General features: G+C 41.8%; 2 protein-coding genes across 4 annotated transcripts; one reads left to right on the forward strand and one right to left on the reverse strand.

Annotated features, from left to right (window-relative positions):
• Window positions 1-6,326: 6,326 nt before the first annotated feature.
• LOC126405362 (epithelial membrane protein 2-like) lies at window positions 6,327-12,251 on the forward strand. Its single transcript, XM_050069068.1, has 5 exons — window positions 6,327-6,477; window positions 8,178-8,265; window positions 8,988-9,096; window positions 10,671-10,811; window positions 10,907-12,251. Exons 2-5 carry the CDS (start codon window positions 8,188-8,190, stop codon window positions 11,065-11,067), a joined length of 489 nt encoding a protein of 162 aa, XP_049925025.1. The 5' UTR covers window positions 6,327-6,477; window positions 8,178-8,187; the 3' UTR covers window positions 11,068-12,251.
• Window positions 12,252-34,448: 22,197 nt separating this feature from the next.
• tcf20 (transcription factor 20) lies at window positions 34,449-53,556 on the reverse strand. 3 transcript variants are annotated; one of them, XM_050069058.1, is made up of 6 exons: window positions 53,105-53,556; window positions 42,603-51,061; window positions 42,361-42,454; window positions 41,231-41,294; window positions 40,966-41,066; window positions 34,449-36,111 (listed from the first exon to the last, which is right to left on the reverse strand). In XM_050069058.1, the coding sequence occupies exons 2-6, from the start codon at window positions 49,824-49,826 to the stop codon at window positions 36,095-36,097; spliced, it is 7,500 nt and encodes a 2,499-aa protein (XP_049925015.1). In that variant the 5' UTR covers window positions 49,827-51,061; window positions 53,105-53,556; the 3' UTR covers window positions 34,449-36,094. The 3 variants fall into 3 exon arrangements, with proteins under 3 accessions (XP_049925015.1, XP_049925016.1, XP_049925014.1); XM_050069059.1 differs by having other exon boundaries at window positions 41,245-41,294; window positions 52,989-53,556; XM_050069057.1 differs by having other exon boundaries at window positions 52,989-53,556.
• Window positions 53,557-63,559: the final 10,003 nt, after the last annotated feature.

Consider the following 63,559-nt stretch of genomic DNA (forward strand, 5'->3'; position numbering starts at 1 on the left):
CAAAGAGACACAAAAGGACTACAAAGAGAAACAAAACAACCAATAAAAGAGACAAATATACCTCAAAGAGACACAAAACAACAACAAAGACATGCAAAGGAAATGCAGAGACACAAAAGACCTTAAAGAGACACAAAAGGACTACAAAGAGACACAAAAGGACTACGAGAAACAAATCAACCAAAAAAGACACAAATATACCTCAAAGAGACACAAAATTACCAAATAAAGAAGAGACACAAAACAACCTCAGAGATACACACAAGGACCTCAAAGAGACACAAAACAACCTCAGAGATACACACAAGGACCTCAAAGAGACACAAAACAGCTATAAAACGACACAAAAGGACAACAAAGGCATGCAAAGAAACTACAGAGACACAATATGACTACAAGAGACGCAAAACAACTACAATGAGAAACAAAACAATCAAAAAGGAGACAAGTATTCTCCCAAGAGACACAAAAGGACTACAAAGACACACAAAATGACAACAGAGACATGCAAAGGAACTACAAAGAAGCAAAAAATGATTTCAAAGACAAACAAAACAACTACAATGAGAAATGAAACAACAAAAAGACACAAATATAAATTTAAAGACACACAAAACGATGATGAAGAGACACAAAACAACCAACAAGGACACAAAATTATCACAAAGAGACACAAAACCACAAACAGATGCTGACGACGACAAACAGAAACAACAAGAAGAAGCAAATCCAGCACAGAGTCTGTGCATCTTGCTCCTATGTCGGGGAGGTGGGGGGGCCTTTGCAGTGTCTGTGCCCAGGGGCCTGTTGTCTGATAATCCGCCCATGACCTGTGTGGGGCTGCTGCGACTGGATTTGCCTTGTTTATTTTTTTAATCTAATAAATATTAATGTTTGTTGGCCTGTCGTCCTGGCAGAGCTAGTTGCCTGCTCACAGATATCATCCTCAGGTCATGTCTGTCAAGCAGAAGATGTGAAATTTTAAAAAAAAGCGTAAAGTCAAACTGTATGAATCTGCATCCTGGCATGAGTGGAGGGAGCTGTCTGCAGCTCAGGCGGAGCTGTTTGTATCGTAGTAGACGTAGTGTAGTTTGATGAGATTAAGCAACTGTGCTCCAAACTTGAATTGCCGAACGTCAGTGGACTGACATTCTTTCCCACCAGGATTTGGGTGGGACGCTGTAAGTAGTATGATCAAGGTGTGGTGGCAGCTATTCCCACTGTTGCACATGAATGGATGAATTCTCATTCAGTGTTCTTAAATAGTAACATATTTACTGCAGCTGCTATGCAGTGTGATAATGTTGTCATGGAAATGGGTGATGTGCAAAGGGCGCAGGAACCTGAGGTGTTACCATGGCAGAGGCATCATTCACTTCAACAATTCAGCGCCGGCTATGTTTAGCATTCCAACTTTCTGAGTCTCTCCGTCGACATATGAAAAAGGTTATTTTCCATGACAACCAATTAAAAAAACACAGCCGTTATCCGTCACAAAAGCAGAAGAGCCTTGGTTTCATTTCTAAGAGAGAAGTCAGGCGATAGTGATTTCTTTTTTTTATGTGCGTGTGTGTAACCTCATGACCCCAGCAGAATGCAGCCACACAAGCAGCGTCGCTATAAACTCAGCAGGCTCTGCTGCCTCTCAGGGTCACTGTACTGGCAGGTAAATTATTTCTGAAGCCTGTTATTATCCTGCCGGCTCATACCTGAGGCTGAGGCGGCCTGACATGATACTGACCAGGTACTCTGCTGAGCCTTTGACTCACACTAATGGTGTATCTGCATATTTTTATACGCACCAGAAGCAAACAAGTAACCTCAGACTGCCAGTCCACACCCAGAGTATTTCTGTCTGTGTATCTGACTTTGCTGCCTGACTTTTATTAGCACGCTCACTTTCAGATTCTCGTATTTAGACCTTTATTGTTATTTTTATTTAAACAGCTCGTCTCTTAAAGATCTAATAAACATTACAGTGTAAGTATGGGGAGACACGCGGAGAACTCACACACACGTTTCACATTAAGAAAAGCAACGACATGTGGAAAAAACTTTTAAAGCCATCAAGTAAAATGGAGATTTTAAAGTTTCTGCAGCTCAATCTGTTTGTATGGGACGTAACCAACCATTTGACCCTCTTTTAGTAATTGTGTTTTGACTGACACTTTAATTTAAACTATTTCAGTATTTTAGCATTTTGAATGTTTCGGCTGCACTCCTACATTTTCTTCAGGAAATGCAGCGTTTCTAGTTTTTCAAGTAAATAATCTTAATACTGAACAAGAGTTGTTGTTTTTCAGTTATTTATGGTCTTTACTCAACAGACGTCCCCACACACAACCTTTACAACAGTTTAAAAACAAACAAACCACATGGTAAAACTATAAAATCTATTCCTTCAGGGGCATTTAAACAAACTGTTTATTCATACTTCATACACATCTGCTTTGTCAGGAAATTAAAAAATAATATTTGAAAAAGTATAAATTAGTTTGCATTAGTAAGTAAATAAATAATAAATATATTAAAATAAAAATTGTTTAAATTAGCAGTGTTAATTTTGATCAAATTCACAATTAAATTAGCACCTTATCACAGTGTTATTAAAAAATATATAGTTAAAGGACCTCGTCCTTTAAAAACATGCTCATCTTTATATGGAGTTTTGCTTTTATTTTTTACATCCAGAGTATTATTTTCCTGACTTGTCCAATGGTACGAATTTGAAGTTTATGTGACATGATTTTTTTTTCTTACACAATCCTTATCGTAAAAATATTCAGTGGGAGTGGGTGGTCGCATAACCCTTTAAAACCTGGAGTGACATCACTTTTCTTGTGTTGCTTTCAGACGCCTTTTGCAAGTGTTTAAACCTCTGAACCATGAGGAGCTAGTTGGTGTGATTTCTTTTAAAAACATGGGTAAAAAGGCAATGAGCAACCTGGTGAGAAATGTCCCACAAATTGCAAAAAACTGAAAATAAAAAAATAGAAAAGTATTTTTTTTAAAAAGACAAAAGCTAGAAAAACTACAGTTTATTTATAATAATAAGAATTATTATTATAATATTTAATTTTTCAAACTATTTTTTTTGTTTTTAATATTGTCTTTTACAAGTTTCTTGCTCATTTTTGGGGTCATTTCTTCTTCTGTTGCTCACTACCGTCTTCCCGTGTTTTTAAAAGAAATCAAGCCAATTTGCGGAGGCTTAAAGGAATACTTCATCCGCATAACGACCATTTATATATGAATTACTCACCACGTGTTGTGTTGACTTCATGAAGAAAATTTAATTTTTCTCACATGCTTCCATGGTGAACGAAGAATCCAAAAACCGTGAACGTTCTTCATGAATTGAAGTAATCAGGGTCCACATTTAAAGGAATTCAGGGGCACCTGTTGGCAGAGATGGTATATAATATTCAGAATTATGTTTCATTATTTTTTAATCGCCTAAAAAAATAAGAATCAGAGTTTTTGTTAAATTAAAATGAGCCGTTTATATCTACATCCTCTCCCACAGACTCCTCCATGTTGTTTCTACAGTAGCTCAGAACAAACTTGACACACAGCACAAGTTTCAGTTCTGGATGCAGCTAAATCCTCCACACCAGACCTTTAACAACAGCAAAACTACATCAAAACATCAGTTTATAAACTCCCACACAACTCGTGCAGTACAATCCAAGTCTCATTTATCCAGTCATACACTCACTAACACACACTTTCACTAAAACATTACAATTTAAAACACATCAAAAACAAAACGTCCCTGAGCACAAGTGTGTGTTTAAGCTCAAACACACATGTGCAAGCACGCTCAGGGTGCACTACACATAGGCAGAAGTGTTTATATATGGTAAATGAGACTTGGATTGTGCTGCAGGAGTTGTGTCAAAGTTTGTAAACAGATGTTCTGATATAGTTTTGCTGTTGTTAAATGCAGCGCCTGTTTACTTCAGTTCATAAAGAAGGTTTGCCTTTTTTGGATTCTCCGTTCACTGTGGAGGCGTGTGAGAAAAACAACGTTTCTGGCATGAATTCAAGGTAACATGGGACAAGTATTTAAAGGACAACTTCGGTATTTTTCAACCTGGGCTCTATTTCCCCATGTGCAGGAGTGTTAGCATCCATTTGTAGCACAACTAGCCACAACTTCAGCATCTCGCCGTCTGACAAAGGCAGCCTGTGAAAGCTGTACGGGGTGTTGCGCGACATCCTGTTCTTGCGTTCGGGAAAAAGGCCCGTTTATTTGAGCACTCCAGGGGGTAGCACGTAAAAGACTTCGTCCCAAACTCTGGCTCTTCTAGTGTAACACACACTTCACACACACATACTCACTTACAGTACAGTACCCAGCGGGGCCGACCTCCCCCTTTCTGCTCCAACACTGACTGACAGCTGACTCCACTCATTCACACTCACCACTACCCCAGGGCCGCTACAATATGCTATCTACAGAGATAACACTGGCGATCTGAACCGGTCAGTGGCGAAAAAAAGCACGTTTATACGGGACGCATTTGCCCCCATTACCGTTTTAGCTCGTTTCGCGGCTCAATACTGAACCAATTTTAGAACGAGTGGTACCCATGAATCATACACACACATACACATGGGGAAATAGAGCCCAGGTTGAAAAATACCGAAGTTGTCCTTTAAGGGGTATTTTGCTGATTTTCAACCAGCTTTGTATCAGAACTATGAGCTGTGGTAAACGCGCTCAGATCTCTCAGCTCAAATCTAGATTTTCGCCGGCTCAAGGGCTGCCGCCACACACACAAAGTGTTTAGAAGCAGTTAGAAAGAAAGAGATCCGCCCCCAAACAGTAAAACTAAGCAGCACTGATCAAATATGAACAAAATTCTGCTTCTGTGCTGCATATCTCTCTCCTAAATGTTCTGAGAAACATAATTTAGTTTACCGTTCAGCTGTAATTCAATTGTTTCTTACCAGCTGGCTGCCATATTGTTTCCTGTGAAAAAATGGCTGAGCTGGCATTACATCACCAACCAGCAGGAGCGTTTATTGGCCCGGAGCGGTGCAGTGCATTCTGGTAGTTGTAGGTTTTCTACCTCTTGAGGAACACAAAAAACACAGCCCTTTTTCTCTGTTTTCTTTTGGAGTTTTTTGTGTCTTTCTGCTGCATTGACAGCCCGGTTTTATGTAAAGACCATTTTTCCAGTGGTGAAATACTTCTTTAATATAGAAATGGTAATTTTGTGGGTGTTTTTTAGGGTGTTTCCTTCCATAAAATCCATTTAAATGCTGCATTGTGAATTAGTTGTTAAAATTCTGAATGTGTACAACATACAGAGATCCTCTTATCTGAGCCTGATGTAAGACACTGCTCTTTGACCTAGTCCTCTGAGGACAACAGTGTCTTCACTCAGCGTGTCTGATACTTGTGGACATTTAGGATTATTAGATATGGTTAGCGATGAGGCTCTGACATTTGCTCTCTGCCTCGCTGATGTCAGTGATTTGCCACAGCGGCCACAATTAGTAATCAGCGAGCTCAATGACGAACGAGTTATGTTATTATGTGTTATTATTGCAGATGAACTCTCAGGGCTGTTAAAAAGATCCTCTCTCAAACTAAACATGTGATCCGTTCAAGAGGCAGATGACTCACTGGGACCATATCAATCGACAAGTAATAATGATGGTGTGTAGCATTAACTTTCAGCAATGTGAAATGTCTTCAACAACCCCCCCTTATTCCTCCCTTTAAATTCCTCTCTCATTGCCCTCACGTCTTCCTCCCTCCATTCTCATCGCCTCCCTCTCCTTCCCTCATGCTATGACTTGCACTCATTTGCCCCCACCTCTTTCTCCCTCGCAACCAACAACATTCCTTCATCCTGAAACTCCTTCCTCTGTAACAAAAGCGGGAAAAGAAGGAGGGCGGCAATCAGGAAGAAACTCTACACTTGTGCCTGCCTGTGTTTACGCACCCAAGTTTGACTTTTTTTGTTTATATATACACCAGCAACGATGTGAGTGTGATTAGGGCCCGGGCTGCAGTCTGTCTCCATGGCAGCACGCGGACAATCATTGTCAATAATGTTATGGGAGTTCCCCCCTCAAACATCAGTGAGTCATCAGCTGCCCTCACCGGAGAAAATCACCACCAGCAGCAGCCGAGTGACAAAGACATGAGACATCAAGCACAAAAGGAAAAAGATATATATATGTTGCCTAACCCACAGAAGTTGTGGAAATAGTGTGAGTGTGTGTAAAGTAGACAGAGAGAAGGAGAGGGTGGGACAGGGAGCACAGAGTAGGAGGAGGGAAGAGATTATGTGATCAAGCAAGCCAGAGGCTGTCTGGGGTGTGGACTTAAAAAGAGGGCTGGGTAAAAGTGGGCGGACGGGTAGCTTCTAGTGTTTGTGCATTTAGACTCAGAGTCTGACATTAGTATCCTTGAGTGCAGGAGGAATTAGACTTGAAGAGACACACAGCTGCCAAACAGTAAGTCAGAAATTCTTCTTGTGCTTTTTGATCCTTCTGTTTGTCTTGTTCTCTGTAGCTGCTCCAGACTGATAACACTGAGGTTTTGAAATTGAGCTCTGCGTCAATTTTTATGTCAGAAAAGCAACTGTGGAGCAGTAAAGGCAGGTGTGTACCTTCAGCATACCTGTTCACCCCCACAGGAAACTTTGCTATTGATAAAGGCAACTCCCTCATCAGGTGAGGCTGCTCTCCAGATGTGTCCACTGCTGAAGTGAGTGGAAATAGTGTTTTAAAAGGCACAGGACGACTTTCCTGCGTGCTTTTTGGATTTCTTAGCATTCTCAAACCTCGCCTCAGCCACATGTATTCCATTTGGCGTAATGGAAAATATGCCACATCCAGGCCTGGTCTCAAAATCCCAGCAGCACCAGCTGACACGTCTTGTTTTCAGGCAAGAATTTGGAAGATCAAAGTGTTCCACAAGTGTGTTTTACATTAAAGAAACTGCTGAGCATTTCACTTCTTGGATTTTTTCTTTCCATCCAGAAGTTGTTCATTAAAGTTTTGGTCATCTGGCAGAAGGCTGAGCTCTCTCAGCGCTTCAGGGAGAAACTATACAAATATTTAAAAACTCAATCTCTCACTTTGTTGTTTGAAGCTGGTGGAATATTTGTACGGATGTGTCAGGCGTGATCACATATGTACCAGCGTGCCCCTCTGCGTCTGTGTTTGGTTGCGTGTGAGTGAGCTGGCGTGTGTGTGTGTGTGTGAGAGAGGACCCAGCCCTTGACCACTCCTTTACGGTGGAAAGACCAGCACATTCCAGATGTGCCTCTTCCTCTGTTCACACCCAGTGCGGCCTCGGTGCTGGATGCAGATCGTTCAAACACGAGTTTAAATGCGACAAAAAGAGAGATTAAATGTGTGAAATCTCAGAGCAGAGCCACCTGTGGAGGCACCAGTGAGGTAGAGCCATCGCAGTTACACTAAAGAGGCTTTAAAGAGGCATAGAGGAGAGGGTTTTAATTGTTTTGGGGGTTACGGTGTGTGATAATGTGCCGTAATTCAAACCAGGGGGATCGGGCGTGGGCCAGCCAGGCTGCAAGGGTAGCAGGTATTCTCTACAGTTATTTTAAGGAGTGGCGGGCTTCTTGGAAGCACAAGACAAGCCCAAACTCATCTGCCCGCCATGAACTTCCCTCCTTCACACACACAGACACCCTCTGTCTTCACCAACACTACCTGTTCACCCAACTGATTTAGTTTACTGATTCCTGTCTGCACAGAAACACATCAGCACCTCTGCACATGTCGAAAAGAAACTTTATCTCGATGTTTCAGTGTGAGCGCGTTAGCTGCAGCTCAGAGTAATTAGAAGTTGTGAAGCCACACCCTGAGTGGGTGCCAGGGTTTGGCCTTGCTTTGCTGCTCTGAGTGTGTTTATGAAAATGTGTGTGCGTGTGTGCTTGGAGCTGTCATTAATGGCTGCCTCTGTGCAACCAGGCAGGAAGTGTGGAGCCTTTGTTATTAGGCATGTTTGATTCTTTCTGCTCACAGTAGCTGCCAATCTGTTCAGTGTGTGTGTGCGTGTGTGTGTGTGTGTGTGTGTCATTTGTTTTATTAGGCTGAGTGAGCCCTCCAGTTATATCCACCCTGCATAATAAAAACAGCAAAGTGGTGTAACAAGTTTCCTTTTGTGCCTCTCTCTGTTTCCCCAGCACCGTCATCATGCTGATCCTCCTCGCTGCCATCTTTGTCGTTCACATCATCGGCATCATCCTCCTCCTGGTGGCCACCATCGACAATGTGAGTGCATTTTGCCGTGTTTTTAAATGCTGGAGTTTTATTCGCAGCCACCTGTTCAGTGTCACACCGCCCACCCCCACTCCACACAGACACCTCACAACCTGAAGGCGTAATTGTCCCTGCATAATCCCCGACTTCCTCCCGTGTTTGAGTGTTAAGATGACAGAGCTGAGGAGTTATGTGCACGCTGACAGACAGCAAAGAGTCAAGACTTGTGAGTGATTGGCTGCACTCGAGGCACACTCATTCCTGCTCTGTCAAAGGTCCGCTGTTCTTCTCAGGGCCACATATCTGACATTTCTGGGTGACAGACAGGCCGAGGCCACTAAGTGCATCTGTGTGTGTGCATTTAAACTACAGGCAAAGTGTCAGTCAGACGGCGCGATGCACTTAGACGCGTAAATATGTCAGATGCTTGCTTGTGTTGCAGCGAGCGTTGCATACCGTGAGTGAGACCTGTGGAATGCCACAGTGACAGGCGGATGTGCATTCCTCCCTCTGATTGTCGTCCCTTTGCCTGCAGCTGCCCCCAAGTACATGTCAGAACACAGGGTGAACACACACTCTGGCTCTGCAGTGATGTTTACACACACTCCTGCTTTGAATTCTCCCCATTTTTCCTTCCTCCCCTGTTCATTAACTTTACCTCAGCATGCAGGAATGTTGTACACATCTATGCAACTGCAATTTAAAAAACTTTGACACTCTGTCTTTACCTTCAGGCCTGGTGGATGACCGACACCATTTCCACTGATGTGTGGGCCCGGTGGGAATATATTGGCGGAGTGTGGAACTACACTGATCTTCCCACTGGTTCACACTACCCTCAGGGTAAGCCACACACACACGCACACACCGCCCATGCTGCAGAGAAGCAGAGTGAGGAGAACCTGTTTCCATGAACACAGCACTTGAACACTTAAAGTTGTATTTAATTTATAATAAAAGCCAAAGTTTGCCGACAATGTTTAATTGATTTCCTGCCAGCCCTGCGCTGCCTTTATTCTTCACCAGAGACCGAAATGTTTCTTTACTGAACATTATTCATGCCTAAATGATCACAATAGACATCTTTTGGTATCATTTAGAGTTTACACTCAAAAACCCAGCTAATCCAGAACTGATTGACAGCTGTCTAATGAAGTTCGTCACATCACCGTTTTCTACACATCAAATACGAAACTTTAAATGATAAGAAACAGAACTGTGTTTCCTCCCGAAACATTTGCACGTAAATAGCTGCAAACACATTTTTAGTTTGCAGTCATCCAAATATTTCTTTGCACTGCAAATTAGGACTAATGTAGCTCAAAATGATGCTGCCATGTGTCAGAACAGAAATCAAACTGTGCAGCTAAATTGACAGTAAAACATTTGCCTACCTCCAATATGGTAACGTGTAGCCAAGTACCCCTTCAGTGCAAAACATTTTTGGTGGAAAATACGCAGAGAACAAACATAAACGATGGTTAAAAACTGCACTGAAAACAGGAAAACTGAATATAAAATGTGCTTTATCAAACTACTTTTACATTTTTTATTGACGTTATTGTTGTATAATTACTTTAGGGATCACGCGTGACTGATATTTTTTAAAATAGCATTTCAAAAAAATCGAATGTACCTCCTGCAGTACTCCAGAGTACCCCTAGGGGCGTCGTGCCCCTATTAGAAAACAAGGAGGTTAAAAAGAGAAAACGTCACGGCGCCATGTCATGTCAAATTATTGGGGTACAACACATGCGCAGAGAGATCTGGTCTGCACGTGCTGAAAGGCTCAATAGCTGGCACTTTATCTCAGAACGTGGGGATTGATTCGTCGCACTGAGGCGTCGGCAGTCGGTTCAGTCAGAACATATTTTACACGAAAAATAAAGATATGGGTGAGATAATTCTGCAGTTATTGAAAAGGTCCTTGATAAAAAACCATAAACAAATGCTTTCTATCGTACATCGGCCACCATCTACTCGAGGCAAAAGTTCGGTCAGGCTGAGCGCACCCAAAGGTTCTGTAGGCGCACCCACAAGCACCTGAGCGGACACTGGCCCTGTATTTCTTGCTGTAACATGGCATCTGCAGTGGCATTGCACATGTGTAATACCCCATAGCTCTCACTGGGTCCCAGCTGTCACTGAATCGTCTTGTTTGAGAAACACTGGTTTGGGTCATACATTAATTACAGCTTTGGACCCTCAGAGCAGACAAAGTCGTCGTTTGTCTTTACATGGCAGCATCATCAGCATGTTTTAAAATCCTAAAATGTTTTGGGTGTCTGAACGTAACATTCCTGCCTTTCAGCAACTGTCTGAATGTCATAATCTCAGTGTCACTGCAGTGTTAGTTTCCTGGGTGTGTCAGAAACACAGCACCTTCATTGTGTTGCTCTCTCTGGCTCCCCCTGCAGACTACCTCCAGGCGGTGCAGGCCAGCTCAGTGCTCGCTTGTATATTCTCCATCCTGGGCATCTTTGTGTTTGTGGCTCAGCTCTTCACCCTCCCGAAAGGAGAGAGGTTCACCATCTCCGGCATCTTCCAGCTCCTCGCCTGTGAGTGTCTTTCTCAGTTTCCTTTTTAAGATCCTTCCTCCCTCTGTGTCCTCTAAACCTCACTGACATCTCCTTCCTTCCTTCCTTCCCTCCAGGCCTGTGCATCATGATCGCAGCCTCCATCTACACAGACCGCTTCCACGTCGACGAGAAGTTCGGCTGGTACGGCCACTGCTACATCCTGGCATGGATCTCCTTCGCTCTCACGTTCATCTCCTCCATCACTTACTTTGTCTTACGCAAGAAAACTGCGTGAGAAGGACACTAAACCTAGCTCCACCCAGCCCCAAACCTTCTAGCTGGATCTACTCTCTCAACTGAAATCTGGTGTTAGTCTCAGATGGTGTAAACAGTGTTTATATTTGCTTGTTTTTGGATGTCAGATTTGAGCTGCTAGTGTAAATTCAGCTACAGCAGACCTGTTGAGCCTCTCAAATACACACTCGTGTTTGATTGAGCCTGCTGTCAGATAGGCTCAGTCAATCCCAGGTGTATTTGAGTGTATTTTCAACCCACAGTTTGGGCTGGATTTCTAAGGCATCTAAGGATTAAGAATATTTTTGTTGTTAACGGAACAAATTTTGCCTTAAGATATAAAATGCTATGATAAATTAAGATCTATGGAGATGTCTGGATTATAGCAAGAGCAAGTTGAAGAGTTAAATCTGTGGTCTTTTTTATGTACATTTACATATGGATATGAGTGTTGGATGAAACGGGGTGAGTTTATGATTTTAGTTTTTTTTTTTTCTCCTGTTATTTTATTGTTAGTTCATCAATTTTATTTCATTTATCTGCTCTGGTCTTACTTTATATATCGTGCCACTAATTAAACAGAGTGTAACTACAACGCGACTGCAAAGCTGTGCCTGTTTGAAGTCGTAAAGAATCCATTCATGTCACCTGTTGTGGGTTTGTGTGTGATCTAATGGTGTGATGACATAACCTGTAAAATCAGTAAAACAATACAGCCGAGTTTTGTAATTATTTGTGATTGGGAAAACATCAAACTGGATTAAATGTGGATGTGCAATATCAAATCATAAACAAACTCTGACACTACATTATTATATTAACTGCTTTAGGTCTGAGTAATGAACCCTAAAGTTGCAGGACTTCAATCATTTCTAAACGCAGCAAACACAATATTTTACAGACTCTCAGTTACACCAAGCCTGTATGTATGAAACATAACATCTTACCTGAATTCACTAATCAACTATCTGTAAATCTGACCATATTACCGATCATATCTGCTCTATTTCCAGCCAGCGCGACAGACAGGTGCCTGCCTCGACTCTGACAGCGTGAGATATAATGTGTAAATATGTTTCCCATGATGCTCTGTATGTTTGATGCTGTTTTATTTTTGCTACCGTTATTTCTCATTATGGATGACAATGATTTTTACAACATTAAAACTTGATTTACAACCAACAACTGATGCTTTTTCTTTTGTTTTTTTCTCCATGTGTCATGATTAGGAGTAAAGAGTTGCATGAGTGTTTGTCATTTGAGGCTTGCAAAAAAAAAAGGCAGTCTGCAGTCTGATGATTAAATTTATTAAAATATTTGCATTGGCCAAAACAAGATATTCACTGTTTAACTATGAAAACTGAAATAGCTTTAGCAAGATTTTTCTGAATAATACAGCATATGAAGCGTCACTGTGCTGCGTGCAGTTCATAAAACAGACACTATACACTATATCAGAACTGAGCAACCCAATCACTGGAACAAATGTTGGCATTGTACGTTTTTGCAAACCACAGATGGATATGTTACTTTTGCACAATATTATGTAGCACAGTGGTTCCCAACTGGTGGGTCACAGGTCCATCCTGAATGGACCACAAGTGAATCCCAAACATGTCAAGTTTGTAAAACACACTTTATTTTTCAGTACAGTGAATTTTCAGCACTGAGCTTTTATTTTGAAGTGCTGTTTCCTGCTGTAGAGTGAGTGAATAACAGACAGCTGCTTGACAGAGACAGCAAACTATCTCAGCAACATGGCCAAACATGCATGATGATACTGAATATATTAAACTGTGTGGACCTTGAGCTAATGACGCAGGTGAAATCTGGACCCTGTGGTGTAGCAGATACATTGAAAATTTATATATATATACAAAGTTGTGGTTAGGTTCATGCAAAAAGCACTGGGTTATGGTGTCAAAAACATCAGTCAATAATCTGAAATCAGACATTCAGCCTGTCTCTTTATTATATTTTGCTCCTTTTTGACACTTATTATATCACTTTGTGTTTTTATACTGTTTGCTTATTATGTCGCTCTTTGTTTTGTACAGTTAACTTATCATACTGATCTGTGCGGGGTTTTTTTTACCGATATACTTTGTGCTTTTTTTCCTATGTTGTAAATGTCCCCACTGTGGGATGAAGAAGGGATTATTTTAATTTATGTTTTAGCTTAAAATACCTGGTTTGAGGGCACAATCCCCGCAGAAAAAGCAGTGATGGGACACATGCAGCAACATTCTCTTAAATTTCTTTTATATTTTCTTTTAATTCTTGTGAAAGGAGAAAAAATGCAATGTCAACTAAAGATGCACCAAACGATCTTAACCATCCAAATCAGCACGTACCCAGGTGAGCTGATTAAGTAGTAAGTAACGCCACCATACAAGGCTGTAAGAAGAAGAACTTCTGCAGCAGTGATATTGACGTACTGTTAAAGTAATCTAAACAAAGTAAACATGATTTTCCGCATTACAGGAAAATCAAAAGCCCAGCAATGGCAAAACAGTGATGAGGGAAGTATTTAGATCTTCTACTTAAGTAAAAATACTCTGTTACTAATAAAAGTCCTGCATTTAAAGGGGCAATAACCGGAAATTCATCATTTCTAGATTGAAGGAATTAAAAAATTGCTATGTGAAGAACTAGAGGTGTAATTTCATCTGGAGTATAGCATGACCTCACACACCCTCTTCTCTGTGTTGATCTCCAGCCCCTTGTTTACAAGCCGGTCCAGCTGCGCGTTCATGTACGTTCATGTGAATCGCCACCTCATCCCCCTTCTCGGAGCCCTTGGCCCTCCCTCCCTATAAAAGGCTACAGCCAGTGAGCAATGGCAGCGCGTATTTTCGAAATGAAATGGCAGAGAGCGGAACGTCCACATGAAGACGACCAGGATCTGACCTCTAAAGAAACAACCGTTGTTGGCAAAGAAGTTGTCGGATAAAGAAGGGGACAGAACTCGGATTAACAGTTGTCGGATAAAGAAGGGGACAGAACTCGGATTAACACTGGCCTTGCATTTCCAAGGTGGAGAGCACTGCGAGAGCTAAAGGGGCTACAATTTGACTCGGAGCTAGCTCTTCTTCTCCTGGACAGGTACANTCAATGAAGTAGGCAGGGGAATAGCTAAACACAGCAGACCGAGAGTGAGTGAAAGACATGCTAACTGCTAAACTAAGTTTAGATGAAGCGAGTGGGGGGTGGAGAGCAGAGGTAGAGGGAGGTGTGGCTCATGACACACTTTGTTTTGGTCTACAGGCAGTGCACAACAGCAAACCTAGCGGTGAAACGATTTTGCTTTTTGCCCCTTTAATATGTCACTTAAGCAAAAATCTGTAAGTACAATCATAAAAATGTTTCTAAAAATAAAAAAACACAGGCTAATCAATGCAGAATAATTTTGATTGATTTAATAAATTATAATAATTAAAAGGAAAAGCAGTAAATCTTCATATTTTAGGAGCTGAAACCATGAAATGCTTTTGAGTAAAAAATGACGTTTATCAAAATAGTTGCCAGTTAATTTTCTTATCAACTAACTAATTGTTTGAGCTGTAAAATTCTTAATTTGTAAAGTAACTAAAGTTATCAAATAATTGTAGTGGATTAAAAGTACAATGTTTCCTTCTTAAATTTAGTGGAGTAGAAGTAGGAAGTGGCATGAGATTAAAATACTAAAGTAAAGTAAAAGTACTTAAGTACAGTACTTCAGTAAATGTACTTAATTACATCCAGCACTGGTCAGCAGAGGGACACACAGTAACTGAAATTACAGTAATTAGGATCAGCGGACCAAGAAAGAGAAATTCAGGCATCACTTTAGATTCTCAGTTGAACTTTGAGCCATGTGTCAATAATCTAATTAAATCCTGTTACTTCCACCTGAGAAATATTACCAAAATCAAATCAGCTGTGTCTTTTCCTGACCTACAAAAGCTTATTCATACTTTTGTATTCTCAGCATGGTTTAGCCTCGTTATACAGTTGAGCCTCTGACTACGTATGCTCCAAGTCCTGACCTGAGATCCTCGAGTCTACCCTCGCTAGAGAGAGAAAATCTGTTCATATATAGCTTTCTGTATGCTTTTTATGCCAGTTTCCCCACTGGAAAACAGCGACAGGTTGCAAAAGAACACTCAAGTTTGGGGGCTGAAAAGCTGCTGAAAAAAACAAAACAACGGGCACTAAAAATCGTCTAGTTTTTGGTCCGGCTTGAGGCAAGCATCTTGCCAAGGTGACACTCCATCCTCCATCCCCTCCACCTCCCGAAAACAAAGTCAGCTCATGTACTACGTCACTTTAGAAACTGTGATATGATACGTATTAAAAGTGCAAATGCCTTTGTGGTTTGCAGAAACGTACAGTGCCAATATTTTCTTCTGGCGACTGGGCTGAACTGATTTTGATCAAAGCTGATTCATCAGGTCACTGGACTGACAATAAGAAACATTAAACTGCGATGCCAGGGCTGGCATCTGTCGTCTAGTCACAGAAAGACTCCAGTCTGGATATTCAAAGTGGGCTGTAGTCCTCCTCTGGTCCATACTGGCTCTCCTGGTGTGGAGGGAAGGTCAGGTGGACAGAGACGGACGGAGGAGGTGATGGAGATGGAGAGGGGAGGGACAGGCGGTGGAACGGTGATGCAGGCGCAGGGTGCGAGGGGGGAGGAGGGAAGGGGTCAGAGTGGGGTAGAGGCAGGGAGTGGGAGTGCGTGAGCCTCGGAGTGGATGCCGGCACCTCTGCTGGTAGAGGCTTATAGTAGGGAGACAAGTGGGAGATCCGGGGAGGAGACGGGGGGCAGGCCAGGGTCATGGGTGGGTTCCCAGGGGTGTAATAAGGTGGCAGGAGCCCCACAAAGTTAAAGCTGCAGGCGTTGAGGCTGGAGCTGTGTCTGGGCCCCACCATCAGGACCTTCTTGGTGTAGTTGTTGAGAGTGGAGACGCCGGCGGACATGCAGACAGTGAAGGCGAACCAGGCCACACTGATGGAGACAGAAACAGGAAGGGGAACATGTGGTTTGTGTTTGTGTGTTGACAAACATGTGCAGAAGGTGTGTAACCAAGTGTATAATGCGTCCACTTAGACTCTGACTTTAGGGAAAAGACTACAACCTGAAAAACCGGAAGAGCACGATCGTCTTCTTCTTCAGAAAGCAAAAACATCCTAAAACTTCCCCCCTTCTCTTCGCCTGTCCCTCCCCACAGACAGCACCACGCCACACGGCCAGAACTCCTCAGCCTTGCGAGGATGTCCTTTCATACCCAATAATGATACTTAAATCTGTTACCAATTAACCTGTTCACCTGTGAAATGTTCCACACTGGTGTTTTTTGAGCATCCCTCATCTTCCTCGGTCTTTTGTTGCCCCTGTCCCAACTTTTTTGGAACGTGTTGCAGGCATCAAATTCAGAATGTGTTTATATTTACAAAAAACAATAAAGTTTATGAGTCTGAACATTAAATATGTTGTCTTTGTATTGTATTTGATTGGAGAAAGGTCAAAAAAGATTTTTTTTTCGTTCAATGACTGAATATATTTTGTCAAGTGGGATAGCTAAATTTGATTTAGCCTGTGAGATATTAAAGTTGGACATTCAGATTTCCAATCAACTGTGACACTTCTTCTCTGGCACAACTTCATCGACTTCGAAGCCACATGGGAAAGTAAAAGAAGTCCAGCAATACTTGCAGTATATAGAACAATTTTACTGTCACACAGAGTACTTGAACTTGTCCCAAGAATCTGATTTGCTCGTGCCAAACACACTCAGGCGAGTTCATAACAGAACAAAGAGTTCCAGATTTCCAAAACAGCTGTAATACAGAAGTCGCTCTTCTGCTTTTTTTTTACAGCACCAACACAACTTGTCCCAGGAACCTGTTTTTCTTGTGCCAAGCAGACACACGCGAGATGATAACGGAACAATGAGTTCCAAAAAAATTATACAGTAATACAGAAGTTACCCTTCTGCTTTTTACGCTGTCAACACAAGACGTTGTGCTGTTAGACCCTCCTGTAGATTTTATATGACTTAGAGATAAGGTTCAGTAGTTTGTTGTCACCGTTAAATATATCTAAATTTAATCAGTTAACCCTTCGCTAAGCCCCGCCCCTTTGTGATAGTTGAACAAGCTGTCGCAGTAAGCATGGAGCCCACACTGTAACTAACTGCACTCCCTGAAGAAATATAATCATATTTTTGGACAAATGAAAGAGTGATTCCAGNCAGTGTTTGACCTCTGCATCTGCGCACAGTGCAATGACACACAGCTGGTTGAATATCAGCAAAGTTTCCCTGCTTCCCTTCACTGGTTCCTGTACAGCAGGGTCGGTCTTTAGGCCCGTTTCCACTGAAGAAGTTCCTGGTACTATTTGGGGGGCAGGAACCTTACAGGAACGTCCTCTCGCTCGGCCCTCTCAACCGCCGTGTCTCCACTGAGAGGACGGAGTAGGAGGAAGGTTCCTGTAAAGTTACCGGGATCCGGATGTGACGTAATCGTTGCGCAACCATTTTGACCGGGGCGACGCGGCAAATAAACAAACAAAGAAGAACAACAACAAAGAAGAAGAAGCAGAAGTACGAAGCAGAAGTAAGAAGAAGAAAGCAGACATAAGAAAGACGATTATCAACATGGAAGGAGCTGAGGTGGTTGCTGGGTTTCTGGCGTGTCTCTTCGTTTACATGGCGGTGGAAGCTATGAACAAGAGGGGAATACGTCTGCTGAGTTTTAAAAATGCCGGCTACTTTCTGTTGACGTCACATCCCGCCTTGAGTATATCCAATCGGCACTAAGTAAACCCCAAGCCCCACCCAGGAGTTTTTCGGGGCCGTTCTGAGTACCTACTCCGAGGCAGGGACTTGTTTAGCCCCTGTAAAAGTTCCGGAACTCTGTCCTTCGGGGGTGGTTCCTGCAGTGGAGACATGCACCAACGGCCCCGGCCCCGTAAAATTACCCCGAAGTTCCTGCGGTGGAAACGGGCCTTTTGTTTCACTGTTATAATCATTAAAAAGCAAAAGCAGCATGTGTATACATTCAGTAGGCTATATCTTCAGTAGCTAGCTAGCTAACCCTACACTTTCCAGGGTTTGATTTTGGTTTTAGAACAGGGAAGAAACGTATATATTTTTCCAACCTCTCCAAGTAACGAGTATCATTAATACACAACATTTAGCTCCAAATCCACAAAACCATCCTGAAAATGAAGGAAATCTGAAACGACTACATCAGAGTTAATGGAGGCTGGCCCGATGCTACGTTATGACTAGCCAGTCTGCGTCCTGGGGCGGGACTTAGCGAAGGGTCAATTTGAGAAGCTTGGATGGTGCTAATTTTTTCAAGACAGAAATATGCCTCTATCAAAAAGGTGGAACGCTTCTCTTGAAGACGAGAGTTCCTCTGTAATGGAAAAAAGGAGGCGAGATGTTCACTGTAGCCCAGAACTATGGGACATATTTAGACCATTTATAACGCAGCAGTTCTGATCTTTTTGAGAGCATAATTTTCTGAGTTGTCCCCCTGATCTGAGAGTGAGGCAGAGTGTTAACTTCTGTATTAGACATAAGTGTCCACACTCAAATGGACCATCCTCCTCTGAGTAAACATGTTCTAACACAAAGAGGACTTTAAGTGTTTGTGGTGAAAGAGCAGCTCAGGCTGATCTGACCATTAGCTTTGAAGTTGTTTAATCACGCCTGAGGCCACGCACTTGTGACACTGTCGACAGAAGAGGCTGTCAAATATCAGAATGATGCCTTCAGGGCTGTTTGGCATTCAGGGCTCCTTTTTCCACAAAAACTCAGCAGAAGCTGTGGTGGCCAAATTGGGATTTTAAATTGACTGCTGTGAAGCTGTCCCACAATAAGAGTTGAAGGAATCAGGTGTGGAAAAGGTTTGTCAGTGCAGAGTCTGAACCAAAAGAGCAGCAAGAAGAGAAAAACTTATTTTCATAGCATGAATTTAAGCTAGTCAGAACATTTTCCACCACACCACTGGGAACAACAAAAGAGTTTTTAATGTTTGCTTTGCAAGTAGATGCACAGCCAAAACTCTCGGTACACTAAGTCTGAAAGGGAACAGCTAAGTTGACGGAGGATCTCTGTATGCTTGGATCCTTGTGACTCAGTCCAGTTTCATTTAAAGGAGACCTATGACGCTCACTTTCAGGTTCATACTTGTAATTTGGGTTTCTACTAAAACATATTTACATCCTTTATATGTGCAAAAAAACATTATTTTCCTCATATTGTCTGTACTTTAACAACTGTATTCACCCTGACTGAAACACTCCTTGCGTCTCTTTAAGTCTTCCTCCTGCTCTGATTGGTCAGCGTTTCCCAGTCTAATATGTCTTAGCATCTCTGCACCATCATAGAGTGTTGCAGGGATGACAACCTTGAAGTTTGCATCATCCTGGTTCCATCAACTAAAAGCCTGTGGGATTTTTCCATTGGATTTGGATTACTGCCGAAAATAAGCTCTGTGTTAAACAAACATTTATGATATTTACATGTTTTGTTCAGCAAAATATTCTTTACAAATGAGCACCACTTTTATGATTTTTGAAGCGTAAATGAAACCACCAGAAGTAAAAAGCTAATGTTTTGATATAAACCAACTACACCACAGCCGCCTGACTTCAACGTCACACACAACAAGGCTGTAAAGCCACGTTTGGCGTGATGACACTTACGTCCCCGACAATTTCCGTAGTCTCATTTAGCCACTTGTTAGCAACTGCCCTTCTGAAGACGTGTAAAAACTTCAGAATAAACGAATGGTGTATTTCCTGACATATTTTATGTCATTGAACATCTTATTTCAGGCATCTAACTAAAAAAACATTTAAAAAACGCACTGACTTCGAGACGAAGAAACTGGAAGTGCCAAAATACTTCCAGGTTTTAGGAATTATTCCTGCACCTGTATTCCTCTATGTGACAGAGTATACTGGCACTTTCTACCATGGAAAATTACTAATAAAGTCTTGACCCATCTGAACCTAAATCTTCCCAAAAGGACAAGTTCCAGCAGGAATAGGATCCGAAGTAGGACGGAAAGTAACAACACGTGGAACCAAGTTTACATGTTTCTCTGTTGTTAGCATGTAGCTATATGTAGCAGTGGAGGCTACATAATGTAAAAACTTGCAAAGCATGCATGGAGCAGATGACCATATAAAGAAATCCGTCCCAAGCTGATATCATCTTGTAGCAAAAGTAGAAAAAAACATTGGAAACAGAATATTCAGAGCCGTCTGAAGCCTGAGGTTACGGCTCACAGGGATTACTTTTCAGCATCTCATCCCAACTTGTCAAATACCAACGCTCGGTCAGTGACCGTACATGTCAAACTATGACGCTGTAGGTACCCCTCTGCATCTGTTTTGGACACTCAGGGACGGCGTGTCAATTTACACTCATTACATGCATTGTGTCGTTTCAAAATAAACATTTCTGCTCGTTGAATTAACTCAGAATGGGAGTAAAAAAAAATGTTTTTATGTTTACTTTCTTGGGTTTAGGCAACAAAAGCACGTCCTTGGATTTAGAAAAAAACACCATGGTTTGGCAGACCATAAGCACGTTTGTTATCAACTTAATGTAACGTCACGTGACATACGCCAAGTCACATACATAACTACCGTAGTATGCTACACATACTAGCAAGGAAACAAGGAAACAAGGAAAGGTAAATAGATCCCTTTTAATGAACTCACTAGAACGCCCAGGAGTAGCCATAGCTGTGAGGCTTGAAGTCCTCTGGTCCATTTGAAGCAGTAGTCTGAAACACCTGCATGAACATCATGTGACCCACCATCCCAAGCAGACCTGTGAACACAGCAGTAAACATACCAAACTGGTTGAATGAAGTAAACTCGTAATACTGGTCATTATATGTCGGCACCAGTCTGACTCTAAAAACAGCCGTACCTCCCAGGACGGTGAAGACAGCAGCGAAAGCGTTGAGCAGCTGGCCCCAGCGCTGCGTGGAGGGGCACCAGGCCCTGATACACAACTGCACAGACAGCAGCGTGCAGCTGATAACCAGCAGACCGACATACATGATCTCCATCGACAGTGACAGCCACATCATCGCTGTGGAGGAAGGAGGAGAAGAAGCTGAGCACAAAGACATGAAGGTTTGGATTTTAAACTGTCAGCCGAGCTGCAGGAGAACATGATGACTGCCTTTACCTTTTTCAGATCCTGGAGTCAAAGTATAAAAGCCTCGACACTTCTCCTCTGGGAAACAAAAGAAACATGTAAATGTAGAAAGAAACTCAAAACAGTTTTAATCAATTAGCTTTATGCCAACAAGCAAAGTGGGTGTTTGCACTGAGCGAGTGGCAGAGTCACAAGTAAGTCTCAACAGTCCCCCTCCCGCTGTGGCCCTGGTTAATCAGTCCCACCTTCCCCAACTATGACGCCCCTGATTGGTTTAAACAAAGTGGATCATCTGGGGAACTCATGTCAACTTTCTGGGAATAAGTTGATTCAGGAAATGGAGGGAAATTCAATGATTTGTGGCACACTTTTTAAACAGCATACTTTTTAATCTTTGGGCCTAGGAGAAGGTATCAAGCAGTTTTAACTCAAAAGGGTTCAAGTCCGAGTAAAGTCACGAGTCACTGGCGTTAAAAATCCAAGTCAAGTTGCATGTCTTCTTTGATTTTGTCGAGTCTAAAGTAATCAAATATGCGACTCGTGACTCAAGTCCAAGTCATGCGACTGAAGTCCACACCTCTGGATGGTGGTCTGTAAAGGAACCACCACAGCGGTGATATTTCACCGTGTAGTTTCCTTTGTTTCTCTATTTCCAAAAGGAGCTGAGTCCAAAAACCTCCAGCCTGTGCATATAATACTATATTGTGCAGTTAAATTAACACTGCAGTCTAATTACTGTGTGATTAACCAGACTGAGGTAAAAGTGTCGACATGGCCTGAAGTAACCTGATGAGAGATTATGGGATTTATTTGGTATAAATCTGGAAGGATGGGGCAGATGGGGAAAATCTAGCGTCACAAAGTAACACTCAGTGTGTCTTGTCTGTCATTCATGGTTTAATCTAAACATTAAGTGTATTTTGTTTTCACCTCTGAGTGTGTTTTTTTTTACCACCACTGTTGGTGATGCTATTAAGAGAGAAAGTAAAAATAGAAGCAACCTGTTTCTGCAGTCGGTTAAGCTTCTTTGTGGCTTGTTTACCAGTGTGCTTACATGACAGCTGCAATAATCAGTGTACCGTACTTGGCTCTGAACTACGACAACACACAAGAAAACAGATGCAAAGGGACTAAACTTGACAACACATGTGAAGCATTTCAGAAAAAAATGAGAAAACACAACCAGTGTCAAGTGTTGGTCCTCATGTGCTTGTGTTGTGCCAAATTACACTGGGTTGTTTTTTCTGTTTTTGCACTTTGCAGAGTTTTTTTTGCAAATGAGTGTGTCGCCAAAATGGTCAGATTGAGGTAACAGTGATGCATCGTGTTTAAATGGTTTGAAGTAAACTAATGGGAGATTGTTAATGATGGTTTTCATCTGCAAAATAGTTTTTTTTTTCTCCATTGCTAGCGATGCAATTAAAAGAAAATCAAAACAACCTGTTTGTGCGGTCGGTTAAGCTTCTTTGTGACTTGTTTTTCAATGTGTTTACATGACAGCTGCAATGATCAGTGTACCGTATTTGGCTCATGAGCTCAGCACAGTGTGACTTAAAAACAGATGCAAACAGGCAAAGCGGAGAGACAAAAGGAAGAGAAAACGTTATCTTTATTTGCTGGTGTTTTGTCTGTTTCCATTATATCTGGTTGTGTTTTAATGTTTTGCAGCATGATGGACTAAATCATTTTTGTGCCTTTAGGGGGTGAGAGATGCTTTTTTTTTAAAGTCAGTCTTTCAACCTATTTATTCAGCCAATTTTAATTTAGTTAGGGACTGAACCAAACAGGGCAGGTGTGAAAGCACCCTAAGTTTTCAAAGGACTGCTTTTATTTATTTGAGCGGACTTTCATTTCCTAATGCTAAAATTGTTTCCCGGCTCTATTTATTTCCATCTGTTTAAATAACCATTAAAATATTGGTAGAGTGTTTGTCAAAATTCCATGAAACATATGGCCGATACATTCAGCATGTTACAGCTTACACGGATGAATATTGATGGAAATACAAAGTAAAATACTTATCTGTGTTTTTTCAAATGGAGGAAATTAACACAGAGCTAAAACCGCAGGTCCTACACTTCAGTTTGATGTATAATTTGCAGGGTTTAAAGAAATCCAGCTGTCACACCAGGCTTTTGTGTACTACTCAGGCACATGACACCACCTCCTGCTAATGGAAGAGTGATAGTCGGATCGGTCAGCTCTGAGCTCGCTGCCTGCTGTGCGCTGACTCCGTGGGGGCGATTACAGAGTAAAGTGATCACTTTTCAATAATGTGTAGTAAACTAACCACGAGTTAGTGAAATCAAAGTCATACGTTGCAATCAGAGTGGCCATGATATGACTCGTTTTAAAGAAACACTCACTGATGGCTTTTTTCCCTTGAATAATAACGAGCAACTTGGGATAGAATATCTGGAAAATATCTGTTTCCATCGCTTGTGCTTTCCCGAATAACGTATTCAAACACAGCTTTTTCCCCCACAGCAATAAGGTCTTTGAACGAATTCCTATACACAGGATGAATCTTTTTTTATGGTTATAATTACTACACTAAATGTGCAATATTAACAGATGTACTGTGTAGTTTTTAACTTATTAAACATAGTTATTGTTTATTATTTATTATTGTGTGGGTGGTTGAATGGATGGAGGATGTGGTTTTTAACTGTCAGCTCCTCACAGGAATAGCACTCCTAATTTTGTTGTGTTTTTTAACAATACAATAACAATAAAGGCATTCGAATTCTGATTTCAGATTTGGGTACATTCATGACAACAACGTCACACAAATATAGTTCAACAATATTTGAAACTCTCCATAACAACATACCGTCGTTACTACATTAAGTGGGACATTTAAGGGGAATTTATACTTGTGCGGCAGACCCTTCGCCGTTGTGAGCATTTATACTTGTGCGGTGGTGTGTCTGTGTCACTCTGCAGTTACACCTCCAAAACACTAGTCGGCGGTGGAGGTTTCAGTGAAGTGCTGTAAAGTTTAGTTGATTCAAAACACACATTAAACACACGTTAAACACACATTAACCATGGCTTAATACAGACAATTTCAAACACAAGTACACAAATCAGCTTCACTATAACTTGCAGCATTCACAGACAAACACGTTATTAGCACAAGCCTATGGCATTATACATTGAATAAATTAGCCTAGTGGCTAGCGGACATTTCCTCTACTAAATGAAGCCATGAACAATGCAACATTTAACAAAGGTAATGTTACAAAATTCGGCTCCATTACAACTCACGAAGTTCACTGACAAAACAACTGTCTTATACTAAACACGTTTTCCAAACAAATACAACATGCTAATGTTATTAGCACAAGCCTATGACATTTTACATTGTATAAACTAGGGCCCGACCGATTTATCGGCTGGCCGATTTAATCGGCCGATTATAGCCATTAGAAAATAATCGGCAATCGACCAAAAGTTGGCCTATTGATGCCGATGTTAACACTTGTATTTTCATCACTAATAAAATGCAGGGAATATGGTGTTTTACTTAGAAATGATGTCCTTGTGTTAGTTTTTGCACTATAACCTACCTCTGTTTAACTGGCAATAATAAGAAGAACTCTGGTACTGTGAACATACATGTGAATGTCTTAATTCATATAGACTTTGCATGATTATTTTTTTCCCCAGAGGTTTACTGCCTTTTTGCACATCATATTTTTGATTTATTTTGTGTTCAAATTGTTCATATGCTGCTTGTTCCACACAATTTCTGATAATAAAAGCATTTGAAAATAGTAAAATGTTCTTCCTTCAATTTATATCTTTGTAACGAGTGTTTGAACTATATGTAAGCCATCAAAAGCAGGTATTTCAGGGTTTTTTAAATTGAAAAACGTAAAAATTCAGTTATCAGATAATATCGGAATCAGCATTGGCCCCAGAAAATCCATATCGGTCGGGCCCTAGCATAAACTAGCCTAGTGGCTAGCAGACTTCTCTCTTCTTGTATGAAGCCAGGGACAACAGCAACATTTAACAAAGGTAACAAAATTTAGCTCCATTACAACTCACAAGGTTCACAGACAAAACAACTGTCTTATACTCAACACCCTTTCCAAACAAAAATAACATGCTAACGTTATTAGCACAAGCCTATGGCATTTTACATTGTCCATCTGAAGCCAGGATAAATCACACACAAGACTTAAAATGCTATTTTTCTGGAAGCTTTATTGTCTTCGCAATTTATTGTTTCTTATCTGTGAAATTAAAGTAAAGTAAAGTATAAATTCCGCCTTATAGCTCTTGTAGCAGGGGCAGATTAAGAGGACTGGTGTTTGCGTTTACCACTGCCAACTATTACCAAACTATTAATTACAAACTGCAGACTGATTTATATAATTGACAACATGCATCAGTTGAAACTTTTGGCTGAGCTTCAGTATCATTCAAACTCAATCCTTAAAATCAGTTGCAAATCAGCCACAAATGAGACGGTTAAAAACCCAGCCGATGTTTGTGAATCTTATTAACCTTTCTCTCTCTGGGTTTCTAATCCATAATTGAGTCATGCTGTTGAAGTCTAAATCTCTGCGAGCAGAACACACACTGATGATAATCCTCTTTGGGCTGAGCACGTACCCAAACACACACTTGCTCAGACACACACACATATACAAATACAAATTAACACACCCGAGGCCTCAATTCGTAGCATCACCTTGGATCGCCTCTCCTCCTGTGACCTACTTCATTGTCTGTCACACTAGTGCCACACTTAGCTCGCTTCACTTCCTGTATCTGTTCCAGTCCTTATCTCACCTTGGGAATATCCTCTACTACGCACAGCCTGATGGGCACATATAGCCAGGGGCAGGCTGATGAAATCCCTTACGATGATACTGATTGTTTACCGTAAACTCAGTTAGAACTGAGGTCCGTCGGTGCTTCGGTATAAATTTCCTCGTACAAATCATGTGTTCTCTCTTTTATTAATTTCCTCCACCTGATAATCCCTCTCAGGGTAACATCTGGACGTTATTTATGTTTGAAAGAACCTGAGCAACTTCGGCTTTTGACCTTCCTTTGTGATCAGTTAGGTGTTTTATTTCAGCTGGCTGGACAGGGGATTTATTTCACATTAACACCTTTTTCGACCCATTTTCTCTTTTTAGGTACGACTAAACATGGGGCAATTTCATGTCACAATGATCCTGACCTAAATAATTGCTATTCATGACGTTATCCTGACAATCATCATCATAAGCCTAAAACTCTTAAAATGGCATTATAAATCCTGGAATCAATTTAGCTCAGATTTTGTTAAGAGACAAATATTTATACTGCATAACAGATATGACACACATCTTTTTTTCAACTTTGTCTCCTAAAATTTACATTTGTACATTAGTGAACTGCTTTTTTTTAATTACGTGATCATGAGAGACAACTTTTCTTTCAGGTAAGGAAACACTACATTCATCAACTGTACCACAGAGGCTTCACAAGGATGGGCTCGGGGAGTACGAAGTGCAGGACTTTGACACATGAACCTCGGGTTCTTGTCCAGACTCCTGCATTAAGTTTAGGCAACAGAAGCACTTTGGTTAAGGTCAGGTTAAGATCGTGATTTCGGTGAAGTGTTGAACAGAAAATCCTGCACACTGCTCCTGCTCAGCTTCACAATTTATTAGTAACCCTGACTTTTCAGTCCTCCTAAACCTTTGTCAAGAGTGTTCAACACCATTATTTCCAACACTGAGCTTAAACAGAAACTGCCCCACCCATCTCACAGGTTAAGTGTTCATAAGAAAGGTTTCAGTATCAACGTTTTTGCAACTTCTCAGATAAGTTAACAGAGTGGTGCAGGAATGAGTCCTAAAACACAGAAATGAGTTAGCATTTTAGCACTCGAGGTTCCTTCGTCTGGAAGACAGTGGGTTTTTTATAATGGATTTTTGGTTAGATGCCTGAAATAAGGTCCGTGTTTAACACAAGCTTAAGAGACTTTCATGTTTTAGTTCTACGACATAAAATACGTCAGTAAATACCCCCACTTGTAAATCAACTTCTAGCTATTTCAATTTACCATTACTTTAAGCTAACTATTTCAGCTTTTATTCATTACTTTTAGCTATTCCAAATATCCCGTACTTTAGCAAAATAGATCAATTGTTTATCTATCACTTTAAGCAAATTACCTCAATTATTTATCCATCACTTTTAGCTTTTTCAATTGTTTATCTATCACTTTTAATTGTTTAATTTGTTTATCCATTACTTTACATTACAGTAAATACCCTACTTGTAAATATTATCGCTTTTATGTGTCTTAAAAAAGGCGGTTGCTAACAAATGGCTAAATCAGATGACCCACCAAACACAGCTTTATAGCCTCGTTGTGGTGACGACATTTAAGTCATATGACTGTGGTGTGTTTTGTTTATAGCCTAACGTTAGCTTTTTACTTCTGGCGACTGCATTTAGGCTTCAAAACTCATAAAACTGGTGTCCATTTGTGAGGATTATCTTGCTGAACAAAACATATGAGTATAATAAACTTTTGTTTGCCACAGAGCTTATTTTCTGCAATTATCTTAAATCCAATGGAAAAATCCCACAGGCTTTTTGATGAGGGAACCTGGGTGATTCAAACTCCCACATTGGCCCACAAATAAACTTTCCTGCAGCACTCGATTAGCAACATTTCCTCATTATGTTAAGAGAAAAGATAATTTGCTCGGCATTATGTTTCCCTAAAAATACTCAGCTGTTTCAGTTAGTTGTATATAAACTTAATTTCTAGGAGATGGGGATGATTTTTTTAATGAAAGTCATTTTTTACTGAGAAACAATCTTTTCAGCTATTTGAAATCATCGTATCTACTGATATGAAATATGCCGATGCTTATTAAAGATCTTTTGCATTTTTTTTAGGTTGTTGCGTACGCAGTCGGCCCGAGGATATCAGGTCGGCCAAGTCAGTAATCTCTTTCAAGTCCTCTCTCAAAACATAATTTTATCGGAGATTTTACTGAGTTTTAAGTTCATTTAAACTGTCTTTTGTTTCCTGTTTCTACACACTAGTGTTTTTATCAGTTCTTTTAAAAACTGTTGTTTTCATGTCTTGTCCGTTTTAATTATTAACATGTAAAGCACTTTGTAATCTCTTTTCAAAAGCACTTTATAAATAAGGATTATTATTATCATTGTAGAGAGCAGAGTCTCTTTTATTTTTGTAGCAGCTGTGTCTTTGGGTGCTGCTGCACATATTATTCTTGATTATTCCGAGCGGAAATTCACCACGACCAACTTATTGTGTGTGGGGTTTTTTTTTTCCACAATCGGATACAATTGCATCCCTAATCACATGGGTGTAGATTTCAGGGGGGATGTGGGGGTCACATCCCCGTCAATATTTAGAACATGTGCATTTGTCCTCCCCAATAAAAATATGGAAGTAGCAGAGGACTTTGACAAAATAAAATACATTTTTACCATAAACTGACGTAGAAAATGCACAAATTGTTGCAGAAAATTAAATGTTTCAAGCTCAATATTTTCTGGCGTCCCTCCACATGTTGAAATGAAACCTAAACATTTCAAATCGGTCTCATATTTTGTGTTTCCTCTCTTACCCCATGCGTCTGTGTAGATGTTCTCCTGGCACATGACGAACAGGCCAGTATGAAAGCTGGGGAAGACAAAGCGGTCGTCCCCCGTCTCCCAGGAGAACTGGATGTTGGAGTTGGAGAGGCCGGGGACGGGGATGCAGTTGCTCTGCTTGGTGGCCGAACACAGTGGCTTTGGCACCTTCTGTTTACCCACGCACCAGTAGGAGGACATGAGGGCCATGCCGCCCATGAAGAGAGACACAACTGTCTGGAGGAAGGACAGACGTGGGGAGCGCATCTGCTGCAGGAACGCCATCATGAAGGAGTTAAATGAGGACCTGGGCTGGTGGAGGAAGAGTGGAGAGACAGAAGTGCATATTGAGAAATGTATGTTATAATAATATCCAAAACATATTCAAAAAGTATCATGTCAGCACTAAATGTTATACGTCTGACAGCGGAGTAGAAGTTTTTCATTGTTAATCTACTTGACTTCAGGTACACCTCCACTCCTGCACGTCACTAAAAATATCACCAGCATGTTATTAGTTTCCAAGGAGAAGCAGCTCTGGCCAATTGCCTGAGATGATTAGCGAGGTGTTTGAAAGAGAAGGTGCGGGGGAGCCAGCGGTTTTACATGACTAATCACATTTAAAGAATAAAAAGACTGTGACAGAAAATCAGCACACTACTGGTAATTGGTGGGAAGACAGACAGCTGAATCAGAGGAAAATAGGTGAAAATTGCTGTCACCATGGAACCTCTCCTGGAGACAGATGCTCAAACCAATACCTCTGAGCACTTGACGTCAAGCAGTGAATTAAATTTGAACGAAGGAGGAAAAAAAAAAGAAAGCACTCACCTCCTACAGCCTCTCTTACTTCGTATTTTGTCTTCATCGAGTTAAGCAGAGAAGGTGAAAGAAACATGCGGCCCTGCTCCTCTACCCGTCTGCGCTCCCTTTCACTCTTCATCAGATAGTGAGAGTGATGGAGGATTTTGGCCGTCACACTGACCTCTGCAAGCAGAGTGACTGTCAGTCTTTATGATCCGACCTCAGTGGGCAAACACAACTGTCAGCATAGTGCACACACACTCACACTCACACACACTCCTCTTCTTTAATCCATCCGTATAAATCCAAACCAGACAACTCTGTTCCATCTGTTTTCATTATGATTCCTAGACTCATTTTGATCTATTTCATTCATCTCTCCTCCTCTTATCTGCCCCCCCTCTCCCAACACCATCCAGCCTGTAAAAGCATGCAGCGCTCACTGTGTTGATGTGAAAATCAACATGACCTTGAAATGGTGAATAAATATGTCAGATACACACGATTACTTGGGCAATATTGCTTTGCAACACCATATGTGTACACCAATTTTCAGTGACAACTATTTGACTCTGAGAGGTGGTGATTTCACATGAGGGGACTCTGAGGGGAGGCTAGTCAACCGCAATAACTTCACTGCAATGGTTTTGTGTTGCTGCCAGAGGATAATGTGTCACTTTTAAATATCCTAAACAGGGATGCTGCTTAACACTGTTAATTATATTAAACTGTATAATCTTAAAATATTTTTTTCCACACATTAAAGATTGTTAGGTCGGTTTGAGTTGTGAGTTTACTTTTAGCTCACTATTTAAACTGTTGTTCAACAATCTAAGTTATTTCATCATTTATCCATTAGCCTACTTTTAGCTAACGTTCAACCTTTAACACTATAATTCTGCTGTTTTATATTTTAAAAAGTGTTTATCGATTACTTGTAGATATGTCAACCATTTATACTTAAAGCTATTTCAATACTTTATCCATATTTTTTTTTTTAAAGCAATCCATTTAGCCATTACTTTTGGCCATAAAATTCAACAATAGCTAACGTTAGCTTTCCATTATTGTTGACAGCTTACTATTTTTACCATTTATCTTCATACTTTAAGCTATTTCATTTTTTTCCATTATTTTTTAGCAATCTATAAATGTTTTTTTTACTTTCAGATATTCCACCATTTAGTCATTCCTTTTAGCTATATTATACAAAAATAGCTAACGTTAGCTATCCATTATTTTCTACCATTAAGTTTTATGCTTTTTGCTATTTCAACTGTTTTTCCATTGTTTAACTATTTCAACTGTTTACCTTGGCGAATTTTAGCATTTTCCCAATGGTTTTAGCTACTGCACTACTTACTTTTCATAAGCTACTTCAATTGTTTATCCATTACTTTAAGATAACTAGCATATGTCAACTGTTCAACCATTACGTTTAGCAAAAGAGTTCAATTATTTGTAATTTTTAGCAATCTATAAATGGTTTTACTTTTTAGGTATTCCACCAATTAGCCATTACTTTTGGCTATATAATTCAACAATAGCTAACATTAGCTCACTATTTTTACAGTTAACTTTACACTGTTAGCTATTTCAACTGTTTTCCCATCATTTAGGTAACTAATTCAATTGTTTACTTGTGGGAATTTCACCACTTTCCCCAAAAATTAGGGTAATGCACCATTTAACCTACTTTAGAGCCTTGTAAGAGGCCTACTTAAAGGCTACTTTTCACAAGTTATTTCAATTGTTAATCCATTACCTTTGGCAAGCTATTCTAATTGTCCATTACTTTTAGTAAGATATCTTATCCAACACTTTGAGCTAACCATTTCAACTGTTATTCATTACTTTTAGCAAGCTATGTCAATTGTTTTGCCATCACTGTAAGCTATTCAACTGTTTATCCATTACCTTTAGCAAAATAGTTAAATTATTCATCATTTTTAGTAATATATAAATTGTATTTACTTACTTACTGTACTTTTAGGAATTCCACCATTTAGCTAGTGCACCATTTATCCATTAGGCTACTTTTCACAAGCTATTTCAATTGTTGACCCATTAATTTTAGCAAGCTACTTTAGCTATCATTCTAAGCTAACCATTTCAACTGTTTTCCATTACTTTTATCAAGCTATGTCAATTGTTGAGCTATCACTGTAAGCTAACTATATCAACTGTTTATCCATTACCTTTAACAGGAGAGTTAAATTATTCATCGTTTTTAGCAATCTATAAATGGTTTTACTTTCAGGTATAGAGTGCCGAAGACAGGCCCTTCCGGTAGAGCTCATGGGACCTTAGATCGGAAAAAATATGAATGGCAGTGAATGAGGAGATAAATATTATCTTTTGGTCCCGTTTGAGTTGCAACATGAAATCCAAATGTCGTTAATGAATTTAAAACATAAATTTTAAGGTCAAGAAAGTCATACTTTGTGGTAAAACTGTTGAGATATAAGCTTTTTAATTAGAAAGACTCAAGAGTACACAGGAGGAGGTCGCGTATGTGACGTCATAGCTTTCGCTCGCTTCCTGCAGCTTGGCCTCCCCGCTGAAATTCCACTGTTTTATGATTAATCGATTTATGATTGAAGATGTCTGTGTGTTTTGTGCCAGGTTGCAGTCACTCCAAGCTGCAGGAAGCGAGCGAAAGCTATGACGTCACATACGCGACCGCCTCCTGTGTAGTTTTTCTAATTACGTTTTTTTCAAAAGCTTATATCTCAACAGTTTTACCACAAAGTATGACTTTCTTGACCTTAAAATTTATGTTTTAAATTCATTAACGACATATTTGGATTTCATGTCACAACTCAAACGGGACCAAAAGATAATATTTCTCTCCTCATTCACTGCCATTCATATTTTTTCCGATCTAAGGTCCCATGAGCTTCACCGGAAGGGGTGTGACTTCGGCACTCTATTCCACCATTTAGCCATTACTTTTGGCTATATGATTCAACAAAAGCTAACGTTAGCTAGCATGCTTTTAGCTATTTCAACAATTTTTCCGTCATTAAGGTAACCATTTCAAGTGTTTAGTTTTGGGAATTTTTCCATTTTTCAACAGTTTTAGCTCCCGCACCATTTATCCATTAGGCTACTTTTCACAAGCTATTTCAATTATTTACCCATTACTTTAAGCAAGCTATTTTATCCATCACTTTAAGCTAACCATTTCAACTGTTATCCATTACCTTTTGCAAAAGAGTTCAGTTATTTATCATTTTTAGTAATCTACAAATTGTTTTACTTTCAGTTATTCCACCATTTAGCCATTACTTTTGGCTATGTAATTCTACAATAGCTAACGTTAGCTATCCATTATTTTTGATAGCTTATTATTTTTACCATTTAATTTTATACTTTTAGCTATTTCAACCCTTTTTTAAAGTATTTTTAGTAAACTATTTCAACTGTTTACTTTTGGGAATCTCCCCATTTTCCCAATAGTTTTAGCTACAGCACCATTTATCCATTAGGTTTATCAATTATGTTTAGCGAGCAATGTCAATTGTTTAACCATTACTTTTAGATAACTACCCTGTTTCAGTTGTTTATCCATTACGTTTAGCAAGCTATGTCAATTGTTTTGCTATCACTGTAAGCTAACTATTGCAACAGTTTATCCATTACCTTTAGCAAAATAGTTCAATTATTCATCTTTTTTCTGTAAATGGTTTTACTTTCAGGTATTTTACCATTTAGAAATTACTCTCGGCTATATAAATCAACAATAGCTACCCATTTTTTTTTGCTAGCTTACCATTCAACTTTATATTTTTAGCTATTTCAACAGTTTACCTTTGGAAATGTCACCACTGATCTAATAGATTTAGTTATTGTACCATTCATCCATTAGGCTACTTTTTACAAGCTATTTCAATTGTTGACCCATTACTTTAAGATAACTACCATATTTCAATTGTTTATCCATTACCTTTAGCAAGAGAGTTCAATTGTTTATCATTTACTTCTAGTAAGATTTCAATTCTATGTCCATTATTTTAAGCTATTTCATCAGTTTAACTTAGCCATTACTTTTCCCTAGCTAGCCATTTCAATTTAAAAGAAAATTCCAATTGTAAATTTAATTTGATCTAAGCTAAGCTATGGAAGGCTTCTTCACTTTAATCACCTGACCTGCAGGAACATAACAACTGCAGAAGCACCCCTGGGTGAGGCCATTACAACAGAACATATTAAATCTTGGTTCATAATGGAGCCAACAGCAGTTTCATTTGTGACAAAGGAAAACCTGAGCTAATCCGCAAACTTATACCCGGTCATATAAATGGCACTATGTTTAATCTTCTTTTTTTAAATTCCATTTTTCATAACCACTGCCTTTTACCAAATGTTTGAACTTTTGCCTAAATCACACACTTTGGTTCTGTATTTTTTTCTACATTGAAGCTGCTCTGGTTTCTTTCAGTCAAATTCTTCAGTGTGACACTTTCCCCCTGACACAGATTGACGGAAACACAGAATTGACCTGGTACAACAGTTTCTCGACTCGAGAGAGTGCGTTCACAACCCGTCTTCTAAAGGCAGTCTGGAGGAGTCAGAATGGGGTTATGCACTCGCCTCAAACTGAAAAGGCAGGAAGAAGAAATGAGGGGGGGGGGAGACAAAAATAGAGACAGAGATAGCTTGTGTGCATATGTACTACAGAGAGATGATTGAGAATATATGTGCAAAAAAAAAGGGGAAGGCAGAGTTCGCTAAAAGTGGGAAAGAAATTAGGGCAGAAAAATGCAGGAAGTAACTCAAGCAGGTGGCTTTTTATCAGAACAAAAGTGACAAAAATAAGTTGAAGAAATAAGAAGAAGAGCATACTTGAAGCATTTTTAAGTGTATTCATAATTCATATACATATTGACAGGTTTCTAATACAGCATGGTTTTGATAGTGTAACTGTCTTCTTCTCAGTTTGACTTTTTTTTTTTTTTTACAAGAATAACAATAAAAAATGATAAAGACAACACCATGTACGACTCACTTTTAAATTTTATGGCAATGCTTCTTTTGAATGTATTTTGCATCTCCCGATCAAATCGCTGTGTCACTAAAGAATGAAACCATTCAGAAGTACTTGGTAAGGCTTACTCCACATCGGCCAGTACGGTTGGCCAATCACAGCCGCTTATATGACACCTTCTCCAAAGTTTTCCAGTTCCAAAAATGTTTTCATCACTGTGCGAGGCACTGACACCCGTCAGTCAAACGTAACTTCCTATGCAGAACATAGCACTTGTGCACCCAGCACACAGTTCCACACCGATGAAAACTCTTCAGTATCCTGTTCATCATTTTCCTGTCAGTTAAAGATGGCGGACACGCATTAGTCCATAGTGTTACCTCTTCCTCTTACAAGGCTCTGTCCTTCTCTTTGCACATTACGAACATTTGTACTTGAAAAATAAGATTGAGTCCATCAGATTTTTCATGAATACTATCTGTACCGTAAAAACCCCAGTGATGAAAAATAAGAACACTTTTCAAAAGGACCAAAAATGGAATCAAAGACCCAGATATCGGCATTTTTTTCAGTTTCTCACTCTCTCGCGCACACACACACACACCAACACACACACTCCTCAGTCATACACGTGACTTTTGAAAGGCAACAGATGTCCGTTCTCCAAGGCAATAATGTCTTTGTGGCAAACTCGACCCTGACATTCCAGACATCACCACTCTGGCTCCTCCCTCTCCAGGAATGAGAAAAAAATAAATCCAATTCATGTGTTGACTGAATATAAAGTGAGATACATCCATTTCATTTTCATGAGTAAATACTGATGAGGATACAGAATAATAATGAGGACTAAAATAATAATTGTGGTCATCCTAATATCGTAAGATAAAATACTACTTGTGAGAGGATACAGAATTCTCTCGTTTTCTTCTTTGGGTTTATCACCCAACTTGCTCCCAATATGTCTCTTCAAAGCAAAAGAACACCTAAAAAAACAACAGGTAAATGATAATACAGATGATGATAAACAAGAGTTTTACACATTGAGGGTGTCTGAGGAAAATCAAAGTAAGCCTAGAGAGGAAGTTTGTTTCTTTTGTTCTCCACAGAAAAGTTCCTTTAGTTCCTCCGTCAGTCTTGACGTCTCATTTTATTCCGCTTCGATCTTTGTAGTTTTTCTTTTTTTGTTTCACTTCAAGCTCCGTTCCTCTATGTTGCATGTCCTTGTTTTTTTCTTTTTCTGCTTTTAAGTAAAGAGCAACAATTCTCTTAGAAAAAAAAAAGGTTTCTTTTTTTCCATTGTCTTAAATGTAAATAATGCTGATTCCTGTTGAGAAATTGTACATTCCCTTTTGTTGTTCACTGTCACAGATGCCAGTCCTGTCCTTTCACATTTGGGGCTGCTTCACAAAGTCTCGTGTCTCAGTCTTCTATTGTCCAAACTGACCTGTGAGAAGGAACACAAACAAATCGACGTTAGCATCGTTAAAGACCCACACATTGCTGCTTTCACACATAGCGCAATTTCTTTAAAGGAGACGACCTCTGTGAGGAGTCTTTGGGATTGGACCCATACGCAGACAATCACATGTTCTCTTACTGTTGGCAAACAGTGCTTTGCAGTCATTTTAAATGCAATAATCAAATTTTCTAACAAATCTAACAGCTGTAACTAGTCCAACTTCACTCAGATCAGGCATCTACAGCTATGTGATTGCTTGGGGAAGAAATATGTGCACAAAACTGCAGTTTCTCAGTTCAAATCTACTACATTTCAGAGGTGAATATTAGAGCTGGGTCATGTAGCAACTATGTACGATACATCAATATATTTTCAAGCAAGATCTAAATTTAGACAAAACCATTTATATCGATATAGGGTCAAGGTGCATTACAAAAGGCATACCAACGCACAGCTCCGCCCCACTCACTCACTCACTAGTTCTCCATCAACACAGAGACACAGAGCTGCTCCTCTGTTTAATCTGTCTGTTCATTAGCCTACAGTGTGACATCGGTCTATGTGTTGCACGTGCTACGCTACATCAGTCTGTGAGACGAAATTAGCACGGCACACGTGCGGTACAGTGCTGCGCTGCATGTGTGGGAGACAGAGCTGCTTGATTGTGTCAGGCGAGCGTTTGTTTGCTAGTTTATGTGTGAGGTGGATCATAGCGCGTCTGATCTTCTTGGTAGTTGTAGTCTATTTTGTGACACTGAGACAGCGCCTGGATGCAGGCAACAGATGTGTAAAAAAAATGCAGCGACAAAACAGACGTTTCATATACAAGATGTATATAACGCAGACAGAGTCTCTCACTCCTTCCCTCCCTCGGCCTCTCTCTCTGATGTTGATGTATCACCAGTTAGCCTGTAAATACCGAGATATGAATTTTTGTCCACGTCGCCCAGCCCTTGTAAATACTATACTTTTAACTGCACTTCATTAGTCTGACAGCTTTAGTTGCTTTTCAGATTCCAGCTTTTCATCCCCTTCCTGTCCAGTGTAAGCCATGTATCTCCAGATGTGTTGATGCTGCATGTTTGTGATAAACTGCAGGATAAAGTGTTCCCGCATGTGTTGCTAAATAAACTCAGCTGGAAAATGCGTCGTCACACAGCTGAAAACAGGCTGTTTGTCAAACTCAGTGGTTCTCAAATGGTGTGCAGTGATGCCAATCCAGGTGTGCTGTGGGGTTCTGCAATAACCACATATTATTACTGCAATATTCAACTGGGCCTTTACAATACAGGTGTGCCTTGAGATTTTGGCTCGCCCTTTGGTGTGACTTGGGCACAAAACGTTTGAAAAACACTGGTCAAATTTTTAAGAGATTTGTGGCTCTCACAGGACAGCCACGCTGCAAACATATGGTGATCTTATAGAATATGATCCAGTGCTGTGGACTAAACTACCCATTAGTATATAAAGGAGTTCATCTACAGTAGTAAAATGACACATACACATTAATGCAGCTGTAATATTAAACCAATAAGATCAGATAGAAAAGGAAAACACTAATAGAGACCATTTCGCTGTACGGTGAGTACTTTTACACTCAGTACTCAAGGTGACTGCATTTTGCTGATAAAACGTACATAATTAGAGGCTACTTTTACTTAATTATTATTCTAAATTCAGGACTTTTACTGGAGTGTTTTCACAGTGTGGTGTTATTAGTAGCCTGCCCCTAGAGCAGTAAAGAATCTGAAGACTTCCTCCACCACTGCCTATTTGTCGAGCAGCCTACCTGCGGCTCATTGTGCTAATGTTTATCTCAATCTCTCCTCATTCCTTAACTGAGTAAATTTACTTTCAACGAAACTTCCGCTGCACCGATCTGCTTCAGCATTGTGCTGCCACATTCTTGCAGACTCTCTTTGCAGTAAGTGTGAAATTCTCCTCTGTAGCATCTAACAAGTGCCACTGATAATCGCGCCAAGCAGCAGTTAGATAGAGCAAGCTTGATTGTGGTGACAGTGGACAGCGGAGGTCAAAAAAAGAAATGTGATACAATTATTGACGGACATGAGTTGCATTCCGTCACACAGCATGCAGAGTCGATGCAAAACGGAACGTGGTATGTTTGTACCCCTGTTGTATATAAAGAAGGACGACATGACAGCTCCCCAAAAGTGAAGCCAAAACATTTCGATCGCCTCCTGGTGGCTCGCTGCAGAATAGGTCATCGACCCCAGTTCCTCCATGTCAGCGGATGGTACATGGGTCGGACTTAAAAATCAAAGATGGTTTCTGTCATTTCAGGCAGTTCTTACCAAGCAGATTTAAGTTCAAGTGATCATGTTCTCGGTAAGTTTGCTGGAAATGGTTATTTGATGCTATAAAATGGGGGTCTGACATCATGACTGATGGCTGTGTGCGCCAATTGGTGTGCTCTTGATTGGTCGGACAGGCCACAGAGCCAACAGAGATCGCTACTGTGCAGACTCTGCGCCAAATGACATCAACACAAAATCGCAGCAGCTGTATCGGGGAAATTCTGGCTTGATTTTGTACAGTGGGAGGAAGTGGAGACGCGTCATCCATCTTTATATACATTTTATGGATAAGATAGACGCTGCTACTGAGGCTGTTCTGAATCGAAATGTCTTCTCAATATCACCTGACATCGTAGCTTGTTTTTATTTTGCTCCACTCTACTCTTAAAGCCCTGGCAAAACAGGTATGTTGGCATCACTATGCAGCAGTGTGGACTTAAAATGGCGTTAGATTGAGGCGGACAGGTTGGTCTCTGGTGACTGGATAGGGAAAATTGAATCCTCCTTCCTCCTACAAAAATCTGTTGGAGTGGACGCAATGTCAGAATGAAGATGGAAACGGGGTATAACGAGTTGACAGCTGTCTGGTATCAGGCAACATATTGTCCACATTCTGCTGTAATCTCACTCAAAGAGAAAGAATAGGAGAGATTCGGTGTGTCTTTAGTTTCCATGAGGACAGGCTGGACTGAAAGTGAGGGGGAGGTAGTGAAAGGGAGTGACAGGCAGCGGCACAGCCACTGAGGTGGCGTGAGGAGGAGAGTGAGAGCAGGATTTTTTTTTTTTTCCAAGGACCAGCCAACAAAGAGTACAGCAGCTATTATATTGCTCTGTGAAATTAAATTGTCTGAATAGAAAAGGTGTAAACAGCTCCGAGGCAACAAATTAGTGCCTATTCACTGAAGGTCCATTAATGAGAAACCGGGCTTCTACCAAATGATGTTTGCCAGATGAAAATGTATTTGTGGTGATTAAACCTGTTGGGTGGTGAGGTGGGTTTTGTACTGGGGAGCTGGCTGCAGAGCACAATAACCAGTGTTTCCAGCAGGTCTAGAATATACCTGTGGTGATGGCTGATGGAAAGCTCTGGCATTACCTGCCACCACAGAAATGGTCTACTACATGTGATAAACAACTAATATGTGTGACCTTTAACATAATATATGAATTTGTTTCCATTAATTTTGTATACATTACATCATCATGCCCTTATCTAATCACACAAAGATAATTCTTATCATTTCTCTGTCTGTCTCTCTACTTGTGTGTGTATGTATCTCTCACTCTCTGTTTAGACACAACTGACAAATAAGTGGGCCTACTTCATTTAAAAAAAAACAACAACAATCAAACAGCAGTGACACTTGGCTATTTGTGATAATTATAATGAATGGGCAAATTTTAAAATTTCATCACGTGAAGCGGTAAAATCAGAGGAATTTAAACTCTAGGAGAGTAGCAGGGAGAGGGGCAGGAAAATCAAGAGTTAGCAAGCAATCAACGTCTATTTTATTATTTGTCATAACCAGATCCTTTATATCATATATAATATATCCTTTATATTGTATATAAAAGATTATTAGTGTGTGTTCTTGACAGATTAGCTTGCGGCATCAGATACAATAGCAAAACTATTGCTGCAGATTACGGGCCTGATACTGGCGCTTCTGGGGGCGTGGGGGGCTGGGGTTTGTCCTCAGCCGCAGTAGCAGAAAGAAAACTGTCCACTACTTAATCGCTCGCAGATGCTGTTGTGATAGATGATAGAGATATATATATATATATATATATATATATATATATATATATATAATTCCTTCCCTAATATCTATTTTATCCTTCAAACAGCTGTATTCATCCAAGTTTGCCACCAAAAATGACATTTTACAAGATCACATTTGAACACATCATGAGAATGTTATAATTTACCTTCACCCAATACTTGTTTTTACTGACTAGAGCTTGAACGCATCGTACTGTAACTCAATGCACTGTCTGCCAGCAGTTAGTTCTAGCCACCAGCTGCTGGCAGCTAACGTTAACTAGCTCTCCTCCTGATGATTTAAACACAGATTTGTTGTTGAGAATATAGAATTATTAGGTAAACAACAGGGAGCATCCTCTGACGTGTCGATCGAGAGTTCACTGCGCCCGCCTACAGTCAAGGACCTGTGTTTGTTTAAAACACGTTTTCTATTGTCCCTGGGATGCTGTTAGTCTCAACCTTACTTTGTAGCCTGCGTAAAACTGCACACAACAGCAAAGCATCAGCCAATGTCGTCAGTGAATGTCATCTTATTTGCCGATCACTCAACGAGGCGAATATTGGCTGATGCTGATGTTTGGCCAATAAATGGGTGCATCCAATATTAATAATCGTATTTATGGATGGGGCAAATGATTTTTGTCCTTCTGCACCACTCAACAATTCTATGAACAAATAAGGTGTTTATGAGGCTACCCAGAATGTTCTATGACACATGCTGCAAATACAAACAAATACAGCAGAGTCTGAACTTACAGCTCCCAGACTCCTGCGTCTCTTCTTCTTCTGCATTTCTCTCAGCCTCTCTCTGACTGCTCCAGGTACACTGACTTGGCTGGCCGGATGCTCTGGGTAAACTGAGTGGAAAAAGAGAGAGACAGACAGACAGCGGGAAAATTGTCGGGGGTTAGAGACAGAGATTGAAAGAATCGATGAAAGAGCAGTGATTGTGCAGTGAGGAACTAGAGTGGCAAATGAAAAAGAAAGGATTTTCACTGAATCACAAAAAACTAAGACCAACCTCTCCTTCTTTACCTTGTGCTTCGGACACCGCAGAGAGAAGTTATCTTCATTCAGAGAGCAATCTGAAGAGAGACAGAATAGATGGTAGAGATATTGCATTACAGAGCTCTTACAGTGAAAAACAACATTTGTGTTTTAAACGGGCACAAACATCTATCACTGGGAAGCAGTATTTTACATCAGGGATCTTTAACATTTTTCAGTCTAAGGACACTTTGCTAAAAGAGAGATGGAGCAGGGACCCCTTCTGTGTCTATTGTATGAATATGAGCTGAACTACCAAGAATTCTCTGAAAATTTTCGATGGTATTTTCTAAGGCGGATGGTATGTTAGAGCCTCTTGCTCAAATACTAACAAAACCATCCATTGTGGCTTTACAAGAATGTCCTTACACTTGACATACCGGTAAAAAAAAAAAAACACCTGCTAGGCCAATATGTGAAACTTTTTTTCACAGAAGAAAAAAGGTACTACCCAGTGATCTAGCTTCTTATGAAGGCGGCTAAATAACGCTCCGAGAGAAAAACAGCATGGCCATTTTCACAGAGGTCCCTTGACCTCTCACCTCAACATATTTGAATGAAAATGGTTCTGTGGGTACCCATGAGTCTCCCCTTTACAAACATGTCCATTTTATGTTAATCCCATACACTTTTGGGCACAAACTATGCACTGTTGATTACAGATTTATGACTAGAAAAACTGAGCTGCATCTCAAATTAATCTTCTGGTTTCCAGCTTTCAGGTGATATGTACCACTTCTTTGTGGCATACACTGCTGACCTGCAAAAAGATCCCCTGTCCCTCCCCAAAAAAGACAAATGGTCCACAGTATGTGGGTCTCAGAGTTAATTAATTGCATGCTGGTATTTTGTCTCTTCAACCACACTGTTGTAGCAGTGCAGCACTGATTCGAAAGAAATAAATCTATATGTCAAGATCATAAAGTAAATTTCTCTGCATTCATTTGATTTCCAGTCAAAACCCTGGTAAGAATTGCTTCACCTTGTTAATGTGGACTTCAAAATTGTTTTGAAATGCAAAATTACAGAATTTTAAATTCTAGGACCCAGATTTTGTTTTATCTTGCTTTCTACAGTGTGCTTGTGAGTAAGGCGTCCACTCACCTGCTTCAATAGCACACAGGTAGTGGTAGCGGAGTGTACAGCCTTTACTGTAGCAGCCCAGGGTTGAGCCCACCATCTCACAGTATGAGCAGCACTGAGCAGAGACAGACAGAATGGCAAAGAAGAAATTAATATACTGTACAGCATTTGTTATGTTTTTCAAACAGTAACAGTCAACATCAGAAATAAATCTGAAATATCCCAAAATAAAAACAGGTCAAACAGATACAAGTGACACTCACTGTTTCTCTGGTGCCATCTAGTGCCTCCTGCAGGCCATACAGTCTGCCATTGACAAGATACACTCCACTGGTCCACACTATACATCCTTCGTGGACCCACAGCTCCTCTGGGTCCATGGGCATCTGAGGCAGCTGGGCGAGTTGTGCCAAGGGTCCCAGGGAATCCAAGGCGGGCGGAGGGGGCTGGAAGGGCAGCGACGCCTTACTGTTGGATGGCACCATTCTGGGGGATTCCTCACTAGATTTGTGCCTCCTTTTAAAGCGGGGGTGTGAGGTCAGCTTTCTGTGTTGAGGTCGTTGTTGAGCTTCATCTGTTGGCTGCTGCAGCTGTTGCTGGATTTGCGGCTGTTGCTGGTCGATCTCAAGGTCTGGCTCTCTCTTCAGCTCGGGGATAGGCCGGATATCTAGATTCATGTCCCAGGTTAGAGATTTTGTTTTACTGGCGTATGAAGAGGACGAAGAGGAGGAGGAAGAGGAGGCAGTGTTACTGAACTTGCCAGTCATGTGCATCATCATTTCCTCTCTATCGGCCGTGGGGGCAGGTCTGACTGTAGTGGTGAGAGATATTGGGTTTGAATCTAAGCTGACGGCATACTCACTCTCAGTTGGGGGCTTTGTAAACTGAGCATCTTGTGTTTGTGAGTCTTGGATGGTGTTCAAAGCATTTGAGCTTATGTCTGCATTTGGTCCTGTTTTGTTTGTGCCTGTGGTCGGCTGGCATTGTCGGACCTGGGGCTGGTTCTTGGGGAGCTTTGCAGCATATTCAGCTGGATAGAAAGGTCCATAGAGATCTCCAAGGTGTTTGTAATTTGCCCATTTCTGACAGAGGCAGCAGAGCAGGCGGCCAGAGTGATTGGTCTCTGTAATCACGGGGCCTGAAACAACATAGCCAGATGAAGGAAGTGCTTTTCCTGACTGAAGTGTAGTTTCCACCTCGTCTGTCTCCCTTTTCTCTGATTCTCTGTCTCTCCTAGATAACTGGGAGGAAAGAGCTGAGGTCAGGAGAGAATCAATTCCACTCCCGCCTGCTTTCCCTCCGACTGCACTTCGCTCTCCTTTCATCTTCTCCTCCTCAGCATTTACAATGGTGCACACTGCCCCAATCTCTGGTATTTTGTTCTCCACATGTATGTGTGGAACAAACGGGCCCTTTCTATTTGGGTCCATGAATACTTTATTTGTGCCAGGGCTCCCTCCTGCACCTAAAGGTGTATCTGGGTCGTCTTTGGCCACCGGTGGCGCCGTCGGTGCTGCTCCCCTCCTTCTCCTCCTCTGTCGTCCTCTGGCTTCTAGGGGCTCATTTTCATCTTTCACACCTCTGCGTCTCCTTCGCACAGGTTTGACCTCGATCTCTGGCTGTGTGTCCTCACTCTCAACATCCACTTTCACTACCTGGGTTAAAATAGGTGGGGTCAGCGGGGGAGTGCTTTTATTGTCTGTCAGAGGGGGTGCAGCAGGGGGTGGTGTGCTGCTGGCGGTCTGCACCAACGGAGGGGTTGTGGCAGCAGCTATAGTTGGAGTGGGTGGGGCTGGAGGAGCACTCTGAGTTGTGCTCTGAGCCTGGGCTTGAGGCTGGCTCTGCCCTTGTGTTTGGGCTTGGTTCTGGGCCCGTTTTTGCTTATTCACGCTCCCTACGGGCCTGCCCTTCTTCTTGCCAGATGGGAAATAGCCTTTAGGCACCAGACTCTCTGGTGGCTTAGAATCTTGTGGCGACAAACTGGACCGACCAGAGGACATCTGATGTTGCCTATTTAGCATGTGTCCTTGAGCCTGACTATGGTGGGGTGGGGTGGCTCCATAGTAGTCACTGCCAGGATAATCATCAAATCCCATGCCAGATTCTTGAAGTTTCTGTCGAAGAAGGTTAGCAGCAGACTGCTCTCCTCTTCTTGTCTCAAGCTGCTGGTAAGTGTTGGTGAAATGCTGAATGTCTGACAGGGCAGATGAGGATGGAGGTGGAGAGCCCTGGACCGGGCGAGGCAGAGGTGGAGGAGGGGGTAAAGGTCCAAGCAAAGCAAAATCCTCCTTGTCACCAGATGCAGAGGCCACAGCAGCTCCTAATCCAAAGTCAAAGTCTTGTTTTAGAGTTTGGGAAGTCTGATGAGGGTCACATGGGTAGGCAGAGGGAGGCAGAGGCCCTGTCTCATCAACTCCTCTGAAGGGAATCATGTCGTTTAATGAGTGACTTTCATCCATGTAACTATCATCCCCTCCTGCGACCCTAGGGAAATGTGCCAAGTCTTGGTCCTGTGAATCATTAAACGGTGGTATTTCTGAGTGAGAGAAGCCCGGGTAATGATTTGACTCATCATCAACATGGCCTGCTGGCTTTTTAATATTTGGCGTGATTTTCTGCACTATTGCCTCTAGTTTCAAACCTCGTCCTTTCCTGGGAGGCAAAGCCTTAGTATTACCACTCGATGGAGATAGAGGTTGTAAATAGGTGTTCTCTCCGGGCAGAGGGGAAGAGAGCCTGGGACATGGGATATCAGAACTGGATGAGTCATCTTCATTGTGATGGCTCGACTCTGACTGAGCCCCAGGGGAGTGATGTGAATTTGTGGCAGCCCTCTGCTGAGGCGCATCTTGGAGTTGCCTTTTGGCGGGAATGGGAGAGATAAAAGAACGAACTCTCCTTCGCAATATTAGCGGATTTGTGTCTCCAGAACCCCCGGCTTTAGTCTGACGCTGCACCTGTGGCTGAGTGGAGTTCATGTCAGCAGAAGGCTTAGTGGAGCTAGGTGGAGGAAGTGGGACAGGGTGTTTGACTTCCTCTATGGCTCCTCTGGAGACCTCAGGTTCAGCAGCATTTTGGCCGTGAGTCATTTGTGGAGGAACAGGGACATGTGAAGCTACGGGGGCAGGAGGGAGAGGAGGAGGTGGAGGAGGAGGCGGCTGTGTTCTGAAGAAGGAGTCTCCCTCTATCATTCTAGCACCTTCTCTTCCAGAGTGTGACGACTCCCACATTTTCAAATCAAAGAAAGCGCTTTGATGATGGAGGGAAGGTTTGATTGGGTGCTGTTCGCTGGGTATGTCAGTTTGTGAGACCATCCTCTGTCTCTGCTCTGATTGGCTGACCTTGTGTCTTCCTGGAGAAGAACCGGGCTGCATCATCATTTCCTTTGATGGCCTGTTCATTGCTTTCACCCAGTCATTCATGTCATGGGGGTGATGAGGCGGGGCACGAGGGTGAGGATACATTTGAAGCTTATTTGTGGATTGAGTCTGGGGGGATAAATTGTGGAATGGATGGTGGGAGGGAAAATGGGGGTTACTGCGTGGCATCACATTCCCTTCTCTTGCATCACCAAATCGATATCCAGGAAAACTGCTGCCACTTCCAGTTGACAAATCAACACCATGGAGATAGGACTGATGCCTTGAAGGTGAAGATAAAGGGTTAGTACTCAAAGGATGTGAAGGCAGGGGCGTAACGTCAACATTACCTCGCCTATAGGGGTCAGCATTCATGACAACAGATGAAAGAACAGACTTGGAATGATACTCAATATCAGCCTCATTAGCTCCACCACTGCCATGATGATCAGTTTGTAAATTTGCTGCGTCTGGGCCAGCCTCTTTTGATGCCGATTCCATTTTCACCACTTGTTTCTCTCCAATATCCTTTTTACTCAGATCACTGGCTGCTGCTAGAGAGGAAAATGGCTGTTGAATCACAGAGGCTCCACTCTGACTTTTCTCCCGCTCCCTCTCTCTGTCACTTTCCCTATCCCTCTCTGGTGTGCTGCGTCGGTTTGGCGACACATCACAGATGACAGAGCGCCGCTCTGATGGGGCTAATATGGAGCCTGATGATTTTTGAGACTCAGTTTGACCAATGCTGCCTGTTAGCGGCTCTGGCTCTTGCAAAAGGAGCTCCTGCACAGCAGAGGATGGAGCGGGCACATTAGATAATGCTTTTCTCTGTGGTAGAGAATAGTCAGCTAAGTTTATATGTTTTGTTGGGGGTAGCTGAGACTCTGTAGCCTGCTGTAAATGGCTCTGGGACACACCCGCTTCAGGTTTTTCAGCATTTTGCATTATCTTAGTACTTGACACTTCTGACTTCACTGAGGCCTGAGCATCTGGGGTAAAATCAGGCTCACTTCCATGCCTCTGGCTTGAATGTGGGGTCTTTCCAGAGCTCCCCATTTGTCCAAAATGAGCTGAGGCCTCAGTCCCTCCACTTTGCATCCTCATACTTTCACTCATGCCATATGGGTGTCTGGTTTGAAACTGCTGTTGAACCTGGAGATGGGCAGGAAATGCCTGCTCTGGTCTGCCGTAACGTCTATCTAAATTGTAACCTTGAAGAACTTCTTGTAAAAGGCTTGGAAATTGCTGCATTTGTGAGTTATCCTCATGGCCTTTAGCCCCTGCTCCTTGCCCTCTCTTCACCAAAGCCTCTGCTACAGAACCAGCATCTTTTGGATGCACAGAGCCATAACTGGTTTGTGACTGCTGGTACCCCAAGTATCTGGAATTTGATTCCATTACACCCCCTTGGCCGGCTCTCCCTCTGTTTTTCATTGACAAATCTGAGCCATATGTTGATTCTGGGTAGCCATATTTATGTGGTCCGGACTGGGGAGGATTTTGAGGCCGTCCAAAATTTGATTTCTGGTGAAGAGAGGAATATATACTCAGATCTACACCTTCGTCCCCATTGTGGCTGCTCGGCTCTCTTAAGAAAGAGTGTTTATCTTCTATACAGTTGTCTTGGGGATGCTTGCTTTTTTCAGCGTGACTTCCCTCAGACCGAGCTGAAACAATCACACCGACACTGCTGGCACTCTGCTGTTCCTCAGATGTGTGCTTTTCTTCCCTCTCATTATTGTGTAATCTGGATGCAGTGTGCAACCTGTTTTCTTTGTCCTGACAATTTTGTGAATTGGCTTCGCCATCTCGCTGCATTTGGCCACTGCCTTTCTCTGTTTTGTCAACCGTGCCTTCACTTTCATTTTTGATGACTTCATTTTTTATTTCTGTTGTCCTCCTATGGCCACCTCTGTGGTCATTATATGTCAGACCAGGCTCTGAGACACAATTTGGCTGTGGAGGAGGAATACTGGAGGAGGTGGAGGAAGGGGATGAAGAAACTGGAGGTGTCGAATGTGAAGTTGGGCCAGTCTCTGATGACTGACATCCAAAGGATGGAGATGATGATGAAGAGGGAACGTGAGCTTCGTTTGCTTTTGTTTCGGAAACAATCGGTTCTTTTAATGGTGAATCAGATATGACTGTTTTAACAGCTGATGCTTGCCCAGTCTGAGTTTGACTCTGAGAGGGAGGATGATAGCCAGTTGGTTCAGATCCACTGCTTGCACCACTCATCTGCCTCATTCTCCCATGTTCCCCCTCAGAATACTGCTCCTCGCGCTCCACCTTGGTCCCGGATGAGCCTCCAACTGACATCAATGAGGAGTCTTCATCAGCACCAGCATCTAAGTTGGCGCCATCCCCGATCCCCAGTGCACTTCCATCTTTAACCGTGCTAGTGCTTGAGGCTGCACTTGCATTTCGACTCCTTGGTTGCGATGGCGGCACACCATGTGTTGCCTGTTGCATCTGCCCCGCATCTTTCCCCTTCTTCTGTGAAAGCACTGAGTCGGTGAGGAGCATATGCTGAACTGTGTTTGGTAAATTGGCTACTTGTGAGCTCAAGGCATTAAGACTATTCAGGCCAGCATCTTGCATTTTGTCAAGGGGAGAGGATGAATAAATAGAGGAGCCTTCCTCTCGAGATGCGATTCCTGTGCCTAGACCTACTTTGTTGCGGCCTGTTGGAGGAAGACTACTTCCTCCAACTGCACTCATGTTGTGAGTTTTATGACTGCCACTGCTACCACAACTACTGATGCTGCTGTTTGAATTGGGTGTGGGACTCAACTGTGGCATGGTCTGCAGTAATCTACCTTGACCATGGCTGCTACGGGGGTTTGATGTAGGAGGGTGTGAAGGACCATGACCTGAGGGGTTTCCGTGTACCTCGGAGACACCCATCAAAGGGGAAGGAGACGAGCTACAACTAGGGGAATGCACTGCAGACGCAGCTGGTGAAGGGTTGGAAATCGGGCTGAAGTTTTGGTTAATTTGGGTTTGTTGAGCATTGGGGTGCATTGGGGATTTGGCTATTTCTTGAGATGCTGCTTGAGGTATACTGGGATTGGAGGCTTGATGATGTTTAGCATATACAGAGCCTGGAGACGGGCCCTGGTGCTGCATCTTGAGAGAGTTGTCATAACCTACCCCTAAATTGTGCTGCGAGTTGCGGTGCTGTAGTGTGGCTTGCTTGTGAAGTGAAAGTGTCTGTGGGGAATATCCGGGATAATTTGAAGCATGGTAACTCTGTTGAACATTCTCCATTGGCCCCACATTGTTAGCAGCAACTGAACTGGAGACTGAGTTTGAACTGGAGTTGACGCTGGGAGAACTGTTGACTTTGGGATCGAACCCCGTGCTAGCAGCCCCATCGAGATATCTCTGTGGAGGGGGGCTGTACATTCCTGATGACCCTGTGGATGCTCCACCCTGTGGGGAGTAGTGTGGGTACTGAGGGGTCATTCTGTGCCCAGAGTGCGGATAGCTTCTATGCTGCTGTGCATGGTGGACAGCTGGGAAGGTTTGTCCAAGCTGGCGGTGCTGCATCTGGGATCCCGGCACTGACTGCATTGCAGCGTTCTGACTCATATTATACTGATGAGAAGGAGAGAACGCTCCAGCACCAGCACCTCCACCTGAACCAGCACTGGAGCCATAGTCTACTGGATATGGTGACATCAGGCCAGACGATGGTGCAGAGCCAGATCCAGCATGTCGGTACTGGTGAGGTATATGTCCATCGATATTAGGGTACCCAAATCCTGCCCCGTAAGCCATGCCCCCTCTTCTGTGCCTGTCCTTTCCACCCATTGAAAAATAATAATCCATGGCCTCCTTCCTGTAAGGGTTGTTAGTGCTGGCGCTGTGAATGTTACCCTGTGTTGGCGCTGCCTCAACAGCCCCTCTGTTTCTAGCACTGTAAGCAAGCATGTGGCTGGCTTGACTGGGGTGGTGGTGGCCTCTGTGCAGGCTCTGCTGTTGCATCCCTGCGTAATCATCCGTCATCCTTGGGGAGATCTGGGGATCTGCTGGCTGAGGGGGATATGGAGTTCCCCCTCCACCCCTTCCACTGAACCCCGGGGGGAGAGAAGGGGGAGCCGGGCTGTTTGAAAAATTCTGCATTGTTTTTCCAAGTTTGGATTGAAAACGGAAATATCTGTCAGTGACTATACCAGGGAATGCTTCTGATCAGAAACTGGAAGGCTTACGGCAGTAACCATAAATGACAAAGAGAGAGTCTATGGCCTGGCAGTAAAACAAGGAAATGCTTTGAAAAACCAAAGAGTTCAAGCTGAGGAATACATATACCGCAGATGTTACAATAACTTTTTTGTAGTAGAAAGTGGGTAGGGAGTTCGAACAGACAATGATTTTATCAATATATGAAAAGGCCAAATGGTAAAAGTCTTCAATCTGATGGCGGTGTGGTTGTTTTCACTTTCTTTTCTTTTTTTTGGAAAAAAGTTCAGTTTACAGCTGGGTCCTCAAAATGGAATTTAAAGAAAAAAGAAAAAGAAAAAAAAAGAAGAAGCAGGTTTCTACTGCAGAAAAATACAAGACTAAAACAGTGCAGTCATTCCCATGAAGCTGAAGCAGTTTGGCACTGAGCAGGCAATGATATCATGGACGTCTGACGCGCCACCATGTGAGATGTTTAACCTCAAATGTCTTTACATGTACACGCTCCGCTATAATAACAGCTCAAGCAAACAGAGCTATGTTAGGATTAAACTGTGTTGTGGTCCAAGAGCATCTTGTGCAAAAAAAAAAAAAAAAAAAAAAAAAAAACCCTCAATAAAACCATTGAGAATGTTTTCTGTCATAACAATCCTTCAGTTCGTCAATATGTTTGCCAGGACCTGACTCACACCTGTGTGAGACCGAAGCTGCAGTAACTCGGATCAAGAGGTCTGAAAACAGACCCTCACTAAACACTCCCAGAGGCAAACACTCCATTGATATTCTCATCAGCTCTTGGATGCAGAGTGTAATACTTTTTGAGATGTTCTTTTTCTTGGTCATTCCCTTTCAAATACGGTTTTCTTTTTTTTTTTGCTACGGCATGCATTCATTCGGACTGTAGAAGTCTTTGGTCCCTATTTAGTAACTGTTCTCTCCTCGATTCTGTGTTCAGATTCTTCTTGGTGCTCTCCTGTATCTTCAGCATGTAGCTGTCTTACCTTTGTTTCTTTCTGCCAACCATCATTTAATTCTACCTAGTTCCATGGCAACAATTTTCCAAAAGGAGGGTAATCCATTTATTCCACTTCAAGTTCAGTCAATTCAAGCTCCTGTTCTCTCTTCAGTATTTCCATGCAGATAAGTTCATTTTCCAGAAGCCGCTGGCCTTCACAACTCTGCAAATACAAAAGATGAATCAAAAAAAGTTAGCAAGCACAAATGAAAAGGTACTATTTATTTACTACACCTTGTGTTACTGCTTGGTTAATGAAATTAAATAGGTATTACGGCATATTTCTCAGTGCAACTACAATCAAATTTAATGAAATTTGTTTTTAGCCTTTGTTTTGGTATTCTCCAATTTAGATAATCTTATCTCCAAATTATTGAGGCTGTTTATTGAAAAGAGGTGCTGATCTGGGATCATATATTACAGATTGCATCAGCATCTCCCATAAGTCAACTAATTTTCACCCCTAAAATCACACAGATCCAACACAAATATATTCACCAAACCACCTCTAATGTTAACATTACACCATCCAATCATCTTAAAAAAGCTCATATAAACACTTCTATTTTAATATGCACTGCCTTTACTGTGGTTGGAGCCTTAACAACACACGCCTGAGCCGACTCTTCTGACTGATAACAAACAGAGCTGCTGGAGAAAAAAGTCTGAGCAGCAGCATGCAATTAAGGCAACAAAGTAACACAGACAAGGTCACAAACGCTACTTCACATGTAAACAAACAACCCTGTGGAGCTGCGACAGGAGCAGTCCATCTCCCACCTCTTTAAAATGAGACTAAAGACTGTTAATGTTAGTGTCTTTAACCTGTTTTAATGGGCTTTAATGATTATGGGTGATAATTAAAAGGCATGACGCCATCTTTATGAGGTCAGTACCCGTAATTGCCATGTGTGACACAAGCCTCTATTGTCTCCCTCTGATACACTGTAAAACGGTTAATAGCCCTAACACAACTTTGGGGCGACTTTTGTTATAGTGGTGTCGACTTACACTGAGACACGCAATAACAAGCCCTCACTGTGTATGATTACAACTATAAGTGTATGGGCAAGTGGTGTTATACGTCTGTCAATCTCATCATTAGTGTGAAACTATCTTCACCAGTGTAATGTTTTGCTTTTTCCGAAACAGGAAAAGTGACGAGCAGCTGAATGGAGAAAAACAGGACCAGGAGGGCTGCAAAACAAACTGGTTATACCTTGTGAATCTGGCTGAGGTCTACGCTCAGGTGTCACATCCAAAGGGTCAAAGCCAGTGGGTGATGCAGTGCACAATTGGAAAAGTTAGAAGGACACTATTGATCTCCATCCGTCTATTAGCCCCTACCTTGATTACTAATTAATCACAGCAGCTCACTGTGCACGAGCAGGCAGCAGCATTCACAATACACACAACGGTGCAGCATTAATAAAAACTGGCTCAATGCAGTCTGTCAGCAAGTCAATCAATTGCACAGCTGCCTAATTGATAAGAGCATACGCAATGTTTTCTGTGCAGATAACGACTAAACCCCAGCTCTGCTATATTCTGATGGTTTGTCGTGTCACGTTGTCATCAACACAACACTGAGCTTTTGTACCATAGCCTCAGTAGCCACATTAGCCAACAGCAAGATATACGCATTACAATTAGCTTTGTAGTGCTGCCTCTCTTAGCTCTGTGAGGTTAGCGTTAGCCACCTCACATACTGCAAATTAAATATGTAGCCGCATATGCTGGAAGCTAGCTAAGCTACCAGCTAGCATCCTAGCAAGCCAGCTAATTTGCGTTTATTGCATTATTACACACAAGCATTTGAGAAGGAGCAGAAGACGATAGTTCTAGCAGGCTAAAGGTACGAGGCAGCCAAGCAGCGTTTAGCTACAAAAGAGAGGTGATTAGGTGCAGATGTTTCCCCCCTCACAAATTCACTGGGGCTCAGAGTAAATGGGTTAGCTAGCATAAATAACGTCTGCTGGCAGAGACCTGGTGTGGGGTACTGCATCAGAAAATTATCATCACGCAGCCTGACATTTTGCTTGAATAAACAGAGCTAACGCCAGGCTAGCTAACAGACTCTAAATGCATACCTGAAAACGTAGCAATACAAGGCCCCTCGAAGAGTGAAAGGCTGTTTTGTGACAATCCCGCTGCTGTGGCAGGAAACCCCAGTCTCGAGTCGACTGCTCCGCCGCTTTCCCCTCACCCTTTTGAGTCCAGACAACCCCGACCAGCGGCGGCGAAGTCGGGGGGCCCGTCACGACACTCCGATCCCGGGCCTTTCTTCCGATTTCCCCTTTTTTCTTTTGTCCTCACCTCCAAAAATGATGAGAGCAGAGCACAATCGGGGTGCCTGTAGGTCCCGTAGCCAGTGAGGTCCATACACCCCCGCCCCCTCCCCTCTTGTTCCCTCGCCTCTCGCTCCCTCTTTCACACACCGCTGAGGTGATTCCACCTATCTCCAACTAAAATTAAACACACTGCCATCTCACAAGCCTCCACTAGCACATAAAGATCTCAAACGTCAGTTTCCGTCTGTAAATTGCATTTGCATGCCTTCATCAGCAGCTCGACCTATTCGTTTTCCTGTTAGACTACTGTTTTTTTTCTTGCAACAGAAAGACCGCCTTGAAAATGCATACACACTCATATTCCTGCACCCCCTCCCTCATCTCTCTCCATCACATCCCTCCAACTCCCCTCCCTCTCTGAAGCTCTTGCTATTCCACTGCTTTTCACCCATTTCTACCATAAAATCTAAGATTATAGTAATATTGCAAATGCAATTTTTGCATGTCTGGGCTCAGGGCTTTATCACAGCTCCTTTGTTCTTATTTCATCTCCTGTGAAAATGAATTAGGGTAGCCTAATGAAGGCACCAGGGTACAAAGGCAATATGGAGAGGAGACAGGGCTGAGTGGAATGGTAGGTTATGTCTGAAATGAATAAGTCAATAACAGATAAAAGACAATTTGTGAGCAAATAGGTACGCCTGCATTAGGGGAAGATTGCAGCACTATGGATGAAGCTTGTTCAGTTTATTGTGGTCTCCTAACGCTGAAACGCAGACCCATTTTACACACAATGCAGCTATATTGTTTTTTTCCCACAAAGAAAAGCCACTTAAATCATTACCATAATATCCAGCCGTTGGTTAATGTTTGACACAACACGCTCAGAACATCATCATGGCCGGAACAACAATGGAGGTGCTACAAACAGAATTCTTTTCCCATTAAATTTATTGTGTTGTCTCTGCCTGAGCTTATCTGCTCTCACACAGGGCCAGTGAGTGCAGTGCAGACCCACTCACACTCTCCTACCATCATAATGATGTGCCCTATGCCCTCCATCCATGGTGCTGCACTTTTAATGTACTGCAGTGTGTCACGCACGCACGCGCTCACACACACACACACACACACACACACACATTCACCACGACATACAAAGAAGCCACACATCAACGTCCAAGGACAACACTCGCACAATCACAAAATAATGCAGACTTAAATTGCACAAACACAAACAGTTAGCTCACACATCCGTATGCAGTCTCTCACTTAACCTGTCAATCACCAGAGTAAAATCTCTCAGTTTCTAAACAACAGTTCAATACATTTCATTCCCTTGCAGATACACGTCTATTTCTATCATAGTTGCCATAGCAACTGCATCACAGAGCCTTAACTGTGGATAATTTTTAGGCTACGTATCTACACTTGCTTTTTACATGTGCGATTTCATGCAGACACTCTTGTTTGCCGGTACAAATCTTCAGCCACGAACCACTTGCAAGCTGTTGTGTGCTTGTATTGCCACTAAGTCGAAAGCGTAAGGGCTGAGAGGCGAGATAAAGGGCATTGATACTCTGGGCCAGCAAGTCAGCCAGCCAGGCCTATCCAATCAACAGGAACGCCTGCTGGGATACACACAGACTCTCTCCATCACCGACAAGGTCACAAAATCTTCTACAGAGGAGGCTCAAAGCACACGGTTGTAAAGAAAAGCAACCGGTTTTGAGCACACTTCATGTCCTACACGTCTCTCTTACACACACACACACACACACACACACTCAGTCCTGCAGAACATCTGTCCTTCAATTTGCTGACATGTTTTGTTTTGATGTTGGCACAAATTGATACAGATTTGAAAACTAAAAATAAGAGAGCCTGTGTTGACACCAGACATTTTCTTTTAAATCATTAATATATTTATTCATAAAATATCAGCTGACAGTGGAAAAAATAGAAATGTTTAATGCCTCAAAAGGACTCAAGCTTCCTTTATGGATCAATACTCTGTGTCCAGACAAGTTTAATAGTGCCCGCGTTGGTTTTGTTATCTTATATCCATTGGTAATAGAGTGGTGCACGAATGAGTCATATCACCCGGATATGCAATAGCATTTTAGCACTCCTGGTACCCTTGTCTGGAAGTCAATATGTTTTTGGCAGTGCCAGACCGAACACATCCGGTGCCCTAGGCAAGCTTCTCCTGTCACTGCCCAACCACCCCCACCCCTGGAAAATAAAATACATATATTTATCTTAAGGGCCTGAGCACCAAGCTGTGCAAGGACCCTACTGTACTTGCTCCATTTATTAATATTATCATCATTATTATTACAGCAAATTAATCACATTTTAAGGCCTTCACCAGTGGTTCCCAACTGGTCCAGCCACAGGGTCCAGATTTCTCCTCAGTCCTTTGACATGTTCACAAGTCACGTGCAGTCCATTCAGAATGGTCCTGCGCCCCACTTTTGGACTGTGACCCACCAGTTGGAAACCACTGGCCTTAACATGCTCAAAAAACTCATGAAACTTTGCAAGCTGATCACAAATGGTGACAAATTTGATATTTCAGGGGTGTGAAAACTCGACAGCGCCCCCAATAAAATTTCAACGAAGCAGCCCCTACTGTACATGTCACCTAGAGGTACGAAAATTTGGAGACACATAAAACATCCCTAGACTTAAAAAAAAGTCTCTTGGAGCCACACCCTAAACCCAACAGAAAATCGGCCATTTTGAATTTACATTTCATTTTATTATCATTATTATTATTATTAATCGGGGCAGCAGTAGGTCAGTCCATAGGGACTTGGTTTGGGAAGCAGTGCGTCGCCAGCTCAAGTCCCTGTATGAACCAAGTATGGAGCGTGGACTGGTGGCTGGAGAGGTGCCAGTTTGCCTCCAGGGCACTGCTGAGGTGCCCTTGAGCAAGGCACAGAACCCCCAGCTGCTCAGAGAGCCTGTCCAAGGCAGCCTCCTCGCTCTGACATCCCTCCATTAATGCATGTATAGGTCCTGTTTGTGCATGTGTGTGTGTATCTCAGGCCTGTGTGTATATGACAACAGAGTGAAAACAACTGAATTTCCCCTCTGGGGATTAATCAAGTTTATCTTCTTCTTCTTCTAATTATTATTAGTATCTTGTATATTTATTGTATTTATTAATAACAAGGACAAGAGCTGATGACAAAACAACACAGATAAACTACTTAGCTAACAAACAACAATATTACATAAATAATAAAAGAACAGTATGTGCAATAAAGTGTGTGGCTTTTGTCTTTTCATTTCCCTCCCCATACACCTAACGTTCAAATTTTCTGAATGTCAATAAATAAATAAAAACCTTTTGGGGGGGAATTCCTGCTGCCTGTGTTGCCTTTGGGAAGATCTGCCACTGTGTTTTGGCGAGATGCCCGACACAAGGTCTGTGGTTAACACAAGCTGAAGAGACTTTTTGTTCTACAACATAAAATTCATTCATGCATTTTCCATAACCCCTTATCTTGTTGGGGGTTACGGGGGGGGGTTGGAGCCCATCCCAGCTGACAGTGGGTGGGAGGCGGGGTACAGCCTGGACAGGTCGAGCTGACACATAGAGACAGACAACCATTCACACTCACATTCACACCTACGGCCAATTTTTACTTCTGGCGATTGCATTTACGCTTCACAAATCATAAAAGAGGTGTTCATCTGTAACGCTTATCTTGCTGAACAAAATGGGTGATTCATAAACTTTTTTGTTTGCCACACAGCTTATTATCTGCAAATATCCAAATTTCAATGGAACACTAACATTGGCTTTTTGACAAGGGAAGCAGGGCGACGCTAATTTCTGCGTTGGACAACAAATAAATGTCAATTTAAAATGATGATACAAATATGAGAACTTTGCTGCATTTTCATTACAGGGAACATATAAAAGGCTTAAATGCACCATGTAGCTAATAGCTGATACTGCCCCAACCTGTGCCCTCCCTCCAGCACCATATCTGCTCACCCTAATGGCTGTATTCTTACAGAAACTTGATCGAGTATAAGCACTAGACAATGTCTTCACTAACATTATGTACTAGACCTCCGTATTTACAAAGTCCAACACAATGCAGCTAGGTAAACTTGCAGCCCGGTCTCATGGAAATAGGTAGTGGTGGTGGGTAAGAAATGTGTAAAAATTTTGGGCTGGCAACATGAAAACAATGCCAATGCAAAGTCAATGAGGCTCTTATGTCGTGGTGGATACACGATTTAAGAATAAAGAGCAAGGAAGTGGAGGGGTGGTGGATGGGTCAAACAAACATGGACTTTCAACCAGGAGTTACTGTTTGTGTCCCAAAGTCTACGTATTTACATGAATTTCCAGTCTTTACAAAACTACACAAAGTACTTCTATTACATTACCTAACTACGCACGGTATGTACGTTTATTTCACTTATTTCCTGTACATTGTTATTTTAAATGAAACCAGGATCTTTTCCTAAACTCAGCCAAGTAGTTTTTTGTTCTCTAAACCTACCAACTGTTTTTTCTTTCCTTGAACCAAACCAAATTCTGACAGTTTGTAATAGACTTTCTATTAGCATTGTTTTTGTATTGCCAACACATCATTTTTACACATTTCGTGCCTACCACCACGTAATGCGCTAAGAGTTCGTGTCCATTTCAGGTATTTCTCTGAGACTGTGTTGAAACTTGAAAATACACCACACAAGAGACGCTGCATTGGACTGCATTTCTATTTTGACACCATCAACTTTTAAAGGTCAAGTGTGTCGGATTTAGGGGGATATATTGGCAGAAATGGAATATAATGTAATAAGTATGTTTTCTTTAGTGTATAATCACCTAGAAATAAGAATCGCATTATCGTTACCTTAGCTTGAACTGTTTATATCTACATACAATAGGAGGCGGGTCCTCGTCTATGGACATCACCATGTTGCGCCACCATGTTTCTACAGTAGCCCAGAGCAGACAAACAAAATGCTGGCTCCAGATAGGACCATTCATGTTTTTGCGCCAGCCACCCCGAGAGATTTTAACAGAATTTTAAACGTGAAACTAGTAAATGGACTGCACTTGGACAACGCTTTTCTAGTCTTCTGACCACTCAAAGCACTTTTACACTACAAGTCACATTCACCCACTTACACAGTCACACAGTGGTGGCCGAGGTTACCATAGAAGGTGACACCTGCCACTCAGTAACCATTCACACGCACTAACACACTGATGGAACAGCCACCAAGAGCAATTTGGGGTTCAGTATCTTGCCCATTGATACTTTAACATGCAGACTGGAGGAACCAGGGATCGAACCGCCGATTTACCAATTAGTGGACGACCTGCTCTATCTCTGAGACACTACATTATTTAGTGTTTTTATCAGTTGAAATCACAGGGGCTGTTTGTTTTGGAGAGGAAGAGACCTCTGTGGATAATTCAGCTCCCAGTAAAAACCTCCTGAACGTCTGGATCTTAAGTTATCAGAGCAAACAGGTGAACAGACATTAGCAGGTGCTAGACTCAAAGTCTGTTTCTGACATGCCAAACAGTGTTGGAGAACAACGGATTTGTAATGTGAAATAGCTTTATTCAGCGTTTGTACTGGTTTTAATCAGTGGCGCCTTTTTTTGTTTGTTTGTTTGTTGTTGTTTTTTTGAGAGGAAGAGACCTCTGCAAATAATTCGGATGACGGTAAACCCTCCTGAATAATCAACACTGAAGGAATTGTAACCAGAAGAAGTTTCAGCTTACTAGATGCCACTAAATCCCCCTAAATCGTACACACTGGACCTTTAAAGAAATCTGAGCAAACATCTGCAATGAGTAGCTAAAGCAAAGCAAAGCCCTCACACAAAAATGAAAAACATTGCCCTTGACACGTCAAAACTAAATGAGGACATTTTGCATCAGTGCAAACATTTACACAGAACCAATTTCAACATGTTGAATGTGTCGATGTGGTTTTCCACAGAAGGTCTAAAATGTCCACAGGGCTGCGACGCAGGCAAGATGGATGTTACTCAAGCAAGTGAACGCAATCAAACACAGCTGGAACGCACTTCTATAACCTGAGTGCATGGAGAAAGGAACAGTGGATAAGTGCTGCACTGTGTGCTCACTGGTGAATACAATCCACAATCCAAGTGTCCTCTCTATGTGTAGGTTTGCAGCTAGTTGGAAGGTTCTTTCTGTGACTCAACAATGCCCGTGGATATAATAGCCAATAATGAGTCCATTTTGAGAGCTGATGATCAACATATTTAAGAATCACTTGTTCCTACAGCAGAACAGTCACAACTGGTGAATGGCCCTTAAAATATACTGTATATTATTTGAAGTGTTGGTTTTATATGTACATGAATAACAAATATTCTATGCAATAGTTCACATACAGTTATATATGTCTATAGATATATATATATATATATATATATATATATATATACACACACACACACACACACACACACATATATATATATATATATTATTGATTTTTTTATTTCTAGTCATCGGCCCACCTCTTTAGTCCAGACTAAAATATGTCAACAACTACGGGATTGATTGCCCAACCTAATCGCCAGATATGCCATAGATATGTATGTATGTATCTGTGTCACGTGGGTTTCACCACATATTGGACCCATTTTTCACAAGCCCAAACCCCTCTAGACATTGTGACACTGAAATGAAATTTTTCAGATGGACAAATTAGAAGAAAATTAACTTTGTTCGCGACATGTCTCCGTTTTAGCAACATATTCTCGCGATATCTGGCAACTGCTGACGTGATCTTACTCTCGGTTGATATCAGACATTAAGCTCGCAGTACTGTATATAGTATTGTACTGATTTGAATCGGATTTATTCATCCACACAACATTTACTACACCTCCAAACAAGGTGGAGGTATGTTGTTGTTTCTTGGTCTTGAAAAGTGGTCTGCAGCTTGGCAACTGTTTCACCCAAGTGTCACGCCATCTACCATCCCCTCCACCTCCTGATGACAAAATCAGCTCATATAATACGTCGCTTTACAAACACTGATGATACGTCTGAAACACACAAATTTAACGTAGGCATGGTTTACAGAAACGTACAATGTGAACAGAGGATGAACCCTTGTGACTTTGATGATCCCCTGACGTTTCCTCCAGTGCCATCAGCAGGTCTGCATTTTTGTTTTTTAGTGAAGTGTTTCAACAACTAATGTGTGCACAAATATTCATTATTCCCAGAGGATGAATCCTAATGACTTTGATGATACCTTAAGTTTTCATCTGGCACCACCAGCAGGTCAAAGCTTTCACTTATTCTAAATAAAACAGAATATGAACCTGAGCGACATTAGCATACTGCTGCATACCCATTTCATGCAGCAACAATCAATGACATGCCCAGAGCAGCAGTGATTTGCAGTTTCCTTGATGACCACATGGAGTCAGAGTCATACAACAAACATACAGCTGGGCTCTAATGCTCAGAAGCTCAGGAGCTGGCCTTGCATTACAGCAGCAGGCTGAATAAGATGAAAAATAGCCCTCACATTATTTTGTCTGAAATCCCAGTTCATCAGTCCCTTTGAAGTGTATGCTTCTAAAGTTATGCTTTGGTACAATTTCACAGTCTTTGATCCTTCTCCATCTGGACTGTCCTACAATATCACAATTAGTGTCCCACGGACATTAAGTATTATATCAGGAGAAAGGCACAGCTTTGATAATACATGGTTGAAAACATAATTGTGTGGACACAGAGAGATGAGATCTTGAACTTTGATTGCTACTCGTGTGGTGCCCCTTTTACAATCTCACTGAAACTCTCCCAGATCAAAGAGCATGATGCAGCCCAGCTGAAATATACTTGCAACAGCTCCAACTCTAAATCTGTGACCTTAGCAGAGTCTGATGATGCAAAGACGAGTGGGACATAATCAGCATCCCCTCCGTCCACCAAATTAGAATGATTGTTCTCATCAAACAAGAGATGTTTACCAAATCCAGTGATCAAATAGCATGAAAAGCCGTCCCATAAAACACACAAACACATTCAAACTCACTCCTGTGTGAGCCCTTTGCTTGCTCACCAAAGATAAGAGGACTGTATTGATTCATAGTACTGTAGGTAATCAGTGGCCAGCACATACCAGCAGGGGGCGTCCTCTCCTAATATCCCTCACCACTCTCACATAACTCTCTTTCACACTGAGGCCGGCTGCCACACTCTCCCCGTCTCCTAGCAACCGCAGAACCCTGCCTCCAATCACTACGGATACCGGGAGGGATGGAGGGAGGGTGGGAGTGTGTGAAAGAGGCAGAGGGGGAAGACGAGGAGGAGGAGGTGAGGTTTGCTAGGAATCAGCATCCCGAGCTACAAAACTAAAAGTGTGCTAAGGTAAAAAAAAAAAAAAAAAAAAAAAAAAAAAGTTGATGCAAAGGTTTCAGAGGTGGATCATGTCATGGCGGGTCTGAGTGGGAGTGGTGAATCACGGAGCCAAGGTTCTCAGGGGCATATTGAGATCATAATTCAAATCAGGCATATTACAGAATGTGAAGTGGAGGAGAGTGATTGCCCCAATTAAGCCTGTTTGTCTTGAGGGTCCCCTTTGCTTAGCCTCCACAGCTCAACGTCCCTCCTCCTCCCCCAGCCGCTCCTTCTGTCCTCTTTTCTTCTACTCTCACCCACCTTCTCATGTAGCCCATTAAATTTGATGGTGCCATCATCATACGTGCTCCGTCCTTGCGACTCGCGGCGGGCCTCCGTGCTTCATCACTCCACTCTTCCTTGGGGGGTCCGTCCTTTTCTCTCTGGTGATCTATGTCTCTCTCGCACACGTGGGGTGTGCATGCACGCATCTGCACACAGACACATACAGAGACAAATACATGTAACACTATCCTACATTGCATCACACATGGAGTCACACCGGTGTGCTAGAGACGCCACATACTTGCATGTCACATATCAAGCCCGTGGAACATTCTGTGCATACGTCGTGCACGCAGAACACAAAGAAAACACACCTCACACGCACACCTACACATTCTCGTCACTCACAGTCACAACAAACAGGCTTTCACACACCCCTCCTGTGATGCGACAGTGACCTTAGACACTGGATCTCCTCCCTCCTGTGGAGGCTGTCCTGTTTGGATGCGCCACACAGATACACGCAGTGTTTAGTCAGGAAGACTGAGCCACGTTTAACTCCAGTGACACGACAGCAGAGAGAACTGTAATCTGATACTGAAGAAACAAACTGACATGAGACCGTGAATATAAACAGACTATATAATCCTACATCCTGTAATATGAGTGTGCATGGGAGTTATTTCTGATGGTGTGTGTTGAAGTGTACATTTTTAAAGTGGGAATATTTAACACTAACAGGCTGTTGGATGCTGCACAGGAGAAAAGAGTTCTCAGCATATTACTGCCAGTTATTTTTGTCTTCATTTTCATTGCACCTTGAGATTACTGTACATTTAATTTCACACGTACTGTAAAACTTGAATTAGTAGCCCAGGCTATTATTTGCTTAAATCACTGAATTCAACAGGCTTATAATTGGGACAGGCTTTAATTCCTTTTACACAAAACTGTGCACAAATTGTTTATTTGAACCAGCATGAATATTATAAAAAATTAGGCTTCAAATAACATATCAACTATGTGTTATGTTATGACACTTGTTTCGCAGCACCCGGCATGCCGACACAACACCACTTTATCCTGTTAAAACAATACTCACAACCCTGGACCCTTACAGACTAAAGGAATATGAATAACTAACAGGGTAATCAAGGAATGGACACATTATTTAATGTAGCCAACAACCTGCTTTTATACATCCGAAGAAATTTTATAAAAAAAAAAAAAAATTTAAAAAAAGAATTGCTTGGCAACTAGACCAGGCCTCTATTGGAGACAGGTCAATGGCGCTGGAAGCGGGGGGGCCAGGGGGGCATTGGCCCCCCCACTTTTACCCTCCTGCCACATTATTTTTAAGCCGAATCAAAGGTCCCTATATTACATTACTTACGGTAAAAAAGACTTTCACTCTTCACTTCCACTCATACGGTAGGTAAAATACAGAGAGGGGCCATAGAGAGCACCTGTTACTGCCTCACCAGCCCGGTAAAGCCTCGAGCATCCTCGGCAGGCTCCGGGTAGACTCTCAACCATCTGGCTCTATCCAACAGCACCTAGCAGTAATCCCCACTAACCCTGGCACCGTATTGTAAGAACTCCCCAGTTATAAAAAATAGAAATAAATCAAAAAGCGAGCCAAACTGTAGGCCTATCTGGTTCGCAATCAAACATTTCTAGCGCTGGTGTGTTTTATTTTTTT

The sequence above is a fragment of the Epinephelus moara genome, chromosome 18, assembly GCF_006386435.1.
Source record: "Epinephelus moara isolate mb chromosome 18, YSFRI_EMoa_1.0, whole genome shotgun sequence".
Taxonomy (NCBI): Eukaryota; Metazoa; Chordata; class Actinopteri; order Perciformes; family Serranidae; genus Epinephelus; species Epinephelus moara.

Bases quoted from the DNA above. Each gene is read 5' to 3' on its own strand.
- LOC126405362 (XM_050069068.1), top strand. From the start codon at position 8,188: ATGCTGATCCTCCTCGCTGCCATCTTTGTCGTTCACATCATCGGCATC. The intron at 9,097-10,670 runs GTAAGCCACACA...CTCCCCCTGCAG, and splicing joins TGGTTCACACTACCCTCAGG to ACTACCTCCAGGCGGTGCAG. The intron at 10,812-10,906 runs GTGAGTGTCTTT...CCTTCCCTCCAG, and splicing joins CATCTTCCAGCTCCTCGCCT to GCCTGTGCATCATGATCGCA.
- tcf20 (XM_050069058.1), bottom strand. From the start codon at position 49,826: ATGCAGAATTTTTCAAACAGCCCGGCTCCCCCTTCTCTCCCCCCGGGG. The intron at 41,295-42,360 runs GTGAGTGGACGC...GTCTCTCTTCAG, and splicing joins CCTGTGTGCTATTGAAGCAG to ATTGCTCTCTGAATGAAGAT. The intron at 41,067-41,230 runs GTTGGTCTTAGT...TTTTCCACTCAG, and splicing joins CACAAGGTAAAGAAGGAGAG to TTTACCCAGAGCATCCGGCC.